The sequence below is a fragment of the Lytechinus variegatus genome, chromosome 12 (assembly GCF_018143015.1).
Source record: "Lytechinus variegatus isolate NC3 chromosome 12, Lvar_3.0, whole genome shotgun sequence".
NCBI classification, from domain to species: Eukaryota; Metazoa; Echinodermata; class Echinoidea; order Temnopleuroida; family Toxopneustidae; genus Lytechinus; species Lytechinus variegatus.
In genome coordinates this window covers 3,311,192-3,383,280 of record NC_054751.1, presented here as the reverse complement: position 1 = coordinate 3,383,280, position 72,089 = coordinate 3,311,192, and the positions used below count along the sequence as shown (strand labels likewise).

At 35.1% G+C, this 72,089-nt stretch overlaps 2 protein-coding genes across 2 annotated transcripts in view; one reads left to right on the top strand and one right to left on the bottom strand.

The window, feature by feature from the left end:
* LOC121424983 (sialic acid synthase-like) overlaps nucleotides 1–5,795 on the top strand; it is a 12,736-nt gene extending 6,941 nt beyond the window's left edge. The window contains exons 4-7 of the mRNA XM_041620896.1: nucleotides 118–219; nucleotides 1,143–1,302; nucleotides 3,307–3,413; nucleotides 5,085–5,795. Coding sequence (XP_041476830.1) covers nucleotides 118–219; nucleotides 1,143–1,302; nucleotides 3,307–3,413; nucleotides 5,085–5,276 — 561 coding nt within the window. The 3' untranslated portion in view covers nucleotides 5,277–5,795. The remainder of the gene's footprint in view (nucleotides 1–117; nucleotides 220–1,142; nucleotides 1,303–3,306; nucleotides 3,414–5,084) is intronic.
* Nucleotides 5,796–42,160: 36,365 nt separating this feature from the next.
* On the bottom strand, nucleotides 42,161–65,534 carry LOC121425194 (homeobox protein Nkx-2.5-like). The gene is made up of 2 exons (XM_041621198.1): nucleotides 64,709–65,534; nucleotides 42,161–42,982 (listed from the first exon to the last, which is right to left on the bottom strand). Exons 1-2 carry the CDS (start codon nucleotides 65,136–65,138, stop codon nucleotides 42,348–42,350), a joined length of 1,065 nt encoding a protein of 354 aa, XP_041477132.1. The 5' UTR covers nucleotides 65,139–65,534; the 3' UTR covers nucleotides 42,161–42,347.
* Nucleotides 65,535–72,089: the final 6,555 nt, after the last annotated feature.

The following is a 72,089-nucleotide window of genomic DNA, read 5'->3' as shown; positions in this document are numbered from 1 at the left end:
CTGATGTACCTTACCTTCATTATTAAGTAAAATCACTGTCTTGTAATATGTTTCACAATGTCAAACATCTCCAGTATCTAATCTTCGCTTTGTTCCATTTGATTTGGATTCCTGCAGGTCTACGAGACATGTAAGAAGTACAATGACAAGTTCTGTATACTCCAGTGTACTAGTGCCTATCCTCTACATCCAGAAGACGTTCACCTTAGGATTATACAGGTAGATAGAATGAGCAATTTAAACCTAATGGGGTGGGGAGGGGGCATTAATTTTTTTGTAAAATTTTCTGACTTTGAATTCTTGATCAAGTTTTGAGACAAGATTTGTGATGTACAGGTATAGATTTGTGATGCCATGTGACTTTACAAGATGATTTCATGTCGAAAATGGTTCCATATTTAGCCTTCTTTTTTTATAGATTGTTTTTTGGGCCTGATGTTGCCATTATGAAATGATAAAGAGTGGCCTATGACTGCCACGTAAAAACCATAATGAAATTAATTATAATTACAAGGTTTTACATCAAGCTTGTTAAATAAGAATTAACACTATTTTTTAATCTGTCTATGTTGGGAGCTAAAGGGAGTGTGTTGGCGGGAAGTGAATTCCACAGCCGAGCTGTCCTTGGAATATATGAAAATTGATGAAGAGAAGTATTTGACTTTGGGAAAGTGACTCTTTAGGGGTTGGCAGCTGCAGTAGAGCGCATCAAATGGACATTGGGACTAAGGGGGGAACAATGCCAGACAACTCTAGGGATGGTTTCATTGAATTAATTAACTTTGTGTACAAAGTTAATTAATTTTAATTGGTCTGCTTTGATTTAAATTTAAGATAAATGGTTCGTAATAATTCTCAATTCAATGAATGAGAAACAAAAGATAGAAAAGAGAAATACACAAGAAATTTTATAAGAAATAAAATACCTAAGGTAAAGTTTGTCTTTCAAAAATATGTACATGAAATATTTTACCTTCTTAATCAAAAGTTTATGTGATTTGAATCAAACGTTTCAACAAATTTCTCCACAATCCTATATGTAAAACCTGTTACACAACAATATTCTGTGTAGAAGTCAAATTGCTTTGCAATACAAGAAATAGTGATCTCTTAATAGATAGCCTATCTTTGTATATTGCCAGGTGTTCCAAGAGGTTTTTCCTGATATACCGATCGGTTACTCCGGTCATGAAGGAGGTCTTTCTATAACCCTGGCAGCCGTAGCCTTGGGGGCAAAGGTCGTTGAGCGACATATCACTATGGACAAGTCATGGAAAGGCAACGATCATGAAGCATCTCTCAGTAAGTATCATCTTTGACTAAAAGTATGGTGTTGCAATCTGGTGCTGGTGTTTTTGTAACACCGACACCATCCTCAACACCATACCTGAAAAGAGACTAGTGTTAGGATTTACTGCTGGTGTTCAGAGCTATGTGTATTTTCTGTGTCGGTATTAATAACAAGTATGGTGTGAAATCTAATGTTAGTATTGTGGCATCAATAACACCACCCTCAACACCAGACTCAGTAGTTATAGTGTTAAGATTTACATGTTATTTCCCCATCATCATTTCTACAATGGGAATTTTTCAAGTGCAGTGTTGAAATCTGGTGTTTATGTTAATAGGGTATAGTTTGATCTTAATAGATCCTATAGGTGCTTCAAATTAACAACAGAAAATATATGACAGGTTAAAACTTTGACAATGAATGAATAAAAATGGTTGTCTGTCAAAGCATTCTTATATTAAAGGAGAATGAAACCTTTGGACCAAGATAGCTTGTGTGAAAACAGAAAAATCAAAGAAACAAATCAACGAAAGTTTGAGAAAAATCGGACAAGTAATGAGAAAGTTATGAGCTTTTGAATATTGCAATCACTAATGCTATGGAGATCCTCACATTGGCAATGTGACAAACATGTGTGATGTCACTCTTGAACAACTCTCCCCAGTACTTTAGTATATATTTCACTTAAATTGTCTCTTTTATTACATCTATCAGTAGAACATGTATTCTTTCTGTAGGAGGGCATGTAATACAGATTTTTAAAGAATACATCATGGATAAAGAGTTTGTATCACCATACAAAAAAGCAAAAAGACACATTTTCAGGTTTTTTGTTTGATTTTTCTGTTTCGACACAAGCCTAATTGTTCCAAAGTTTTCATTCCCCTTTAAACACTTATGGCTTCAGCTTGCCCTTGGAGATGGTAGCTGATGTCTGGGTTTTCGAGTTCTTATGAAGTGAAATCCAGTGTCTGTCCCATATGGGTGAAGGCCTGTTCCACCATATCCTTGAAACTGTAATGTGTATAAGATCAGAGGTTGAGGATCTCGCTGTTTATGAGTGTTGGCAATTATGTATCAAAGATACAACAATACAATATTAATCTAATTACACTCCTGTCAGGTCCCTAGTTCATCCAATTCCGGGGCAAGGCTTTTGCTTACGCTGGCCCTGTTCTCTGGACTAATCTCCTGGTTATTCCCGAATGCATTTCCATTGACACATTTCTGCTTCCTACTCTTAATTGTCAGTTTCTTAAAGGACAAGTCCACCCCAACAAAAAACTTGATTTGAATAAAAAGAGAAAAATTTAATAAGCACAACACTAAAAATTTCATCAAAATCGGATGTAAAATAAGAAAGTTATGGCATTTTAAAGTTTCGCTTATTCTCAACAAAATAGTTATATGAACGAGCCAGTTACATCCAAATGAGAGAGTTGATGACATCACTCACTATTTCTTTTGTATTTTATTATATGAAATATGAAATATTTTGATTTTCTCATCATTGTCATGTAAAATGAAGTTTCATTCCTCCCTAAACATGTGGAATTCCATTATTTTAACATTTTGTGCTTCAGGCAAGGAGGTCTTAATTGTCAAATTCGTAAAAATTGAAATATTGTATAATTCAAACAATAAAAAACAAAAGAAATAGTGAGTGAGTGACGTCATCGACTCTCTCATTTGGATGTAACTGGCTCGTTCATATAACTATTTTGTTGAAAATAAGCGAAACTTTGAAATGTCATAACTTTCTTATTTTACATCCGATTTTGATGAAATTTTCAGCATTGTGCTTGTCTGATTTTTCTCTATTGATTCAAATCAACATTTTTCTGAGGTGGACTTGACCTTTAATTTATCAGTGTGTACTTATCTCTCTTTTTTCATTCTTTTCTGCACCTTGGGCGCTCTGCAGAGTGGATTTGGAACATAGCAAATCCCATCAATTATTATTATTATTATTTTCATTAATGACTTATTGTAATCATTGATTATTTTTTCTGCAGATCCTCAGGAATTAGCAGAGCTTGTGAGAGAGATCCGTATTGTGGAGAGGTCACTGGGGTCAAGGGTCAAAGAGATGAGAGAATGTGAACTACCAACCTTCAACAAGGTGAGATATACATGTATAATAATAATAATAATAATTATAATACCATTGTGCTCATATACTAGTAATGCACTGCCAAATCACTGCCAAATGTGTCCATATGTGCTCAGTTGGATATTACTACCCTGGCTTTAGTCCCACAGCCTTTTACAGCGTGTTTGCATTTCAAGGAATTTTTTTTCATATCAGGTTCACATTCACCTCACCTGGGTTGAGTGCAGTACATGTGGATTAATTTTTCTTTCCGAAGGAAACTATGCCATGGCTGAGATTCGAACCCACGACCCTCTGTTTCAAAGAAGAGTAATCCACTGGGCCACAACGCTCCAAAACTTTAATATATTTTGTACATTACGGGAATGTCAGCACTGACAAGTTGTCATTATTTGACTGTTACCATAGAAACAGTCAGACATCGTGTTTCTCAGCCAATCCAAACTGACGATTAGATGACCAAGAAGGCTCCCAGAGAGCCTTTTCATGAAAGTTTGTCAGCACGGACAAGATGTCATTATCCACCATTTTCCATAAAATATGAGTCAGACACGCTTGTTACTCAGCCAATCAAAAAGTTTTCAGGTCTGGGCCCTATTTCCTAAAGATTAGAAAATTGGAACTCTTACTTTACCATTATTATTCTAATTGCATTTGAAAACTTCGGCTGCTGAGCCCTGTTAGGCCTAATAAATTGCAGTAACAGTGGTGAAAAAAAAGCAGGTCAGTCGGTTGGTGGATTTCTTTTGCCCCCATGCTGTTTGCAGTATTTATTTAATTGAAAAATATGTGGTATTTTTCCGCACCATTTGCGGTGAAAAAATGTAGGCAAAACAATAAAACGTATCATCAGTGGGCATTTTTTTTCAGTTTTGGCAGGTTTGACTTTGACTAGGGTCAGTCAGGTCAAGGCAAATGAATTATTGTGGGGCCTTACTATGGTATTTTTCATGAATAGATGTACATAATTCTTTATGAAACAAGCTCTCAATGACAAATGTTGATGTGGTGCCTCCCTGTAGTTACAAACTGAATAAAATGGAAGAGCTATAGTGCAGTGGTACTGACTCTGGCCTTGTAAACAGAGGGTCGTGTGTTCGAATCCCACTGCGGTCTGGTGTCCTTTGGCAAGGTGTTGATCCACTTTGCCACTCTCGACCCAGGTGCTAAATGGGTACCCGGTAGGATGTGAAAGTCATTGTAGCTTGTCCAGTATTGTGTGCGCCTCACTGCTGACTGACTGGAATACTCCCCAGGGAGTGGAGAATGTGCATACATTGTGTGCGGGGATGACTGTTTGAATCCGATGACCAGGGTAACAATATATATATGTAAAGTGCTTAGACACGTCGTTCCAATGTATTAAATGTTATATAAAAGCAAATTATTATTACGATAAAAATTTCTTTATTCTTGACAAAACAATCCCATGTCTACAAAATTTCTCTGCTTTATAAATGGGGCAAAGTGAAAAGCAGATTTCCCATTTCAAGAAAGCCTGACTTATTTCAATTAACATTTGTTGTTATAAAAGCATTCTGACTTACGATAAATAAGGTTAGGATTGCTTCCAACCATTTCCTATCAAAGTTTGATATACCAGAACTCAAAATTAGCTTTAGTTCTGACCTCACCATACAAGTTGTTTGTAAACTTCAATTTTCTTGTTCTATCCTCCAGCTTGGGAAGAGCGTCGTGGCTGCCAAAGACATTCCCGCAGGTACTGTCATCACGAATGAAATGCTGACCGTCAAAGTAGCCGTACCCAAAGGCATTCTTCCAGAAACCATCTATAACCTGATAGGAAAACGTACTGCCAAAGCTCTCAGCTATGACGACTCTGTAGAACAGGATGCCATAGTGTGGGACTAGGTGTTGCTCTATCATTCAATCATGTTCTTGTACTTATTATAGGTGCCATTTTTCAGGTGTTATTCCCACCTATTCTCAGTGAAAATTTAGGCTCTTAGGCTCTTTTATAGAAGTATTCGGTGCTCAATGGGTTTGTGATTCTTTTCATATTTGTTGGGTAAAAGCAATTGGCATCTATGGTTTTATCACAGCTCATAGCCTTGTTTTGTAAATGATGATATCAAGTAAACAATGTTAGAAGTGGATGACATTTGCTATTAGCCAATCAAATGCCAGTATTCAGTAGCTTGTAACTTATTTTCAGAATATGAAAACAGGGCCTTGATATTATCTCATCGTAATCTACGTTTTCTGTGCCATATATTATTAAATCACGATCACCTTTCAGTTAAATGCTGCATATCCTGTCAGTAAAGACAATCATTTACACATACATGCATACTCTCAGACTGATGTTCCTGTGGAGCGTACTTTGTGCTTAACCCATATATTAATGGAGCCAAATCATCCCTGTACAAAGCATGTAGGAAAAGCAGGAATCGGTGTCAATAGCGTATAGGGTCACCTTGTGGCATATGTTTGTGTTGTGTTTTGAGGGATTGTAGGACTTTGTTCTGCAGTTGATGTTATGGTCTTAGGTACCCTGCAAAAACTCCGGTGTTGATTTAACACCAGCCCGGAATTTATATACTTCCACACCAGAGAAGTATTAACACCAGTTTTGTTTTGGTCTAACACCAGATAGGTGTTTATACAACACCAATTAGTATCAAAACAGCATCATTTTGATTACAAACTGGTCTTGTTTCAATACTTCTCTGATGTGGACATACCTAGATTCCGGGCTGGTGTTAAATCAACAACAGTGTACCTGGTCATAAGTCTGCGACTTATCGTTTAGCAGCAATCCATTCTACGGCACTGTGTGTGTATTCATAGTGGCTTTCCTGAATTCCCTATTGTTTTGTCTCTGATGAAGTGTGAGAATATGTAAAGAAAGGCCGCTGGTGTGGCTCTGCCTTTTGACAAGGTACCTTACTCCTGTGATCAAGCTTTGCTCAGAGGTTGTTGCGAGTGTTTGATGTTTTAATCAAACAGCGCACGATCGACTGCTCAGACAATTCTGTACTTACTGTAATTCGTGGTATACCAAGTTGTATGTCCGGACAGGTTTTTTGTCTTGACAGGATGGCAGTTTCAAGAACTTTGCTGTAAGCCATACTTCACAAATTGTTTGAAAGTAATGTCGGACAATGTTACACAGCACAAACCTTTACTGTTTTTACTTTTGCTGCTGAGAAAACTCTGAGAAAAGATGATGTTTTTATCTGCTTGAATGGCTCCAAATTTTACCCCTTATTGTAACCATCTGATGTTGTAGGATTTTTTTTTAATCCCATGTCAACAGATATTGTTAATGTTGGGTACTATTTGAGCTCAATGTCCAAAAATAAATTGTGTGTTTCCAGTCTACATTTTAAACTCACCAAATGACCCACAGACTTTGTGAAAGAATGATAGTGTCTACACTGTGCTTAGATTTCTAAATTTATTCATATATGTAATTTTCATATTAAAACATATCACAAATAAAACAGAGCTTCCAAGTAGTACTGGTTTTCAGTAATTATTACTGAAAAATGAGAAAGAATGCTAGTGGTTTCATGAAAAGGTACTATTAGGAGTATGGTACTATGCTTTCGTAGTGGAAGGACGCATCGGAGCGGAGCTCTGACCACCCATTGCCTAATACATACTAATTGATTTCAGCATCAACTAGCTATGCTATCACATACTCAACGCCCTAACACCCGGCAGGCCTCGGCCAAGCACACGGCCAGTGGGCCATTGGAAAAAGATACCTCCCCTACGAATGCCATGCCATCGAATGCCGATCTTCAAAGGGATATTTCAAATTTCTCGAATAAGACTTTAGAAAAGCTTGACAGCATTACTAGAGAAATTCAATCTATGAATCGTCGTTTGAACGATGTAGAAGCTACCGTTGAACTGAACTCCGCTAAAATCATCGAGGTCGAAAATGCCATTCCTACCAAAATCGCCCCTCTACTAGAAGAAATTTCGAGTTTGAAGGAAAAGCTGTTGCTGGCCGAGATCTACAACCGAAAATCAAACTTATTGTTTTATGGTGTTGAAGAAGTAAACCAGGAAAACATCTACAACACTCTACTGAAGGTTTTTACTTTTCTTGGCATCGACGAAGAGAAGGCCAAGGAGATACAACTTGTAAACGCCCACAGACTACCCCGCCGTAACCCGATTGGAACCCCAGGCACCCGTCCATCAGGCCGACCAGCCCCCGCCCCGATCATCGCAAAGTTTGTACGGATGCCCGACCGGGACCTGATCCTCTCCACCTTCGAGAACCTGACGAGACCAACTCCACAGCCCGCCCCGCAGCCGCAAGGATCAGCCTCGGCTATGCTGCCACGCCCCCCTCGCATAACGGTAAGGACGGACCTGCCACCCACCTTGAAGGCTCGCCGCGGTTACCTCGCCGAGGTTGCCTTCAAGCTACGTAAGGAGAAAAACCTGTCAACTCGGATTAAACTGCTGGGAGTCAAAATCGTCCTACAGTGGAAAGAGAAAGGAACAGCAACGTGGAAACCCTACGAAGAGTAATACTGGTCGTTCGTTACATCTTGATTATTACATGTAATATTATCAATCTTCAAGAGGAAATAAAATGTCAATCTTAACGAGAATTACATTTTGAAATTACATACAATTACAAGTTGGAATGGAGAAAACCTGTCAACTATTTTTTATCTACAAATCATCAAAGTCACACAGAGGAAGGATACAGGGACATCAACATATGATCTTTTGAAAATGCAGCTACCCTATCATCATTTTGAGGTGATATCTACTTTTATTTTTGAATTATACTTATAATGGAATGATATTGAATGCACTATGCTCTCATAAAAGGATAATTTAACCACATTTTCACTTTTAACTCCTGCTAACATTTATATGAATATTATTAACATTATAAGAAAATGGAAACTCCATACGTGCTTCGACACCAAGTTTGCTTTAGTATACATTATTTTGATTCATGCTGACTTGTCCAACCAATTATCGGACATTTTGCTCACGAGCCTACGATGATGTTGATATCGGGGCAGATCAGGCTTTTTTCTCTCTCTAAACTTTTTGTTGAACCAAAAATGTATGACATGGTTTATATAAATGATAAAAGTGAAGTTATCTGTTTTTGTCAGAATTCTTCTTTTTTTCTCTCTATCAGAATGTACTTAATAATACCACCTCCCAATTGTTCAATGTTGATTACCGATCATAATTATCAATATTAAGATAAAGATTGCTTTACATCAGTTGCAATAGGTGTTTTTCATTATTTCATTATGCTGAAACATGTTTTTCGGAAACATCGCTTTTTACCAAAAAAGTATGAAAGAAAGAAAGAAACGGTCTTTATTTTTCCTGTATGTCTGAAGTTTTCAATAACTACTATCATAAGCAATTCTGTTGTTTAACCTATTGGTCTTTTCTGTAGATCAATCTTTGGATTAAAAACTTTGTGTATAATTATGAAACCTGATGAAGGAATTACTCCAGTCTTGTATTTGACTCTTTTCCCGCCACTTTTCAATTTAATTAATGCACGCCCACCATTTTGTGTGTCACATCTCAATCTCTTTATCCAATTTAGAAGTTCAATCGGATTACGATTTCATTCTTTGACTTCTCAAATATTTTAAACGGTCCGTCAGAAAAGATTACTACTGAATTGACATATTGTTATACCGAAAAGTGTTTAGCTTCTTGTACACACATTGCAGTATTTAATTCGCATGGCCGCATCCATTTAAGACGTGGCTTTTTATGTACCCATGGTCATTTCCCGCCTTTCACGCTGTTCATTGATATTATTGGTCGAGTAACCACGATCGAGAGTATATTCCAAAACCAAACTGTGTTGGACTATGCTAATTCACCCCCCCCCCCCCCCTCTCTCCCATTCAATGACATGTTATTATTATTTCGTAAAACGGCAGCAATCTGTTTGCAAACACCTGCATTACCATGATTACTGTACAACTGACTACAATTGACTTTTCTTAACACGCCTACTCTTCATTGTCATAATGCTTCGATGCAACGTTGTATGTTTTGTATACTAAAAACATCTACATCCCCTTTTATATTATACATACAGACTGGAATTGGTCACGAATATCCTTTCCGTTGATTCAAAAATAAAGGGAAGAGAGAGCGGGGGGGGGGGGGGGGAGAATATGGTTTACCAAAATCATGTCAGTTATGCTTATATGTTCAGAATGCATATTAATGCCTTCGACGTTCCCTCAGGTACATGGAGAAACCATTCTCATTTTTGTTTCGTACACTTGACATGTATTAAATTTTCTTGCATATTATGCAGTTGTTTTTTCCCGCCATCTTTCAGTTTTAATCCTTCACGCTTATACCTTTTATGACAACGGCTTGGTCCAATTGAGTAGAGTCCTAAATTCAGATAAAATTCCATTCTTTGATCTTTCAACATATTTACCACTTTGTTAAAAGATGATTGATTCGGCTTCTTATGTATTCACCTTATACTTCTCAAATATTTTAAACAATTCGCCAAAGAAGATAGCTCCATGGTTACACTGTAAAGGGTTTTGTTTATTGTACACGCATTGTAGTATTTTAATTTGCATGCCACATCAACAGTTCTCACCAAATAAGGCGTGGAATCTATGCACTGGTGGTCATTTCCCGCCCTTCACGTTATTGTCGATAACAAGCATGAGAAAACATTATGCATTGACTTGGATCATGCAAATCCCCTTTTCTCTCTCAGCCTATTTAATGGCATTTCATTTACGTAATCTGCATTTCTGCGATCATCTGCACTACGCAAGTCTACCTTTTCTGGAAGCGCGCGTTGACTATACATGCCTGTATAATGTATCGGTCAGTTATGTACAAAAGAAAGAAAGGAAAAAAAAAATCAGTATAGCATCCTTTTATCTTTTATCAACTGACGTGTATTGACTAATGCAATTGTTGTTATAACAACCATTCTTTGAGCCAATTATAAAGGAAGAGAGAGAGAGGTGGCGGACCACTCCCTCACACTATCATGACTATAGAATGTATATTGATGTCAGTGACGTTCTATTCAGGTACATGTAGTAACCATTAAATGTAAATCTCGTCCTTGACATGTATTTAAATTACTTCTATGTAGATTTTTTCCCGCCAATTTTATTATTGATTCCAAAATGCAATACCCTTTGTTTGACAACGGCTTAATCTCTTTATTTAGTTAGGCAGAGTCCTAACTTAGAATACGATTTCATTCTTTAACTTTTCCAACTATCTTAAAGAACTTGTTAAGAAAGAAAGCGATTATATAGCTTATTGTATTCACTTCATTCCTTTGCCCACATCCACAGGTTCCGCTTAACACAAGGCGTGGATTTTATGCACCACTGGTCATTTCCCGCCTATTACATTGTTCATGAACTTTTATTGGTCGATGTATAGCATGAATGAACCAAACGCACCTTGTCTACACCAATCAGAATTCCACCCCCCCCCCCACTCTTTCTCTCTTTCTACAGCGGCAAATCATGACGTACAATGTGTTTTTTATATAACAGTAACAACCTGTATGCAAATATCCATACTAGTTTGTACATACACATGTACTATAAGAATGCATACTTCAACTTAGATATCTGGCTTTTTGTTCATAAAACACCCTATTATATTTTACTTAGAGGCGGACGTTGATCCATACAACAGCCTTTCAAATCTTTTCTAAAATGAAGAAAAGGGAAGAGAGAGTGGGGAAGGAAGACAATACCTTTAGGTTAATCACTAGAGATTGTGTTGATTATGCTTACACAATGTATAATAGTTTTCGCCTCGTCTTCTCAGCCACATGATGAATCTATTAGATTGTGTTGGTCTTTTATTTTGAATTCACCATAGTTTGTTTTTTTCCCGCCACTTTTCCAACAATCACTAGGCCGTATACACACATTTTTGGTCCCCCAACTACATGCTTATTATCTTCATACAATTTAGAAAAATCCCTAATTGGATCCCATCTCATTCTTTTGGATATTTTAATCGGTCTGTCAGAAAAAGAACCATTATTCTATTTTTGAACTGTGAATGGTTGGATTCTAGTACTTTCTTGAACTCTCTTTACTTCCAAATTGATTCAAAGCTCATTTCCAGTCTCCCTCATTTATTTATTCCTCATGGCTACAGACTTAGACCAGTCTCGGTATTTTCCAGACTGAAAAGTGTGTGTGGTTTTAATGTATTGATCCAATGTATACATTATGTAAAAGGGTCTTTTTTTTGTTTTGTTTTGTTACATGCTCAGAAGTCAATTTTGTTGGGCTTCCTGTTATGATTCATGGTTCTGTTTTGTAAATATTGTCTTCTTCCAATCTCCCGTTGTAAACTCTTAAGTTTTTTTTTTATTTGCTGAAATTTTTTATCAATTGTATCTTTAGGGTGGTCGGGCTGTGCTCTACTGCCCAACCATCATTGACCAAGATGGGTCTTACTCTTTTTGCATTAGTATATTATGTTCTTGTTAATGATACACTAGCACCACTTTCACACATGAATACACCTCAACACACACACTCACGCACATGCACCACTTGCTCACTTGCAGTTGACCTCTCTCCAAACTTCCGGTACTTTACATTTACACGTCCCCCTGTTTGAGTCACATACTTTTACTCCAGATATTTTCATTGAGAACCCACAAGATAGCAAATATTACACTCCCCAAGAATTTAACAACGAATTTAATATTACTCCAGATAATCTCTCTCTTTTACATGCAAACATAAGAAGTCTAAATAGAAACTTTGAATATTTAGTTAACCTATTACACTCATTAAATAATAATCAGTTTTCAGTCATCGGTTTAAGCGAAACATGGCTACATGAAAATTCCCCTGACATGTTTAATATACCTAATTATAAATTAATAAGGGCAGACCGAAAGGAAAGAAGAGGAGGAGGAGTTGCTTTTTACATTTCACAAAATCTCAAATTTAAGATTCGTTCTGAAGTTAAATTATTGCATGCAGAGTCGTTGTTTATAGAGATTGAAAATTCTAATTCAAAAAATATCATCATAGGATTAATTTATAGACCCCCTGATACAAATATCGATCGTTTCCACGATGAACTAGAGTATTTTCTGCATGAAATAGGGAATGAAAACAAACATTTTTTTATGCTTGGTGATTTCAATATTAACTTCTTACCCTCATCTTACAATAATAATTCATCCGATTTCATGAAATTGTTATACTCGTTTGGCTGTATTTCTATTATTAATAAACCCACAAGGATTAACCTGAATTCATCAACTCAGATTGATAACATATTTTCAAATGTTCATAATAACAAAATCATAGGAGGGATTTTATATTCTGAAGTTTCGGACCACCTGCCTATTTTTTTAACTTGTGAATGTAAACTCTCTTACCCTAAATCAAACAAGGAATATACTTATCGTAAAGAATCTAAACAAAATATAGAATTACTGAAGCAAGACCTAGTTTTGGAAGAATGGGATGATGTTTATAATGAAGTAAATCCCAATATTGCATACAATAACTTCAATAATACATTAAAACATTATTATGAAAAGAATATCCCAATAGGTAAAGTAAAAAATCAACGTAACAAACCCCAAAATCCTTGGATAACGAAAGGTTTACTGAAATCCATACAGACACGTAATCGCCTATATAAATATCACTTACGCAATCCAACTGATGATTCTTTAAAAAAATACAAAATATATCGTAATAAACTAACAAAATTAATTCGATTATCCCGTAAATTGCATTTTGCTAATAAAATAAATGATGCCAATGGAAATACAAATACAACTTGGAAAATTATCAAAGAAGTGTTGGGTACGAAAACACAACCCCCACCTAATGATAAAATCACTCTTAATGGATCTGAAATACTTGATCCAACTAATTATGCAAATTCATTTAATTCTTTCTTTACCAATATTGGGCCCGAGCTTGCAAACAAAATTAATAGTCCCAACGCACATTTTAAAGATTACCTCTCAGATCCAAATCAAGAATCTCTCTTTTTAACCCCAACAAACCCCTCCGAAATAATCAATACTGTTCGTTCCCTTCATAATTCTAGATCTTCTGGTTGTGATGGCATTAACATGTCTCTTCTTAAGCAAATAATTCACCCTCTTGCTAGCCCTCTGACTCACATATTTAATAATTCCCTATCTCAAGGTGTTTTTCCAGATTTATTAAAAGTAGCAAAAGTTAATCCTATCTTTAAAAAAGACAACCCTCACGAAATAAGTAATTACCGTCCCATTTCCTTACTTCCAACAATATCTAAAATTCTAGAAAAAATAGTTTACACAAGACTTTATAAATTCATTAACAAATATAATATTCTGAATTGTAATCAATATGGTTTTAGAAAAAATTTCTCAACAGATTTAGCATTACTTCAAATTTACGACAAAATAACAAATGCCATAGCAAACAAAGAACATGTAATTGGCATTTTTTGCGATCTTAGTAAAGCATTTGACACCCTTAACCATGATATTTTACTCTTCAAACTCAACCATTATGGAATACGAGGTCAATGTCTCTCATTTTTTAAAGACTACTTAAATAATCGAAGGCAATATGTCAATTTTAACAGTTTCGACTCTGATTCTCTTTTAGTTCGATGTGGTGTCCCTCAAGGTTCCATTTTAGGCCCACTTTTATTTTTACTCTATATTAACGACATCATTAGAACCTCCTCTATTTTATCCTTCGTTTTATTTGCCGACGACACCAATATATTTTATTCGCATAGAGACCTTAATTCATTAAACAATATCGTAAATTGTGAAATTGATAAAGTATCAAACTGGTTCAAAGCCAATAAACTCTCTCTTAATACAAAAAAGACACATTTTATGTACTTCAGACACCATTCCCATAACATTAACACACCGATTTACATTAATATTGACGGCACCCCTCTAGAACAGAAAAAACAATCTAAATTTTTAGGTATAATTATAGATGAATCTTTGACTTGGAATCAACACATACACCACGTTACGATGTCCGTTTCCAAAAGTATTGGGATAATTTCCAAGTTAAAATTCACTCTTCCTGACAGTACTTTATTCTTGTTATACAATTCGTTAGTCCTCCCTTATATAACATATTGTAATATCGTCTGGGCAAATTGTGGTTCTTTTAAACTCAATTCTATCTTTAAATTACAAAAAAGAGCAATCCGTATATGCACAGGGTCACATTACTTGGCTCATTCTGACCCATTGTTTCATAAACTCAAAACTTTAAAAATATTTGATATCAATACAATTCAAGTAGCCATCTTTATGTTCAAATACTTTAATAATCAACTTCCTCCGTCCTTTAATAATATGTTTAGGTTTAACAGGTCTGTTCATTCCTACCCAACCCGCTCATCAGGAAACCTTCATCTCACCAACCCTAAGTTATTAATAACTCATAAATCAATTCGACATTATGGTCCTGATATTTGGAACAACTTTCCAGACAATATTAAGTCATGCTCAACAATATACTCATTCAAAGCCACTATTAAAAGAAAAACCATTGAATCATATGCATCCCCCTCTCCAAGTTAATTATTCAACTGCCCTTTACTGCACCCGCACCTGCACCTGCATTGCACCCACTTGATCAATGAAGAAAGAAATTTATGTACCATTTTACGAGGCCGCCATCATTTTCAAGCTTAACCGCTCACGATGGCGGTCTCCTGCATTCATTTAAACTGTTATTTTTCGATTGAATATTGCTTCTAGTCTATATTTATTTTTCATTGCTTTATTATGACTATTGCTTTATTACTTTGTGAAACTGAATTGTATCACCTTATTGTTATGTTGCATATATTATCTTGAATGCAGAAATAAATAAAATCAAATCAAAATCAAAAATCAAAAAATTTCTGATTTCTAAAGATTCAGTTTATGTGTTGTCCTATGGTATTTCTGTGAAAATACTGATTTTGTTACCAAAATAGTGATTTTCAGCCTTTAAAATACTGACATGTTTTTGATCAGGTTGGCATCTCTGAAACGTATCAAAATTCAATCATTGTTACACAGTGGATGAGTTATTGAATGCCTGAGGTTTGACAACAATGACTCCTTTTATATAGTATACATGTACCTACAAATCAGACATGATTGTCTATGGTCAGCTATCAATATATATCCGTATAATTAAATAATTATGATCAGTATTGTATACAAGAATGCTACTCTATGGCAGCATTTGGGGCATAGGGATGGAGTAGATCTTTATCAAATGAACCAGTACTTTGGTTGTAAACCTTGACTGCCAATGTGTAATGCATCATTCTTGAAACTCATTCATTGCATTGAAATAGAAGCATGAAATAAAATGAATTGGCATAGCTGGGTTTTTTTTTTTTGGGGGGGGTGAAATTTTCAATCCAATGACCATAAACTATCAAAAAGTGAATAAAGAGTGGTCAATTCTTTAACTCTTTGCATGCTGAATTAATTTTTGGGGGATTATAATGACAATTGTTTCCATGTTGTCATCTATTGATGATGGAATTGAGCTTAACTTCTGTAAACATATTAGTCTAACTTTATATGTATTTATTAGCTGAAGTCCATTACTTTTCTTTTGCAATAGCATGTACCCTTGAATGTCAATTATTGGCATATCCAGATCTATGTTTGTTGAAAAATCAATGTTTTTTTAAGTTTCTCCTGTTTTTAAGATCTTTGCTTTCATAGAGTAGTTATTAGGAGCCTTGTTCAAAATTTTGAATCATTCAAATACATTTACACCGATTAATGAATAAAGGAAGTTGAAAAGAGACCCAGGTTGATTAAAGTACAATTTAACCTCTAACATAACGGAATCAGAATTTAGGTCTTGGCCAGTTTATGTAATAATATAACATGACATTCACCAATTATTGGTTGTATACTTTGGAATATTTGATATTGCCAAATACCTAGTCACCCAAATCATTTTATAAAGAATATTTATTGCACTATGTTATCCTAGGGTATTATTTGATTCAAATATTTTTGAAACAAATACCCATATTATGAAGTCTGATTGATCTTAGGCCATGGTCTAACTCTGTGCCCAAATTATGGGAAGCCAAAGATGTCAACATTTTGTGAATATTGTATGTTTCTTACTTTTACCATGCCCTTTTATTATGCTATGATGGCGGAGAAAAGTTATTCAGTTATTATACCCGGAAAGTTATGAATGATCTATGTAAAAGATGAGCTGATTAATCGAACCTGTATTGTTGAAGATTTATGTCACAATTGGCTATCCATAGTTAAAGGGGAATCCAGCCTTGGTCATAGAATGTTGTGTTGGGAAGGAGAAAAATGAATTAAACAGAATGGTGAAAGTTTGAAAGAAATCGGACAAGCAATAAGAAAAATATAGCTGCTTTAAAATTGAGAGCACTAATAGCATGTAGATTTCAAATTGGCAACTGGGTAAGTAAATTATGACAAGGGGCAAGGACAACTTTCCCATAGGCCATGTACTTTATTATCAGGGATTTGTGGTTTTCTCCTAAGTACCAATTCCCCTGGGGCAGTAATCTAAATATAACCCAGGTAGTATATTGTTTAATGTCCTCATGAAAGAAAAATATAATTTGAAATAAAACTTTTGGGGAAAAATGACATTTTAGCCATAATATGTATTGGAGTACATGGAAGAGTAGTCCTTGCCTTACATCACTATGACATCACATAAGCGGCCAATTTGAAGTCTCCATGGGTATAGTGATTACCAATATTTACAACTTTAAAAGATTCATAACTTTCTTGTTATTTGTCCAATGTTGTTCAAACTTTCACCTATCAACTTGTCTGATTTTTCTTTTCTTATCAAAACAAGGTTTCATTTGGGTTGGATTCCCCTTTAAACAACAACTTTAGACCAGACCAGAGTCTGAATGAAACCAGATTTCAGAATATGAGTCAATGTGTGTAATAATGCCTGATAATCATTGGACATATATTGGACATTCCTGACATCTATTGATAGAGATATATGATATCTCATTTTGATTTTTCCAAAAAATTGATTTGATTTTTAAAACTATGTAATCAGTCTGTTTAACATGATTATTCGTCGAAGATGATTTAATAAATTTATAATTTAAATCTAATGATTGAGTCCAATGTGATTGGTATCTGTTTGTGCTGTGTTTCGAAACCATCTAAAATTCTTTGCCACAGATTATAATACAGATTGATCTTTAATTGGTTTGAATGATTTATGACTTTCAATCTTTCATTTGTTTCGTCTCACTATTTATGTGTCATGCTATGATATGATGGTTGTGGTGTTAACAATTAGTGAAGTGATTGAAACATTTACCGGTATGATTGTTATCAGTTCCTCTTGAATGACTAACTGGTAAGAGGATTTGCTGTGTAAACATTCGGGCGATTCCATAAAATATATACTGTACGTCCAACCCCTATATGTGGGACTTTAATGAAATTTTCTGTCTCTTATTTCTTGTTCTCTTGACAGTCTGTAATTTTCTAAAATGATCACAACTTGGTCAGTTCCTGAAGTAAAGTAAATGGGGGTCGGATGTACAAAAAGGTTGACTGTTTTATGGAATTGCCCATTTGCATGTTGTAAATTTTGTACTAAGTAGATTAATGTTTATGTGTTTGAATGGGATTATAGATCTTTACAGATGTTATTCCAGGCTGAAAAATTAATTGAACAGATAAAAGTAAAACAAGACAAGCAAATCACTGAAAATGTTGTCAGAATCGAACAAGGAATAACAAAGTTATGACATTTTCAAAGTGTTGCATTATTCAGTGAAACAGTTCTATAAGTGTCTCCATGAATATGCCATGATCAAGCTGATAATGTCACTTTTCCACTTATTTTTTTTTATTAAATTATTTGAAATCATATTCAAATTTTGTCCAAGAATGAAAACAGTTTGATTGACTAACGATTTAATGAGTAAGATAATCACTGCTGCAACTTAATTTTGTTGCAGGCGATATAATTATGTCACACATTCATGTAATAAAATCTGAAATAATTTTGATTTCATGAAATAAAATAACACAAAAAAAGGAAAGTGGGGATATGACATCAGACCACCTTATTAATATTCGTGACAGTGTGCTTATACACTGTTTTCACCAAATATGGCTTAGATTTTGAAATTCAATAACTTTGTTAATTGTTATAAGATTTTGATGAAATTTTCAGTGCTTTGCTTAATGAATTTATATACACGTAGGTGTAATTTTTGTCAGCAGTAGTACTTCTTTAATGTTATTTGCTTGAATGGGAGATAGGATCTTTAAGAGGATTGCTTGTTTTATTGTTTGCTCTTCTTTCAGTTTGGGGCAAGGCAATATTCACATTGGAGAAATTGTACGTACTTCCAATTTACACTGATTTATAAATTGTGAATTTATTTCACATCCGCATAAATTATTTCAACTTGGCATAGATATGTAGCTGCAAGAATGGTCCAGATTACCTTGATGTATAGAAGCTCTCTTTTCCAAATCTAGCATAGAGGGCATATGACTCCCAATTTCTAACCAAGCGCCAATGATTGATTCCGGGGGAGGCAGAGGGGGCACTTGCCCCCCCCCCCCTTCCACATAGGAAAAATGCACTTTTGCGCAATGGAAATGAAATACCCTTTTTGAAGTAAAACATGATATATTATAGGTTAGAAAAAAAATGGCTCGCGCTTTGCGCTGGCGTCAGTTATTGTTTAGTAAGGTACGTTCCGCTGCCCCTGGATTGGGGCTTGGTAAGACATTAAATCTGGGGAGCGTTTCATGAAAGGACTTGTCAGACGTTTTATCCGACAAGTCCCATTTTATCCGACAGTTGCCATAGCAACAGTGCTTATCAGCCAATCAACATCAAGGAAAGTTGTCAGGTCTGACAACTAGTCGGACAAAAATGTTGATGAAACACTCCCCTGGACTACTGTATGCACTGCACAATGTGGAGTACCTCAACACTGCCAAGTGCGAAACGTATAGCGCCATCTATTAACGATATATATGTATGAAAACAGAAACACTTGGGTTGAGCTGCAGAACCCCAAAACTGAATATTAGTTTTAATTTATAAGATGAGATGAGGATAGGACATATCGTATTTTTGGTCTTGCTTAAATTTTGACTTATTCCCTGAAAAGGAAGATACTGGGTCCCGGGGACTGAGTATTAATATAAAGATTTGTCAACAAAATTTTCAGCGGTACCGAGTTGTCTAAGTACCGAGACAGCTGCAAGGCACCATTTGGACGAACATTTCTTTATTTGTAAAGTCACGTGATTAAATTTCACCCCTTGTATACAACGCTTGAAATTGAACCTATATTATTACTAAGAAGAACATTATAAACAACTTTTTTGTGCCATTATTCTAATTGCTCAGATATAATGCCACAAAATGTTATTACTTTTTTTTATTCAACGTAAAAACTATGCGCAACTTTTGATATTAGACCAGAATATATAATTTCGATCGACGCAATATGACTTCTCTGCTACTATTTCTCTTCTTTTCTCTGTTATGCTGCGTGCTATTTGCGATAAGCGGCCGAGATTACAAGAGATACCATCATTCCCCCCCCCCCCCCCACCTTCTTAGTTGTGGCAATAGGAAACTGTGGATTCTTCCCTTTCGATAAGGGCCATTTGGAACTTTTTTTGCTGGGGTACTGTTAGAAATTTTAAAAGCCAAAAAAAACCTTTTTCACTACAAAATGGAGAATTTGGTCCCGAAAATTCAAAAAGGGGAGGGGGTTCACTTCAAATTGAAGGTCATTTTGGTTTACATTTTTCAATTTTTAGACATCTTCCACAATACGTGGGGTGCTGCCTTTGGCGAATAATACACGCAGCACCCCGAGGATATATATCTTTTCTGGGGGGGGGGGGCGCTTCAGCACCCCAGCTTCCAAGGGCCATGTCTCCGATTATTTTTCAGTAAAAGTGTACGAAAAACAATAAAATTATCATCTAGAATGTATTTTCAGCAGCTCTCCACTTGAAAAAACTACGCGTTAAATCGAATCTGGGCCTTCTCCAGTCCTTAAATACAAATTAATTGCAATGTTTTCTACAATGATTTCAATTGATATGTTTATTTTAGTGTCAACCTTATAGGCCAAGTCCGCCCAAGAAAAATGTTGGTTTTAATTAATAGAGAAGAAATAAACAAGAATAATGTTGAAACTTTCATCAAAATCGGATATAAAATAGTTAAGTTATGAAGTTATTTTAAAGTTTCCCCTTTTTTTCACAAAACGGTTATGCACAACCCAATGACATACAAATGAGAGAATCGATGATGCCCTTCGCTCACTTATACTTTTTTATTGTTTGAATCATACAATATATCAATTTTTACAGATTTGAAAACAGGTAACAACTTGACTGAACCATAAAATGATAAAACATTGGTATTTCCACATGTTCAGGGAGGAAGAAAAAAATTGTTTCACAGAGAATGAGGAGAAAATAAGAATATTTCACATATTATATAATAAAATACAAAAGAAAGTGTGAGTGAATGACATCATCAGTCCCCTCATTTGCATACCGACCAGGATGTGCATATACCTGTTCTTGTGGAAATAACCGAAACTTTAAAATGTCAAAACTTTCTTATTTTACGTCTGATTTTAATGGAATTTTCAGTGTTATGCTGTTGGAATTTCTCTTTTTATTCAAATCAACTTTTTGTTGGGGTGGACTTGTACTTTAACATCGGCTTTGGGTCAAGTCTTACGATGGACAACTCGGCACCTAATTTTTCGGCGGGGCCGAGTTGTCCCCTAACTGCCGAGTTGACCTGGACCCGTTCAAATAAAAGTGACCTACCTTAAATCTCAAATATTTTCATTTGGTTCTAAACAAATCATGAACAAGAGAAAAAAAACAGCAAAGGAAGAGGAAATAGTGTAATATCATGTTACTTTCTGAATAATATCTATAAAAATGTATTTTTACGTGAAAAGGTTTAGTTTTTTTTTTGCTCGCTTGTATCTTATTAGACATTTAGCTTCATTCGCCCCCTCATATTTTGGGGGCTCTTAACGCCAGTGATTAAAAGTTTGTGGTGAAAGTAACATTCAACTAATTCCTCTTTCCCAGAATGGGCGAAAATTATACCTTTTGCAAAATATTGTCTTGCCAGGGAATTCCCTTCCTTATATTTACAGTAGATGGTTATCGATGCGAGACTGGTACAATGCGAGGTCTAGGATCTGTCTTTGAACCTCGATTCGAAAAGTTCGACAGTTTGTTTGAGACGTACAGTGTATGATCGCAGAGAAGACCGAGGGTAGACCTCATGAATCTTAACCCGCACTCGGAAGTCATCACTTGACACATACTTGAACATCATCCTGTGTAGTGGTTTCAACTTTACACAGGTTCACACGTGTTAACAGTCAAGGTACTCCGTGTGGTAATAAAGTCGGGCATAATACCGGTGCTTTAACACCTACAACACCGGGGTAGAGAAGGTGTAGTGTTCGGTGCTTTGAACAGGGTCTCCATGAAAGTGAACATTCGTGCTTTCCAATGAGAAAAAGCAAATGTTTGGACAAACGCTTGTGTCGTTTTAGTTAGATGTAATTGATGAGCATTGAGAAGCTTAGACAAAAGCAAACTGTTGGTTGCAGCCAGTGGCTTGAGTAAAGTTTCAGAGTTGATACCAAGTATTGGATAGAAGAGGGAAGAGTGTTGGTTGGCTTGGGAAGAGAAGTATTCCGCCCAAAGCTGCCACATGGAGGAAAATTATGATATTTTTCACACCTTTTTTTCGGAGGGGGGGGGCAGGAATGTTGTAAAAATAATACGGGGAAACGCACAAATATGCTGATCTTAGACAACTTTTTTACGTTTCTGTTCTAACACACCACGATGTCATGTTGTTGAAAAAATCATGTAAGAACGTACTATATATTAGATATTGTAGGGGGGGTTGAATTGAGGGCGGCACCAGGGTATTTTGACGTAGAGGGAGGGCGTTACGACCAAGATCAAGCCCTTTTTCTTTTATGCTCTTTTTAGGCCGACTTGAAAAACCTCATGAAGAGAGGGGAGGGGGGGGGTATCGCCCTCTGGCACCGTCCCTGAAATAAACGCAATTACTCAGCATTCTGCAGACACGGACCCTGATGGAAACGGGTCTTGCAGGGATCAAGACTAGCATAAATCCAACTGGTCGTTGAACTGCCACACAATACCCTTCGGCTTCTTGTAGGCTCGAAATTCAGACCACATTATAATTTGACAAACTGAGGGCTCGTGCCTGGAGAGCTCATCGCTAAGTGCATTAATCACTGCTCTCGTTACTGATCTGATATGGTCTAGCTTCAATACAAACTCAATATCCGCCTGTATAAAGCAGTGGCACAATGAGCCCCCAAAGAATTAGATGATATGAAAAAAATAAGGGGCAGAATGTGACGTATAGGGCAAAATTTATTTTTAATAAAGTCGCAAGCGAGCAAAAATAAATAGACATTTTTAAACGGTTCCATGACATTTGCTCCGGCGACAGATGCTCCTCTGCAAATTCCACACATTAGGGTCCTAATTTTACATATTTATGGAATGACATGCAACTTCCACCCTGGGTCCAACACTATACCCTATCCTAAATCTAACATAAAACCTAACATAATAATAATAATAATAATGATAATAATAATGATAATGATAATAACAATAATAATAATAATGAAAATAATAATAATAATAATAATGACACTTGTAAAGTGCCAAATCCACTCTGTAGAGTGCTCAAGGCGCATAAAGAGGTAAGAGTTAAATAGCAAAGTTTTTAGAAGATTTTTGAAAGTTTCGACAGAGGTAATTTTTTTATCTCTTCAGGAAGGCTATTCCACAAATTGGGGCATGCAAAAGCAAATGATCCCCCCAAGTTTTTGAAACTTTCTGAATGACAAGGAAGCCAGAGGTGGATGAGCGCAAAGATCTGCCTGGTCTGTAGTGATTGGTAAATGAAAGACTCTATTGTGCTGATCCACGAATACTATAATAAAACCCCATTGAAATAGTCCAGGATAGGCCCCATAGGAAATTGACCAAACCTTGTTTTTTTATATATACAATATTTTTGGATGGTTTCTTGTCAATTCGAGGGTGCTGATTACGAATCTGAATGATGCCACTTGTGTAACCTTGAGCATTTTCCGCAAATTGGCAAAATCCAATATGGCCGCCAAAATATGCAAATTACTCATGAAATTCATAAAATTGTCCGCACATTGGCTGTGAAATGCATGAAATTGTGTGGCAGGAGTGAAATACAATCTTAAAAAATAATTTTTGACAAAATATTTATCTTCCTGATATTCAAAATGGCCGCCATAGGCCATTCTATACACTATCATGTACAATATGAATAGGGAAAACTAATTTTCACAAAAATGAGCACTAAATTGCAAAAATCGCGATGTATGAACGAAGTAATATATGCAAATCATCATTACTAATGAGATATATTACTTATTATGTCAAATATGGGAACATTGCTGTATTTCGATATCTAAAATAGCCGCCACTGGCCCAAAGAGTATTATGTACAATGGCAATTTAATGGCCGGGACCAAAAAAATGAGAAGATTGAGCATTAAAATGCATATTATTAAGATAAACGAGTGGAATACTGACTAAAAACATAGTTGTAAATATGCCATTTATGTGGTAAATGCTGTATTTTGAAATTCAAAATGGCCGCCATAGCCCCTATCTTCATCATGTACAATACGAATAGAGAAACTAATTTTCACACGAGTAAGAAACATAAAATGCATGTAATTGTGATCTATGAGTAAAATATTGTCTGACAACATGTTTTATAGCAAGACATATCATTTCTTTTTGTCATGCATGAGATAAATACTGTATTATGAAATTCAAAATGGCCCCTATAGGCCCTAACAGTATTATCTACAATGTGAATTGGGACATATAATTTTGTACGAATTTGGATTTGCTTGACTATGACATCCATATAATCCTGTTGTATGAGTAAAACGTTGTTTGAAAACATTTTTTTTAATCATCGCATTTCTTATTTCATATAATTGATAAATACTGTATTTTGACATTCAAAATAACCTCTACAAGCCCTAACTAAATTATGTAACATTCGAACAGGGAAACTAATTTCCACAAGAGTGAGAATCATAAAATGCATATAACTGTGATGTATGGGTAAAGATATTGTCTTAAACATTATTTCTAACTAAATACATCACATATGGGTCGTGGACATGGTGGAGGTAATAAATGGTGTACTTTGAAATCCAAAATGGCTGCCATAGGTCCTAAAAGTATTGTGTACATTGTAACATGGGACATATAATTTTGACAGAATTTGGCTTTGCTTGACTCTACATATTGCATATAATTGTGAATTGTGATGTAAAGGTGAATAATTGTCTAAAACCATGGTTTCTAACTAGATATATCATAATGTTGTGTAATTAAGGTGATAAATGCTGCATTTTTAAATTGAAAATGGCCACCATAGGAACTTATCGTATAATATACATTTTGGGTGGAGACAAATCACGTTCACAAAAAGGGCATATGGCAGCCATTTTGAATGTTGAAATACAGTATTTATCACCTAAATTACATAAGATATGATATATTTTGTTATAAATAATGTTTTCAGACAACGTTCCACTCATACATCACCATTTGACCAAGCAAAGCCAAATTCTGTTCAAATGATTTGTTCCCATTCATATTGTGTATAATACCGTAAGGGACTGTAGCGGCCATTTTAACTTAAAAATAACCGTATTTATCACCTAACTGGCAGAATAAATGATATATCTTAATAGAAATTATGCTTTCAGACAATATTTTACTCATAGATCACTATTACGTGCATTTATGGTGCTCACTCCTGTGAATATTGGTTTCCCACTTTGCATTGTACATAATACGGTTAATGTCGATGGCGGCCATTTTGAAAGTCGAAATACAATATTTAACACAAACTTAAAACCTGAATGATATATTTCGTAAGAAAATAAGTTTTTAGACAGTATCCAATTAATTTATCACATATATATGCATTTTAGCGCTCACTCTTGTGATTTCTTTTCTCCCATTTCTCATTTCTGTATAATACTTTTAGGGCCTTTGGCAGCCATTTTGAATATCAGAATACAACATTCACCACATACATGGCATATTAGTAATATATTCCGTTAATAATTATGTTTATAGTCAGTATTCCAACTGTTTAATCTTCATAATAAGCATTTTAGTGATCACTCTTGAGAATTTTTTGGCCCCCATTGCCATTGTACGCAATACTGTTTGGGCCAGTGGCGGCTATTTTAGATATCAAAATACTGCAATTTTCCTATATATGACATTACAAATGCTATATCTCGTTAGTAATGGTGATTTGCATATATTACTTCGTTCATACATCGCGATTTTTTGCAGTTTAGTGCTCATTTTTGTGAAAATTAGTTTTCCCTATTCATATTGTACATGATAGTGTATAGAATGGCCTATGGCGGCCATTTTGAATATCAGGAAGATAAATATTTCGTCAAAAATTATTTTTTAAGATTGTATTTCACTCCTGCCACACAATTTCACGCATTTCACAGCCAATGTGCGGACAATTTTATGATTTTCATGGGTAATTTGCATATTTTGGCGGCCATATTGGATTTTGCCAATTTGCGGAAAATGCTCAAGGTTACACGAGTGGCATCATTCAGATTCGTAATCAGCACCCTCGAATTGACAAGAAACCATAAAAAAATATTGTATATATAAAAAAACAAGGTTATGCCTCTTCTATCCTGGACTAAAACCCTTACACTACATCTTAGATGAAATTAAGACCAGGGGGGTGTTTCATGAAAGGACTTGTCGGACGTTTTATCCGACAAGTCCCATTTTATCCGACAGTTACCATAGGAACAGTGCCTCTCAGCCAATCAAAATCATGGAAAATTTTCAGATCTGACAACTTGTCGGATGAAAATATTGATGAAACGCTCCCCTGAGCAATTATCGAAGGAGCAAATGTCATGTCACCTTTTAGACAAGTTCAAACGAAAAGCTAACTTCGTGACAAATTCAGACATAATATTCCGAAAATGACCGTATTTCACCCACCCCTTTTCTTTTATTTCGTTTTTTTCCCTTCCTTAGTCGTGTATTCTTTTTAGAGGGGATGGGTAAAAGTGCATACCCTCCATATATTTACATACAATTCATATGATGTATTTCAACCGGATATTAAAATCAGATTTGTCCATGTAATTTCCATTTTGGTTTAAAAACTATTTTAAAGAAGTTTGTTCATCTTGACTACTATGTTGATTCCTCAACATATTTTTTTATCATACCCATTTATGTATAACCGTTCACTGTAACTGAGATCTACATTCTAAACCAAAATTTACTCAATTAATGTGTAAAGAAGATCCCATATTCCTTTTCTTTCTTTTTTTTGGAGGGGGGGGGGTGGTGGCCATAAAATTTAGCCAAATACTGCGCAGATTATATACTCATATTTGTTTGAAACCTTTACTAATGAAAATATACGTTTTACCTGATTATTTACCAAACAGACATACATCAGTGTTTCCTATGAACATTGACATTATTTTACTCAACCTTTAAAGTGTGCACTGATAATGACCACCAATATCTTTATGTCATGTATTATTTTATCTGTAAAAATCATTTCCCTCGGTCAATTCATATTCGTTTTTTTTCTATAAATTATATAATCATGATAATGAAGCTATACAGTATAGTCTTCAGAGCCCATGCAATGCATTACCATGAAAAGAAAAGCCTCCAGTTCCTCAAATGCGACAGATTCCGCACACATTTCATTTATTTCGTAGAGTGATAATTGGATGTGAGATATCTTTGCTTTTTGCTCAGATCTAAATATTGAATAGCCAAAGTAAAATTATCTGTATAAAGTGATATGTTTCGACAGCTATGAAAACAAATCTTCAAAAGTATACACTGGATAAGTTTTTGTCATGCCTTCGCGATCAAAAGAACGAATGGCACTTAAAGAGATCTTGCTTTCAGTTGTGCTGCTACACTTGAAGATGATACTGAAGAGAAAAAATTATGTAGTATTTCATTAAGTATAAAACTTAGTAGTTTGTAGCAATAAATAAAAGAATACGTCGAATTCTTTAGTATAGTCGTAAACTAATTACATAAAAGACAATTAATGTATATCATTTCATTAAAAATAATTTTGTTTGCTGTCACTATTTTGATTTTCGTCTTTAAACTTGTATTATACAAATGAAATTATTGGCAAGACAGATTGATGATCAACATTGATTGCTTTTAACTTATTAACTGATTGTTAAATTAAATGATTGCAAAATAAACGGACATGATCTTGTTAATGTACTATCAGACTATAGGGAAAACCTAATTAATAGACAAAACATAATTCTTAAGACAAAAAGCAAAAGCTGAAACATTGAGAAATTGAGACATTGAAAAAATGATGAGATGAATGATACGAAAATTAATGATTCTCCCCTCCAATTTGGTCAGCTCTAGTTTAGAACGCCTTTGCTGTATTCATTTTCATAGTAATGTTTACATATTAATTTTACACTTATATTTATCGTTTATAATTATGTTTGCTTACCCCCACATACCAAGTTGATTCCTCTTTGTTCTTAATGTTAGATTTGTTCTATTTTTTAAAGAAAAGAAACGTAATCAATGGTCTTTTCAACGTTGCTCATGGATAATATTCAGTTGAGCTTTGGTGATTGTGTTATATGTTATATACCACAACCGACCAATGAAGCCAGTTTTAATGGCCTAATAATCGTTTATTGTTCATTGTAGTTTCATTTTCAACATCTTTTATTCAAAATAGACTTTCGCTGCACATATAACGCTAAAAGGGACGATGCTGCGTTGAATCTGCATGGGGCATTTTCACTCCCGGAAATATTAAGCTCTGAGAAAAAAAGTACATTCAAGTATAGACCCTTTGTACGTGTTATAGCTTTGGCGATTAAATGGACAATATATTATCATAGGTGTTTTTTTTAATCTTCAATGCTGCATAAAGGTTTCGTGTAGGAAAAGGTATTGGGGCATTAGGGGGTGGTGGTGAAGAGGGGGGGGGGGGGTGCTATACACCAGTGTGCCTTATCATCAAATCGAAAATATGAATGTGAATTCAGAATTTGAGCTATAAAAAAGAAAGGGTGAATTCGATGCGTTCATTTGGCTCTGAATGCCCATGCAGATTCCTTTCCTCCTTTTGATATATTATATCTCCTCTCCATTCTTGCTCCCTTCTCTCAAAGTTTACCACAAACCTTCTCAATAATTACCTTGATTGCAATGAAATATAATTATGATGCCCATGCATTGTGAAGTGATTGTTATCTTTATTTTAAATTTACAATCTTGACTTCATAATCCCCTTGTCTTGCTATTCGTAAGGTGATCAACGAGTACCATCAATCGGGTTAAAACCAGGCGAGGATGGGACGGGGCGGGTCGAAAGGTGTGGGCACACTACGTAAAATTGCAATAACAACAACAAAGAGAAGGGGGGGGGGGAGAAGGAACCAAAAATGCCATCATTTGAAAATGAAGACCAAACGCCATTTCTTTCTGACCGATGACTTTTTTTTTTTTTTTGGGGGGGGGGGGGCTTGTCGAATATGGGACAAAAAGGACCCCCTTTAATCCTGGATCCACGCCTGAAAGCGGTGGGTAAAACAAAAAAAGAGAGTCCTAACTTTTAATGAATCACTGCGGTCCATCCACATTCCCGTCTCCACCAATAATTTTTAAGTCTTTTCAATGAACGGTATTTACCATCATTGCCAAATGAAACATGTCATACTGTCATTCCGAGCACGACGATTTAGTGTTATTTGTACCAGGTATAATCTTATCAGAAAAAAGAAATACTTTGAACTCTCTCCCCGCAATTAGCGTCCAATCGCTGATCATATCAGACGAGACCGTTTCGTTAATGACCCGGCTTGGTCCTGTTGGTGTATTGTTATCGTTAGGTATGTTAGAATGAGTATGTGACATTTCACATGCTAGGAATTAGGAAAGCGTGCTACCCTATAGGTCTCCATTGATCTGAAATATCCCTGCTGGGCATATTATCGTGTCACACAAACGTTTTTTTTTTCAAAGTGTGTTCACTTCAATTTGAAATTCGCTATATCAAATGTGAGAATTTTAAGAGTTTAAAGATGGGTCCCATTGTCTTCCGCACTCGTTTACACACTGAAACACTGTACTTTTAAGTGGGATAAAATACTTCCGTGCATGTATTGCAATGCCTCGTCAGATTCCATACATGAAACCGACGAAGCAATAAAAGCTTATATGAAGACACCCCCTTCATTATTTCACTTCATTATGTTCATAATTTACCACGTGTGTGAGGAACGACTGAATAAAACGGGAGCTAAGATGCACACTTGCTGAACACCTACTCTAGAAAATATTGTGTAAAGATGCTTCATGAGGGGAATTATAATGTGTCCAACCAACATTGGACATTTATTTCGGGCATTTTTATTTATCCAGTGTGATGAAAATGTTGCCCATTCTAAAGCAATTGCTGCTTATTTTATATAAACTTTCTGGACAAATGTGCTTCCCGCATTGGGTAAAATACTGCCCAAAAGTGGCTGGACACATAATTACCCTTGTGCTGGTTAAAATTTTACCCTATATTTTTTTTTACAGTGTGTAGGTCCGTATATTCTCACTGAAGTCGGGTTTAATTTTGTGGTTTAACTATGGATAGCAAATTATTATTACTCCAAGTTCGATTTTCTTTTGAGCTCAGTCTGTCACTCAGATTATTCATAACTGACTTGAAAATACTGGCCTTAAGGTGTCTGTAGATAGGGGATATATTCACTTTAATTTACATTTTGTTTCCATGCATCTTTTGGTCATGAATTAAGAAACTACTTCTTCTTGTTTGGTTTGGCTTGCATGTACCAGTCAAGAAATGTCTATTTTTGCCACTGCTTTTTTTTTTTAAAGATGAATAGTTTCTTTCTTCTTAATTTTTTTTCTTTTCCTCTTCTGTCCCAATTCAGAAAGCCTTTCCGATCGATAAAGTCTTATTTCAAAGCCACAATCTTACATTTGTTTTTGCTTTCCAGATGTTTGGAGCTCCAAATTAACACGATACTTCTAAAAGTGCCGATTTGCATTAGAACAAGTTTCATAATGACAGTTATACAAAATGGCATTACACTATAGTTTAAGGACAAGTCCACCCCAACAAAAAGTCGATTTGAATAAAAGGAGAAAAATCCAACACGCAAAACACTGAAAATTTCATCAAAATCGGATGTAAAATGAGAAAAAAAAATTATGACATTTTTAAGTTTCGCTTCTTTTTTCACGAAACAGTTATATGCACATCCTGGGCATCCTGGTCATTATTGTCATATATGTAAAAATTGAAATATTCTATGATTTAAACAATAAAAAACAAAAGAAATAGTGAGTGAGGGACATTATCGATTTCCTCATTTGCATATTACTGAGTTGTGCATGTTTTGTGAAAAATAAGCGAAACTTTAAATTGTCATAACTTTTTTTTTATTTTGCATCCGATTTTGATCAAATTTTCAGTGTTATACTTGCTTGATTTTTCTCTATTGATTCAAGTCAACATTTTTCTGAGGTGGACTTGACCTTTAATGACGATTGTGATAACTTTAAAGACATTCGTTTAATTTCTGAAAGGAACATGCCAGGCAAGCGATCGAAAGTGTGTCCGTATACTCTCAGATTTGTTCCAACCAATTTTGGTATTGTGCAAAAATCGCTCAAATCCAAATTCATTTTGCTTTGTTTTTGCTTTTGTTGATTTCATAGTACTAATAGCGGTTGGTTAGAAAGTGCCAAAGGTTAAAACAGCGTAAAGGACACAGCAAATAAATAAATAATTGGACGCTTTTTATTAAACCATCTTTAACAACTCTTTTAAGAGAGAAACATGTTTAAATATTAACAACCTGGTTTATCTGATATAAAGTTGTTAAGATAATCATGATAATGTAGGATTCTAGATAATTCAGATCTAAATGATTGTGTAGGCCTATTCATCATGGTTACAGTAAACACTGTAACGGGCACTTATAAAATGTATCAATAAAGCGAATGAAAAAGGTTCATCCTAATGTATTCATAAAGTCTTGTGTGCACGATATTTATCCCCCCGTAAAATGTAATAAAACAAATAAAGAAAATGAGAGGTACTTTCCTTCACACGATATATTTTTCTATCACGTTTGATTTGATAAGTGGGTCAGGTCAAATTGTATGTTCAGAGGAAATTCATAATATTCCTACGATATTTCTTCCCAGGCCTCTTAGCGAAGTTTTTTTTTGTATTGTTTTTTTATAAAGTATATGAAATCATTATCATTTTTTGGTTAATAAGAGGAGAATGAGGATGGCACTCGGAAATCACTGAAGTACACTTGAACTTTTATTTGTGAAAAATTAAGGAACAATTAATTAATTCCGTGTTAATATTTCACATCAATGATGAAGAGTGATGAAGCTTGGAACAAGTCATTAAAAAAAGTATGTGTAATCATGGAGATTAGAATACATGCATGAAGTGGGATAAACAACGCTCTGCTACGTGAAAAAAGTGGAAAATATGGCGCCCGATTGATTTTAATGTAAGCTTTCTGCCCCTTCGAACTATTAACGCACGAAACTTATTTAATTATTCGTTTACTATCATTTTTCTTTTTTTGATTTAGTTAGCCCCCATTTGCGCTCCTGAAAGCATGGGAAGTGGTACTGGTGTATGGGCCCGGTTTCCTCCAAGGCCCGTCCATGGCTAGCTTGGCTATAGTTACGTCATTTTACCCAGATACCCAATAGCAGGCAAATGGCAATATTGTTTATTTTGATATTATAATTTAATATTGCTATGGTATCATGACTCTAAATAGTCACATGAATTCTTGCAAACGAAATATGATCGCTATTTTGACAGGGTCAATCAATATGCCTATTCGCACATAATATTAAGGATTATTTTTTATTCATTACATCTAAGCTAATCTCAATAAATGTCTATATCATTAATTTTCTTCATATATCTCTTATCAAAGCATGGTTATTAATATCGGGTGCTACTAATTATCATCATTTCTAAAGCGCATGCATTCATTACAGAATGAAATGTTCGATGAACCAAAGAGTTATAACAGCAACAATCAAAACACAGCGTAAGCAACTGATAAAAAACTTTTATTTGATATGAAAATCATGATTAAGGATATTACGAAATAGGTTTCTTGTGGAAAATTAGTCATTGAACATTACAATTTCCTCCTATCAGCTTTCAATTATGCTCAGGTTTTCGCTATGTTTGTTTTAGCAAATCAAGTTAAGCGACCATGCAAACTAGTTATTGTAGAATTTATCACTTATCCTTGATGACGTCGAGCAAGAGGAAATTAAAACACTATAAAGAGAAATAGAAGACGAATTTAGTTATTTATGGAGGAAATCAAAATAGAAAATACGTCATCATTACATGATATTTGTTAATTGTTTTTCAATTTTTCATTTTCCCCAGCCAACACATTCCATAGACTTGAACGGTATCTTCTGCCATATAGCAAAGCGCTCGGCATATTGGAAAAGAAAAGGGTAATAAGAACTTATCTTTTTATGCAGGGCCCGCTGCGTGGAAGGGGGTGGGGGAGGGGGCGACAGGTGAGGGGATAGACGGAGTAAGATGAAAGTTTTACATATTCGTCAACATTATTCTCGATATATCTTCTCAAGCATTTTGAAATATTTATAGTATCTATCCATCTCTGAGGCACCAATCCTTCTCCCCTTGTCTTCTTAGTTCTGTGTCTTATGATAACTCTTTGATTTGCATTTTATGATTGATTGTGATTGAATTGTATGTTTTCCAAACTTTTCTCATAAATGTAAAATAATAAAAACCAATGCAGTAAATATTTGTCAAATGCTAACTGAAAAATTATACCGGAAATTGCAACGGAGAGTGACGTTCTCGTAATTTTGAATTTTTGACTCTGCGAAAAGTTTGTGAACACTGTAAAGAACATGAAATGCTTTTCAGTAACAATGTCTACATTCTGAAAAATGTTGGGCAACATACTGTCAACACAACTATTGGTTAAAGCTTTATCCAATCCTGGGTAGTTTTAAACCAATAATGTGTGCTTTGTGTGAAAACTACACAGTATTGGTTGAAAACTACTCATAGTTGGATGACTTTTTAATCAATTGATGTGTGACAGTATATTTGCCTTTGGGTAAAGATCTAAATATAAGCATGCAAACTGAAGTATCTTTAAAACAAATTCTTTAAACAAAAGCGCTCAGAGACATGTTTTGTGATAAGCGCTATACAAATAATGTTTATTATTATTATTATTATTATGAATATTATTATCATTACTAAAACGGGTATAAGCGAACCCACAACATGTACACATGAAAATGACAACGACATAAGGTTATTTTTAGCCATTATACATGAAAATGATGAAAATGATAATGATAATAGAGTCAAACTGATGTAGTTTATTCATTAATAGTTAATTCAATGACATGACTTTATTGACGTATACATGTATATGTCAATAGTTATTGTGATATGAATGCTTGTAGCTTAGGCCTACTGTTTTGAGGGCTCGCCTTCTATGTAATTCTATGCCTACTTCGCTCCGTGAAATCGACAGAATTGAACTCTTCAAATCATCCCTCCAATCTCATTCATTTCAGCAGATATGTAGTAATTAACTGAACTGGATATCATCATCATCATCATCATCATCATCATCATCATCATCATCACCATCAACATCACCATCATTATCATCATCATCATCATCACCATCATCATCACCACCACCATCATCATCATCATCATCATCATCATCACCACCATCATCATCATCATCATCATCATCATCATCATCATCACCATCATCATCACCATCATCATCACCATCATCATCATCATCATCACCATCATCATCATCAGCATCATCACATGGTATATGAACCCAAGTCGATGGCAGTTCATTTTGAGTTAAAAAAGAAAAAAAAATGTTTGTTTGTCCAATAAGGATTTAATTGAGTTTTTCATTTATTTGGACAATTCCGGATGGAATTCCTAAACAAAGATGGGTTCATGTATAACCATTAATATCCCATATTTAAAGGACAAGTTACCCCAACAGAAAATAGATTTCAATAAAGCGAAAATCCAACAAGCACAGCACTGAAAATTCCATCAAAATCGGATGTAAAATGAGAAATGTATAACATTTTAAAGTTTCTTTTAATTTCACAAAACCGTTATATGCACATAATGGTCAGTATGCAAATGAGGGGACTGATGACGTCACCCACTCACTAGTTCTTTTGTATTTTGTTATGCGAAAATGAAATATTTTACTTTTCTCCTCATTTTCCTGTGAATCAAAGTTTATCCCCCCCCCGAACATGTTAAATTACCATCGTTTTAACATTTTATGGTTCAGTCAAGTTTGACCTTATTGTCAAATCTGTCAAAAATGAAATATTGTTTAATTCAAACAATAAAAAACAAAAGAAATAGTGACCGAGGGACACAACAGACTCTCTCATTTGCATTGTCTAATTAGTCATAACTTTCTTATTTTGTATCCGATTTGATGAAATTTTCAGCTTTAGGCTTTTTTTTTATTGTTCTCTGTTGATTCAAATCAACGTTTATCTGGGGTAGACTTGATCTTTAACTTATTTTTAGCCAAGGGATGGACCTAGGTCGTTCTTCTTCTTCACATTCTAAACTGTGCACAAACCAACGTCAACAATCGAAACACATGGAAGAAATATCACATAAATAAAATCATTTACTAGATCCGATTCAAAACAGCTTTATTTATTTCAAGTAACACGTGTGTTCAGTCGAAACCTTTCTAGGGATGTAATAAAAAGGAAAACTCACGGAAAAGGAAATATTATGGCGCTTTGTGGGATCCTGAATTAATGGAACCGGTTTCATTCACAGAGTTCAACCAAACAAAAGAAAAATATTTTGGAAAAAAAAGTTTATACAAACAATAGTAACCACCAACGCCGATAAACTCAATGCAAATCATGCTGGAGTGACCATTGTCTCCTTAAAGGTCAAGTCCACCTCAGAAAAATGTTGATTTTAATAAATAAATCAGACAAGCATAATGTTGAGAATTTCATCAAAATCAGATGTGAAATAAAAAAGTTATGACATTTTAAAATTTCCCTTATTTTTCATAATATATGCATAATTTAGTCATCTGCAAATGAGAGCATCAATGATGTCCCTCAATCACTCCTTTTCTTTTTTATTATTTGTATTATACAATATTTCAATTTTTAATGATTTGACACTAAAGACCAATTTGACTGAACCATAAAATGTTAAACAATAGTAATTTCACATGTTCAGTGAGAAATAAAACTTGTTTCACAGGACAATGAGGAGAAAATTAGAATATTTCATATTTCATATAATAAAGTACAAAAGAAATAGTGAGTGAGTGATGTCATCTGTTCCCTCATTTGCATATACTATCACAAATTTCTTATTTTACATCCGATTTTGATGAAATTTTCAGAGTTGTGCTTGTTGGATTTCTCTGTTTTTATTCAAATCAACTTTTTGTTGAGTGGACTTGTAATTTAGAAAAAAAATCTGTATTCCTACCCAATTATTTCTTTCCGCCCCCTTCTGAAATCGTTGCAAATGAATGACTTTTTATGTGTACCCCATTGGCATGATTGGTCCATAACCATGATAATGTGGAGTGTGTGTGTCCATACACCCCCTTTCTATTTGCTGTTTGAGCCACCTCCCCGGTACAACTTATTGATCATCATGATTTCATCTCATTTCATTGTTTATTATTCTCTCGATGTTCACCCTTGAAACACTCTCCACTGTCTGAATTAATTTTACCTATTTGCAGTCACTGGCTCCGTTTACTTACAAACGCTTATAGTTGTTCGTTATGGCGCACAAATCGGACTTGGAAACATACAGTTTTGTATAAAATGCGAAGTTTGTGAACCTCCCCCATTACTCATACCATGGACTGCTCATACACAACAAGTGGAATGCCTCTGGCCGTCTCACCTGCATCACGCGATTCAACATAGCAGCAGTGCTGACTTTGAAAACTACTATAACACGCACAAGATGTTCAGTGATACTTGGTTACTCTTATTTCCACGTTTTATGAACTAGACCAGTACACTTACAGAGATAGGATGGTAATTCAACAAAAATACCCCCAATGTGGCCAAAAGTCATTGACCTCACATGACCTTTGACATTGATCACGTGACCTGAAACTTGCACAGGATATTCAGTGATACTTGATTACTCTTATGTCCAAGTTTCAAAAGTCAGATCAATAAACTTGCAAAGTTGTGATGGTAATTCAACATATACCCCCATTATGGCCAAAGTTCATTTACCTTTGACCTTGGTCATGTGACCTAAAATGCGCACAGGATGTTCAGTGATACTTGATTACTCTCATGTCTAAGTTTTATGAACTAGACCACCATACTGTCAAAGTTATGATGGTTATTAAACAAGTTCATTGACCCTAAATGATCTTTGACCTTGACCATGTGACCTGAAACTTGCACATGATGTTTAGTGATACTTGATTACTATTATGTCCAAGTTTCATAAATCAGATCCAAAAACTTTTAAAGTTTTAATTGTAATTCAACAGATACCCCCAAATCGGCCAAAGTTCATTGACCCTAAATGACCTTTGACCTTGCTCATGTGACGTGAAACTCATGCAGGATGTTTGATGATACTTGATTAACCTTATGTTTAAGTTTAATGAACTAGGTCCATATATTTTCGAAGTTATGATGACATTTCAAAAACTTAACCTCAGGTTAAGATTTTGATGTTGATTCCCCCAACATGGTCTAAGTTCATTGACCCTAAATGACCTTTGACCTTGGTCATGTGACCTGAAACTTGCACAGGATGTTCAGTAATACTTGATTAACCTTATGGCCAAGTTTCATGAACTAGGTCCATATACTTTCTAAGTTATGATGTCATTTCAAAAACTTAACCTTAGGTTAAGATTTGATGTTGACGCCACCGCCGCCGTCGGAAAAGCGGCGCCTATAGTCTCATTCTGCTATGCAGGTAAGACAAAAACCACCACATATTGGCAGATCAAAAAGAAAAAAAAATGTTTAAAAGAGTTCAGGAATCGTCATGAAATCCAAGAATAAAAAAGCCTTATTTCAAGGAAACATTTTTTTCAAGAAAACATTTTTTCAAGTAATTATGAGCTTGTCACATTTCATCTTAAATAAAAGCGCTGCAATGAACCCTTTTTGATTTTTTTTAATTTTTGATATTCATTCATTTTTTAATCTATTTATTGATTTATCTTTCATTCATTACTATTGTTGCATTTCTATTTTTTTCTCCCCCCTTTTTTTTTTGGGGGGGGGGGCTCAGGAAATTTCCAAGGAAGTGGTGCCCCCACCACCTATTAAATCCTGGCTACGCCCTATAGTGACCCTAGGGCTTTGAACCCGTATTCGATGTTGTCCTACATAGATTATTACAGAATGCGACATGTAAATACAAAAGGGCCTATATACACACACGCACGACATGTGAAGAAAAACAAACTCACTTCGTATCTCCCAAAACACATAAAAAGTGGCGATAACGCCATATAAATTTCTGAGCACGTCTGATGAAAATGTTAAATTTACAACAAATATCCAGGGGTTAAACAAGCAGTGTAGATAAGATGAGCTCTTAAATTTCCCTGGTGGAGCAAACACTGTCACTCGTTGTCTCCCGCTCTTCGGGGCACGGGCAATAGGGCAATAAACAATTGATGTATTCGATTCGGTAGAAAGTCGTTGGAGGAGTGGAAGGAATTGGCGTTATGCGCCTTCCTCGTCACATCGCTCAGTCACACTAATGATACCGACTCCAAACCGACCAATGCTATGTCATTGCAAATAACATAATAGCTTTGAACGCGGTCTGGAGTGGGTATCGTCGATGTGACTGAAGCACTTTGGCAACAGTTTAGTATGTAGCTTTGATGGTAAATTACCAATTCGTCTATTGCAAACTCGTCCACTCACCGCATGCCATTCCGTCCATCAACATTTCGTCTAACAACCATTTGGTCCAATAGCCATTTGGTCAAATCATCACTTTGTCTAATCACAATTTCGTCTCTGACCGTTTCGTCTCATAACCAGTTGGTCTAATGTCTATTTCATTTTCATTCATTTTGCACAATCAACACTTAGTCCAATTAGACCAAAGGTATGCGGACTAAATGGCTATTGGACCAACTGGTTATTAGACGAAATGGTGGGTGGACGCAATAGCAATTAATTTTTATCATGTGGATAGTGGGCGAACTGATAGTAGACAAAATGATAGTAGACGAGTTGGTAATTGGATGAATTGGCAATAGATGAATTGGAAATAAACCGCTCTAATGACATCCGAATTCGGCGGGGAGGGGGGGGGGGGGGTTGCAACGATATCGTATGACAGTAATGGCTAGGGACAGTAAGGCCTATATTACCAGTAATGTTTGTTAGTATTTTTTATTTGTATTTCTCATGGTTACATTAAATTGGTACTTTAGTTCGTTTCATTATTGCAAGCACAACCAAAATATGAAATAACTTGACTTCCACACGAGTCTAAAATAAATTTGTTTAGAGATCACTTTAAGATCGTTTATTCATTATTTTACAAATTTCATTACACACAAAATGATGTATATACACATGTACACATAACCATCTAAAATGTTATACAAGAATTGGATTCATTGGAAGGCGTCGAAAATGACAAACTGCCAAACTGTACTAATATCAAAACATGGCTGAAATCCACACAAGAAAGTAAGTGTATTAAACCATCACATTGCAGATGTGTTGATCTTACACCTTTACCCATTGCTAATTTCATCATGATTTAAAATGTCTTCTTTACAAAAGTGCAAAGTACTTATGTTTGTGCGAATATGGTCGAGTTGTGGAAGATCTAGAATTTTAATAACGAAATGAAATTAGTTAGACAAGGTTGGAAAACAATAGGAACTATATGGAGGCCTACATAAAATAATTGAAGAATGGCTGTGGAATTTCAAATAACACATGAATGATAAAGTGTTCTTTTTACATAAATTATCAAAATCTTCGATCTAACTATTCATTAAGCTTGTGATATTATTTCTTCTCAAAAAGAAAAAAGTAAGTAGAACATAGTGCCCACAGTATGTTCACGATGTGGAACAGTGTGAAATGACGATCACACTGTTAAATTTGAGCATTTCAACAGTGGGGATCACATATTTGAAGTCAACCGTGTGAACACGCTGTGAAAAGTCACACTGTCGAGGTGTCCACAGTGTGAATATATCTTCACACTGTTGAAATTGAGCCTTTTAACAGTCTGAATAATATCTCCACATAGTCAACTTTGTGAACACACTGTGATCACACTGTGTAACGCTCTGTTGTTTCCTGCAGGGAGATACCCCTTCGTCTAACACTCTCTTGTCCCATAAATAAAATATGTCAATACACAAACATTTTGTTAACAGAAATTCTAGCTGAACGAATATCATTCATTTTGAAACGACATTTTCTAAAGTAGATGATGAGTGACCCTACAATTGAACCCCGTAACACATATCCTAGCAATCGGTAGTACAGTGCCACCATGTTACAAAGAATTGCGATTGATCAATCGCAACTAGGAAAGCCAGCAAAGTCAACATGCATGTTTGTTCCCAAAAATATTCTAGATATGAACGTATATCCATAAATTCATTGATTTCTTGACAATTTGTTTACAAGGGACATTTTGCAAATTTCCTGTAGAAAAATTATGACACTGATGTATTTCCATTGAGTTACGATTGATTGGATCAATCGTAACTCTTTGTAAGACGAGGCCCCAAATTAATTTTTTACAATTTATCACATTGATCACTAATTATGTGCAATAAATCGTGAAAATCAAGCGTACGATTACTTTCTGAGTTTTTTGTAACATCTTGGCCCCCGTTTCACAAAGAGTTACGACAGATTAAATTCAAACTCAAAATTGCGATAGATTTCAATTTTAGATCAATCACAGTTTGAGTTTAATTTGAATCTATCGCATCTCTTTGTAAGATGGGACCCTAATAAAGGGCCTATACGTCATGTTATTGGTTGAACATGGCTAAGATCGAATTCAAAATTATGTTCTTTTTATTGCCTTCATGTGATATACGATTGTTTTGAAAAAAAAGAAAGTAGCTTACGTAATACAACTTGAATTATATTCATTAGAATTGGAAGATGCTTTCACTGTGTATTTTGAATGGCATTGCACACGACTTTGTGAGAAAATATACAGTGCACGGCTTACGTATCTACCGCCAAGAAACTATTGAAGGAGTAAATATGGCATAATTATCATCGCATTTCTTACTTTTTTACAGTGCTCTTAGTGTATTTTACAGTAAAGTGAATAGTTGAGAAAAACAGAAATTCCCGTTCATGATTAATTTGTCTAACTGCACACTGCATTGTTTTTGTGTGTGTCTGTTTTGTTTTTTATGGAATATCTCATATCATCATACGTAAAACAAAAACAAAAAACCCGAAACAAAAAAGACAATGTAACCTTAAATGTTCGCAAGTGTTGCTTTTAACGTCTTGTAATAATTGTGTATTGATTAACAAGAGATAAACTGCAAGAACAATTAGTTAAAAAGTTTAAAGGTGAAATCTCGTGAGTAAGAAAAATCGATATGACTGAATGTCAAGATGATTATCTTGATCTGATCTCCACTCCTCATGCTCCTTGTCAGATATTCTTTTTCCCTTACGAGAAAATAAATATATTTCACCGAAATTGAGTTTCAATGATCTCAAATCTGCACGTGAAACATATATATTTTACGGGCCTTTGGCCTCCATCATATTTCAATACTATTGTCAAATATTCGTGAAATAAAATATTAGTGGTAAAATAACAGAATATCATTAGTCAATTTCAAAAGGACAATGTCCAGATTGTCCAGAATGTTTTGATGTTGGTATAAGAGTTTGGCAAGAACATGTCAATAGAGAGTTTTCGCTCTACGACGCAGACGGATTCAAGTACAAAAAATATAGTCAAATGTACTTCATGACAATGAACAACCAGGAAGTCTTTGTCGAAAACTGCATGGTGAATCAAAACGGCAGTTTAGTCCTGGACTATGGACAAACAACATATTAACATTTTTTCGTCAGCTCCGAATCCCTAGGACGAAACTGCTCTTCACTAACTTTAGTCAAACCTCCTGACGAGCATTTTCAATACATTTACTGTATTTTTGGATCCGTCGTGCGACGCAGAGCCAGCATTACTTATTATTGATATTGAAAACAGAAAGGGTTAGGTTACCCCACACTGACTTCTAACAGCTGGAGATACATTCAGATAGTAGCAAGTCAGTATATGTGACTACATCAGCATGCTTGCCGATGGCATCACGACTTCATTAATTTGTCGCTGGAGTACTTATTCTAGATTAGGCACCAACATGGAATATCAAAGGCTCATGATTTTTTTCGCCTATAATGACGTCAGCTTTAACGAAGACACTATCACATCTCTGGAGTAAATACTGTATTATTTTTTCATATAAACTTTCCTGCCACAAATGTTTCAGGCATTGTTCGAAAGTCAATCAGTATCGACAAAAGCATCTAACAAAAGAGTCTGGAAGACTATTACTGGACATACGTACTGATAGAATGGCCCCTCATCACCAAGTCCTATTATTGTTGATTGACGTGTCAAGATACTGATCGCTCTGTGGTGTGGTGTATTCATAGTTACAGGAATTTGTGAAAGCTGTCGTTTGGGTATTCGGTGTGACGCTGTTGACGGTGGAGTAGCTAAAATTGGTGCAGGAGTATGTATACGGTGGAGGATTGGACGCCCCGGTACAGGGTTTACCGTCCCGCACGAGAACCGGAACGGCCACACGACGCGGTGGGTACTGATCGTTGTTCTGCTGATGTCTCGCCGCTGCGGCTGCGGCCGCGACCGCAGTGGCCGTCCCTAAATCAATGGTCTTCGTCTCACGTTGTTTCTTGTTCTTGTATCGCCTGTTCTGGAACCAGATCTTGACCTGTGTCGGTGTCAGCTTCAGGACGTTCGCCATCTGCTCCCGTTCTGGTGCTGATAAATAGCGTTGCTGTTTGAAACGACGTTCTAGCTCGTAGACCTGGGCCTGGGAAAAGAGAACTCTAGGCTTACGACGCTGCCGGGAAGGTTTGGGTGGTTTTAACGTCGTACTCGACGGCTGTTGTTGTTGCTGGTGTTGTTGTTTTGCACAGGCCGACCTCTTAATGTTGTTTGATGAGTGTTTGCTTTCAGTAGACTGAAGGGTGTTCCCTGTATTATACAAACAACAAACAAATAACAATTACACAAAAAATTGTGACAAATATTTATGCAAGGTAATACCGTATAATAAGACTTGAGCGCCCATTAAAATAAAATATTATCAAATATCAATGTTTTTTCAGTCACATTATACTATTATGGAAATGTAGTTTTACTGCTCCACTAGCATGCAAAAAAATACATTATGCCATTTACCATGATTTTCAAAAGTAAATTTTCCTGCTCGGTACAAGGCTTTTGTATTAATGATGATTATCTCCACTACAAAGCTAACCTGTCTAAAAAGACTTACATTTATGTGAATAAATAACTACCATTTCCAGTCTGATCAAAGAAACGATCCGGTAATCTTGTGCTATCTCTTGTGCTTGCAAGTATTGGCTAACTTCAATATATTAAGCACTTAGAAAATTGAGTGTTAATTACCAAGCGCTCAATATATATTCAGTTACTATCATTATAGTTGTGTCATTATAACCATCATTGTCGCTGTCGACATCATCACCATCACCGCCGTCATTATGATAGGCAATAAAGAGTATTATGTTTCACAAAATATTTAATTATCAACTGCGCGTCCCAGACATCAGAGTACAAAGCATGCTTTGGTAGAAAGTTCTCAACATCTAAACTAATCGGTTGTCAACATCTTCCGAAATACTTAAAAATAATAGACATGAACTTTGCCTCAAATCCCGATCCCTATTGCTGTCATTGCGTAAACTAAAACCCAGAAAATTTTAATTAAACAAAGCAGACTAATTGATATTTCAGAAGCTCAACAATCTCTTTACAAACGGATATTAAGGTGGGTTGAGTCGAGAGTATGCGAATATAAAATTCATTAAAGGTCAAGCCCACCCCTACGAAACGTTGATTTTTGGAAAGTCCAACAAACATATTACGCTGAAAATTTCATTTTATCGGGTGTAGAAGAAGAAAACTATTGAATTTCAAAACCTTGCTTATTTAAAACAAAAACACTTTCCATGGTTGCAGTGTAACAAGGTTATGGGTCAATCACACAGTTGATCTTTGTTGGCACTCACTATTTCTTTTGTAATGTAGTATATCTATGAATCATTAATATTACATTTTGGGTAGATTTGATAAGAATGAATAGGAATAAATTTCTTAATCTAATCTCTACAACAATGGAAATTTTTACACGTCCAGCGAGGGATCAAACTTTGTTTCACATGAAATTGAAAAACAATCTCTGTTTCACAAAATTTAAATAAAAAAAGAGCAGATTGCATCACCGTTCCTCTCAAATGACATACTGACCAGGATGGGCATATATATAGCTATGTGTGAAATTAGGTAAAAATTTGAAAGTTTCGTCGTTCTTACCTCAGTTCACATCCGATTTGTTTCTCAACATATTCCCTTTTCATTCAAATCAAATGTTTTTCAGATGCACTTCCCTTTTTAAAGCCATGCAGTCTAAAGCTTCTCTGTGAATTATGTTCGAGTATCACCTTACATTTCAACATTACAAAAGCATAGTGGTAATTTGATGTTTGTTCAGCCCTTAGAATTCAAATTTGGCATTTTCAGCCGTTTATAATTCATATTAGACATCTATAGCCTTCTCTGCGATGTCTTTATTTTTACTTTAATAGCCTTTTGATAACTTACTTTAGAAATTTAGTATTTGGATATTAAAAAGCTACAGAGATCATATCTCTAATTTTTCATCCCGTTCTATGCAAGGGAAGGTGTTTTATATAAACTCTTAAAGTAACCTCTCTTCACTTCATCCTGCTACTACTCAAACCATCGCCACTCAATATTCAGCTCATCTCACCTGGTTTACAGTCCTTTTCAGGACTTCACCCACTTTCGAGAAAAGAATACCTCTAATTTCCTCTTTTCATCCTTTCTCGTCTAACCTTCTCAACGTCACTCAAAAGCACACATTTTATCTCAACACTTTCTGTATCTTGTCGTTGAAAAATAACATTTTTACCAAAGCGACGTAGAATGTAACCTTGTTCGTTTACTATCATTTCGGGCGACTTCCTTTAAAGGCATACAATTGCACGCTAATAAAAGTTAACATTCATATTACATCCTGGAATGAATATAGCAGGTATAATGTTACAATATTTGATTAGCGACACGTGACATAAAAACTTGGCAATGATATAATTTCCAGTTATGATAATTTTCTCTAATTACCTCTTTTCAAAAGGTTACACCCATGGTCCTGGGAAGCGGGGGTGCTTTAGCACCCCAAGATTTTTTCAGGGGGTGCAGTGTGTATTATTTTCCATAGGCAGCACCCCCTGGAATTCTGGTAGGTGTGTCAAATGACCAACATTTTGCGTTGGAACCCTGTTTTATCCTTCTCAGTTTTTTTAGACCAAAACTACCTTCATTTTGTTACGAAACTTTTATTTTTGCTTGTCAAATTAACTTTAGCACCCCCAGCCCCCCTAAAAAAACGTTCCCAGTGCCCTGGTTACACCCCGCGTGGATCCAACTCTTTATGGGAGAGTCACCAATTAAACAGAATTGATTGTGAAGGAAACTGTAACATGTATCGCATTTTGTTGAGCAGCTTCTGCTTCCAGACATTTCTTTTTGGCAGAGGTAATGAAGAGAATCCATGTGTAATAAATCCATACAATTATGCTCTCTCTTCCCCTCTATGTTGCTATCTCTCTGACCATGGAACTATGCTCTGACAACCCTATTTTCTATGTCGTATAAATTTAAAATTGATCAGAATACTGTGCACCCAGGACGATTATGTCAATGAATGAAAATCAAAACAAATCATGGATGTGTTTTACTTCAAGAAGCTATGATTGATAGGTTGCTTCGTGAAGAAAAATAAATAAATGAATGAATAAATAGATAAATAAATAAATAAACAAAATGTTGCTGTAGTCACCCCATATTAAGTTTTCCTCCTCATACGACTTACAATAGGACATTTAGTGAGATGCAAAAAAAAATAATCAATAAATATTCGATCCATATGGGGACTTCAAAAGTCCAACAGATATGAGCTGATGATATCGTCAACGGTTAGACCCGGAAGGGTGTATAAAATAATTACGTTCGTTGAAAATTTCCCCCATCTATTCTTTAGAATACATTTTTCTCAAATATTATACAGAGGCAATGGTTTATCATCCACATCAAAGTACAAAAATTACAGGCTCTTTTGACATTTCAAATCTTTTGAATTCGTGACCGACTTTTTACCTCGAAATTGAGGTGAACGAGTAGCAGGGCTAAGCTAAGAAAAATAATATGAAAAGGAGATTATGCAAATATTTGTAATCGTCAAAAATCGGTAGACTTTCATTTTTTCTCACACGTTTGTGATGGGAATCGAACATAAGCATGACATTAATAAGGGAAGAGAGTTTGACTAGGAGAGGATCTTCCTGTTCAAAGTCTATGCATGGTAGGTGACTTCACCGAGTCATTACCTTAAAGTTTATTACCCGATTTTGATTAGGGGTTGTTTGGCAGTCTCGCCTTTTCCTCGGTAATATACCGATTATTTCCGATTGGAGCGGTGCTATAAGGAGCAGGGCGGGGCGGCAGGGGTGGTTTCCCCTTTGGATTTTTGAAGCAATGAAAGGGGGAAGCCAAACTAAATGTTATTAAGTTATGTATTTTTCGCACTGCGACGCGGAATCAATCCTAGCACGCAGCAAATACATTGCAAATGCTCGTAAAATCACATTGAAAACCTGGGAGGTCTTTGTCGAAAATTGGAGATTCGGAACAGCACTTTAGTCCGACGGATTCGGAGCTGACGCAAACATGTCGTTCGTCCAGCTTCACGGATGATATTGCATGATGTTTCGATTCACCGATCATCGACAAAGACTGAATTGTAATAAAAGGCATTTTACAATAGATTCTCTACGTTCGAGAAAGCGTCGGCATAGCTGCAGCGAGAATTCCCCCATTATTGCCTGCAAAACCCGTTTTATTCAAGGGGTATATCTAGAAAATCACTTACAAGATATTTGCAGAAACGAAAATGTACGATTGCATAATAGTATATATTATTATGTTCAGATATAAAACATTCTAGCTCATATAATAAGAACTGTATGTATTTTCTAATACTTTTTTAAAGCTATGCAGGAATTACTGAAAACTTTCCAAATTAAAGCATTGAAAACACTGAATTAGAATAAAAGCACTGAATATGTGTGGAAATCAACAGAATTTAAAAAAAAATCATTTACAAGTTGATAGCAATCGGGACACCCTGTATGGTATTGGAATGGAATGTATTATTTCCAAAACGTGTACCATTTTCAAAGTTTTGGCATCGTCAAAATCCTATATCATCATGCCCTGTCTAGTCATTTTAACTTTTACGTTGGAACAAATTGCATTCAGAATGAACTCCACTGCAGTGCATTTCCTTGAGGTCCACAGAAGACCATCCTAAAAGTCCCCCAAAATAAAGATATGGGGAAACCGTTCTAATTTGCATAAATCCATGATGGCCGTCATGATATATTCTTTATCTATTCGAGAGTTATCAATAGTTAGTTTGACTCATTTAAAGATTCGAGGTATAATATATATCTATGGGATACGATTTGATAAAGTTTACAGTTTGATCGTATGAGTGGTTAATTTGCATATCAATAAGCATATTTTCAAAAATGGCCTCCAAACACCGATTTTGACCTTTTTGTTTTTGGTATTCATGCACATATTTTTTTTATACATTTTACTTTCAAATAAAATTTTGCTTTGTGCAAGAAGTTTTTCACTGCGACGGATGCATTTCTTTGGGAGTCTAGCATCAACTCTAAAACTACGAGATCTTTGATTTGTAAGCTATAGCTGCCTTCTAATCTTTACCATTCTTATGTATAGTTTAAGGTATAGGTAATTTTGAAGATGTTACAAAGAAAAAATCATAAACCTAATCGATTAGATCACGAACATAATCAAAATCACTAGGAATGTGGATTTGATAATGGAATCGTCGCTTGGCTAGTAATAATATAAATATTATGTATTTTTCATAAAGCACCTTTTTCCAGGGGATACAAGGCGTTGTTTCAGGCGTGAAACGAGTAAGATAGCGTGTTACTACGAAGCATATGAATTATGAAAGTTCCACAAACTGGAAATCCAAATAAAGAGAAATGAAATTTACAGAGAGACAGATGGAATGATGGGGGATGATCGAAAGAAGGAAGGATTATTATTTTGAGAAGGAAGCTTCAATCGGGGCAATAACTTCCTGATAAAGACTGATTAAATAACATGTGAAATCGAAAGTGTCCTTATATTCACCCTATTGTGGCACAAAACCGTGATTTGTTGAGATCCCGCGCGTGCGATAACACGAAACATGATAATGCAGGATATTATAACGCTCAACTCAATATTAGAAAGATGAGTAAACTGTAATATTATATACATAAGAAACATATATTGTGTTAAAGCAAGTGACATAAGCGATTTCTTCACTACACCTTAGGCATATAATTATGGCAAGTATGCCGAAGGATCGGTGGTTCGATGAAGCATTAAATTGATGGTATTATTCCAAAGATATCTTGCTATTTTGTTAAAATTTTTAGAAATAAACATAGCTCCTATCTGTAAGCTTTTATAGCCGATCGTAAAAAATGTTTTAATTAGTAATTTCAATTACCTCTGTACAACTGCGCTTTTTTGGTATAAAAATGTCAAAAATCCTAAAGGAGTGAGGGGAGTAAACTAATTGTCTGAAGGAATGAAGGGTGGTGGAGAAGAGGGTGTGGTGCGTATTAGGGAGAGGGGTTGACGGGGGGGGGGGAATGTGATTTACGTTCATGTGTAGGCTTTCCTAAACTTCCTACTTTACTTTCCTACACATGTCAGCAATCTTTGCTAATTAGAAATAAGTTTGGCGATGATAGCTCACGTACAGTATGACTAAACAAAAACAACCATTGTCAATGTCGAATTCCCCCGACAATTACACGAACAATTGATTACAAAGTCAAGCCTCGCATATCATATCGATATTATTTTTTAATTCGTTCTTGCAAAAGAAAAGGAACACGAATACATGCCAAGATTACTCGCAGCACAGCCCTAGAAATAACAAAGATCGCCATCACTTTATCATAAGGATATAAGAAAACCATCTCCAGCCGAGACAACTAACAAAAATAAAATTGAATAACGATAGTAATAACAATAATAATGAAAGCGGAAATAGCAATGTTTGTAATGTACATATGCATATTTTCTCATCTGAATAAATATGTTTATGTTTTTCTGGGCCACGAAATCTTCAAATACAAAAATGGAACGGTGCCATAAGAATTTGATACATGTATTTCTTTGATAATTTATTTGTGGACATTATATTCATTAATTTCAATATAAAGACGATATGCCACAATTTTGTTCATGGATTTAAAAAAACTACATCATTTCTTTCATGCAGTATTATACCTACCGAAAAGAAGTAATATTTACTACATATTATGATACCAAATGGTAGTCATAAAATACACTCAAATAGAAAATATTTAGATTAGATAAATATCTATAGGAGGGGCACTTAGTGGGATTTCTATTAAAAAAAGAAATCAATTTAAAAAATACATTATCTTATGACTTACATGATTGGGATTTATTCATGTTGACAAGAATATTCAATTAATCATTTAGATTAGAATTTGATTAAGTGCGCATATAAGGTAATTAAATGGTAATGATTTTTTTCAGAATGAAGATTGGAAACTTTCCTGTTTGACAACAAACATGACGGACACAGTAATAAGGCCAAGGCATATATCTAAATTCGCAATAAAATATAATTGCTATATCTAAAGTTATATACTAATAAATTTTAAGACTTGTCCACCTTTAAGATATCTAAGACCTGTAATCATGGCGGCAGCACGGGGGCAGGGGCGATAGCCTCCATGTTTTCAAGTAGTAAAAAGGGGAAAGAGGAGAAAATATGGAAAATGTCGAACCAACAAAGAAAAAAAGGCAGTCTAATTCTAAAATCCAATTTCGATCAAAGATATGACGTCACATATTTAGATTGCCCCCATCCCGATCAAAATATCATGACGCCGCCCCTTTGTTCTTATATGTACAGTAAAACAAAATCAATAACGTTAATTTCAATGAATGTAATCGCCATCAAGACTGTAACATGCATGTGTATTACACATATTGCGAGGTAATTGATATTATTTCGCGGTTTATCTCATTTTACTTTTGATTCACAGCCATATTCGTTTCTGATGAGGAAGAGACTATCCTATCACACCGCCCCCATATACAGGGGCGATACCCGGATATATTGATGGGGGAGAGGTGGGGGGGGGGGGGGCGATGATGTCACATTTTTTAAAAATTTGATGATAGGGCGTTATAGAGTTATAGATGTCCTCTTTTATACTTATCTTCATTTTTATTCCCTTTCTCTTTTTTTTATCTATCCCTTTTCTGTTCTTTCCTTAATCTCTTATCTATTACATTTTTTTTCAATAAAAAATACTCGATTTTTGCTTGCTCGCTTGGCCCACTTTGAACCCCCGAAATAATAACGAAATATTAAACCCTTAAATATTTCGTCATTGAAAATTTGCGCAGACAACTGCAAAGGGGAAAGGTATATAATTCAACAATGAATCTACAGTCTGTGCTGATGTTTACGAAGAATTCACGTGCATGGTCTAGCTAGCTTTCATAGCTAAGTGCCCAATTAAGTTAGTGTAAATAATGGACATAATCAAGACCACTGTATTTAAGAGTTTTTACCAGGAGTAGAAGGAGAATGTCTTCCTCGTTTTTACAAGTAGCTATGCCACTACACGTTATGTGCTTGAGCTAATCCGTGGGCATTGTTAAGATACTTATAAATTTTATCATTATTAGTGAAAACATATTGATACACCTACTTCATGTACTTTGAATTGAGAGTAATATAACAATAAATATCACATATAACGATTAAAAATTACTTCAAATTTTGCAAGTGAATAAGAAATTCCGAGAGCTTTGAACACCAAAACGTTTATCTCTTGCACCCGTGCATAATTAAAATAATTAGATTGTACTTAATAATGCATTTTAACGCATTAATAAATCTCTATACATGAACCCAAATCATTTCAACTAAAATTACTTATAGCTATGAAAAGTGCGACAAAGAAACAAATGCTTCTCGCCTGTATTTGTGTACATGGTTAATTACTAATTATGAATTCATCGCTAGGAGACGCACCTATTAAACTTATTGCATATGGCCTCATATATTTTTGTGTAATCCAGGTCTTGGGAACTCTCTCGGTAAGTATGGACCTTTTTATTTTCATTGTTCCCGAGGAGGATGAACTTCCTAATAAGACAGTATGTTTATCAAGCCGTAAGGCGGGATGTGTAGATCCTTCCTAAAGGCCTAGATCCCATGCAATATTTGTACAGATTACACCAGGTAACATATACCATTTGGTAGGTCCATCAAGCAAACTGGCTTGTTTGGTTTTCACACTTTTGGCGATGCTTTTGACCCTGAATTGAAACTTAAGTGAACTTCAATATTTCCACTAGATGACTGACCTGATTGGCCGAAAGCATAAAATGCTAATTACGGTACTTGCAAGATTTTGCCGGGAGTAAGCAAATTGAAATGTGCGCGCAAGGGGAAGTTCACCCTGACAAGAAGTGTATTGTAAAATAGCAGAAAAAACACTAAAAAATATTGGTGATGATTTAAGGAAAATCCATCAAATATTTAAAAAGTTAATAGATTTATTTTATTTGTGACGTCATATGTGAGCAGCTACCCATGTATCGTGAATTAAAAAAAAATCATTTTCTGAAAAAAAAAATGAAAAGGGCTTTTATAGTTCCTTCAGTATATCAAAAGAGACAAATTATTTTTTCACATCCTCTCCTAAAGGAAAGATATTTTAGTCATCATGAACCATTAAAAATGAAATTTATGCATTTTATATTACATGAATTATGGGACAGCTGGTCGTACATCACGTGACGAATAAAGAATTCAAAATTCTAATAACGTTCTCAATCTTTAATGGATTTTCCTGAAACCTTCAATATTTTAAAATTATTTTTTCTTGCATATTTACTAAAAAAAACCCTGATTTTTACTAAAAAACCCTGATTTTTTTTCAGCCATACGAGCTTGAACGTTGGGAAGAGAAAATCGATAAGGCTGCGCATTGGCACTACAACTCTGAAATAAAACCAGGGGCAATTTCAATACGTTTTCATAGATTTCGTATATGTTTGAAGTCAAAGTCAAGAAGTTATTCAAGGGAACCTAATAACACTTATGCTGAAAATACCTTATAAATAATTAATCTCAAGCCCCAAACCCCTTCCACATATTAGTACGCTATCCCCTATAGCACACTCGTCTCTATTGATAATAATGGATGATCTAAACCCATCCAAGCACCATAAATCTATTGTTTTATCTCGGTCGTTATGGTAATTAAGCGAGACTAAATGATTTAGTTAGGTTTGGGTACAGTTTTTATGAGGCCGAGGGGTTCCTTTCTTTCATAACTGATACGATATTTATAACATGCATGCCATGCATTCTTTTAATAGGAATGTTCAATGAAAAATTAATTGAGAGTTGGTAACTCTCATTTGAAAGAACAGTCATGGTCATCTAATGACGTTTATAAAGTCATGCATGTACATTGAAAACAAAAAAACTCCCAAACAAATTAAAAATCGAAAAACACGAGTTAAGGTGGCGTGATGAGTCAATACTTCGATTTTTTTATTACAAAAAATGTGATTTTGTGATAGATTTTGACATGAATTTAGAAAATAATATTACATGTCATGCATCCTTGTTACTTTTCTTCTTTTTTTTCACTTTTCGTTTTTGTTCTCGTTGGTGAGACTTTTGGGGTCCATGACCCTACGCCCCTCCCTATAGCTCTAGCCCAGTAAAGTGGGTACATAATACGGCACGAATCGTTTATGTGTGCAATATTGCCCCCAAACAGTGGAATAAATCTGGGCCCCGTCTTACAAAGAGTTGCGATTGATCCAGTGGCGTACCCAGGATTTTCCATAGGGGAGGGGGCAAATCCGTCCGCCAAAAAAAAATGACAAGCAAGAAAAAAGGTCTTCAACGACAAATAAAGGATATATCGCACCAGAAAAAAAAATGACAAGCAAAAAAACACAACAAAAAAGGTCTTCAAGAAGGGGCCACTTATGGCTAGTCAAGGGGGGGGTACGTTACTTGCATGAGTTTTTATGTTTATGTTATGTTTATGTTGTATTATTTTTTTCTAATGTTTCTTTGTTTTTGATGATGATCCTTATATGTCAGGATTTTATATCAATAAACTTTTGAATTTGAATTTGAGTTGTGACTCGTCAGGGGGTCAGTCTCCACCCCCTTAGGTACGCTAGTGGATTGATCCAATTCCAATCAATCGTAACTCTGTGGAAATCCATCAGTGTCATATTTTTTTCAACAGGAAATTCGCGCAATCTCCTTAAAACAAAGGGAATCACATTGAATCTTCGGTTACACTTCGTAATTCCGAAACACGTGAATTGCCTATACCTCGATGTTTGTTAATCCGAAAACGGAAAAGGGTTCGTTAATCCGAGCACTTGTGGCGTTATTCTGAAGTTTCGATAATCCGAAAACGAAATAAGGTTCGTTGTTCCAAAGGTTCGTTAATCCGAAAACGAAATAAGGTTCGTTGTTCCGAAGGTTCGTTAGTCCGAAGACAAAATAAGGTTCGTTAATCATTTCGTTTTCGGACTTACGAACATTCGGAAATACGAACCTTCGGAATAACGAACCTTCGGAATAACGAAGCTTCGGAAATACGAATGTATGCGGAATCTTCAAGAGAATGGTGAAGGTATATGAATTTTCATCATATCTCGATAATATTTTGAACGAATATGCATTTTAGATGTTGACGATACTGGCTGTCCATAGTTGTGGTTGATAGGATCAATCGTAACTCTTTGTAAGACTGGACCCTGATATATCCCTTGCCAAAAATATTTCAAAAAGTATATTCCTTGACGAAAAACCTTCCAAAAATAATGCAATGCTAATATTCTCATTACATCTTTGAAGATCATTGTATTGCACGGTCATAGACCGTGCAAATATTGCTTAGTAAGTTTGGACATTTATTGGAAATTTATAGGCTTTAGGCGCATCGTTTAATACGCTTTGATATTACATAGCCACATCATGCAGATTAAAATACGTGCTTGATATCGAAAAAGGCACAGTATTTATATCGTACGACTACGTATCATGTTCATGTATTCATGCTTTCGAAAATATAGAGCGAAAGATTCATTCAAACTAGACAGTTAACAATTGAAGCTGTAACGAATTTATGTGTAACATTAAAGTTTTTAGCTTATATCACTGATATGCTTGGACATGTTGGACGCCATATCAAATCTATTTGTGATATTGATATTCAAAACGCAGCCCAACTTAACCATGTTAACTTTCAAACCAAATCAAATAAAATAAAAATGAAAAAGAAAAAACATTGTTAACTCTCTGGAAAATACCTGTTTGCATTATTGAAAAGTCAGACTAAAAATCAAATCTTGATTGCTTTGAAATGACGAAGTGAACACAAGTCGCATTTGTTAAGAACATTTACCGGAAATTAGTAAAACATACATGCAGTCATACATGAACACTGAGTAAACATGGCTGAAGAATATAAAAATATATATCTATTTTTTATGAACTTATACAACCTATAAAACTATTAACATTGTCATGCTTCTCACAAAAAGATCTTACCATCTTTACAACTGGCTATAATTATATTTTTTTCTTTGTATTTTATGGAGGATATGGAGGTCCTTCATGTGTGATGGAATAGCGCATGCGGTGTGATCATTATTGAAGATATCTAAAACTATTTATATCTATTTGTTACATTAGTTGAATTGATAAAGAAGGTAACGTGTGCCGCTATACAAAACCCTACATTGTTGTTTTTATTATTATCATTATTATTATCATTATTATTATCATTATCATTATTATTATTATTATTATTAATATTATTATCATCATTATTATTGTTATTATAATTATCATTATCATAAGTCGCCTCTGTTCCCATGACATCGCCCAGGGATGAGTTTGGGGTGTCCGGACACTTTATATTCTTGAAGCCTTCTTTTTTGTCTTTGGATTAGATCTACACTAAAAATATGAATTCAATAGTTGTTATCATCTTCCATTTTGTTCTTTATAATATTTCCTAACGTTTTGTACTGAAATTGATGAAACTTCGCTTGTAAATTTTTCCAAATGACTTTCTAATATTGATCGTCCGGACACACAACAACTGGGTATATAATCCCTTTAGTGTTTACAATTTTCTTAAAAATCTTATGTTTTTAGTGAAAGATCAAAAGACGAGGCATGTTCGATATCACGGGCGACCGACTGCCAGCCATCATCATGAACATTGCCAGGGAGATTGGACTAGATGAAAGAATGTATGAAAGGGTCTGGATAATGACAAATGTCACTGTAACGAAGTTTGGATAGAAGTGAGTGTTAAAGGCTTTCCATCTCTTATGCACTTTTTTTTAGCATGACGTGGGTGAGGGGGCGGGGGAGACAAGTTTCCCGATGAGACTATAACTATATATAAGCACACATCGGGACATATATGTAATACATTCGGCAAAAGATGTGTGTGTGTGTTTGTGAGGATGTGTGTGTGTATTTTAGATTTTCAGACGTGTATGATATGATTATTTACGTCTAGGACCTACCTTTAACGTCACCATCCAAAAGACGTGACCAGGGCTCGAACCTCTGCATCAATTTGTAACTTCCCTACGTAACTTGGATTACATGCGCACGCCATAATACCCAGTTCATGATAGATAACATGAAAGATACAAAAATACTAAGGATTTCTTTTTTATATATACATAAATCACCAAAATGATTTTTTTTTACCACTGGCTTCCATGTAAATGCCGATGACGTCAATTTACCGGGTACACGTCAAAATAGGAAAGATCGGTGAATTCGAATATACTAATCGTGTAATGAATAGAAATACGGAAGACAGTATCATTGACGAAACAAAAAAAAAGATTCATCGATAAATCATCTTATTTGTGAGCATCAATCGTTACATCATGACATCTGTTCCAATAATTGTCACTTATTAACCATTATTTAAATGAAAAATTATGTCCATTTCTTGCTGAAGGAAATTACGCCATGGCTGGGATTCAAACCCACGACCCTCTGTTTCAAAGTCCGGAGACTAATCCACTGGGCCACAACGCTCCACTATTTCCGTTGACCTTATTAACGGATTCATTGCAAGACGTTCAATAGATTTTTTTTAATGGATTATTGATAAATTTTCTCTCGCTAAATAAAGCAATTATATCGTTAACCACTGTTTTATAAGAGCAATAAATCATAAAGCAATATGTAGGGATTATAATGCAACTTTAAAAATGACATTAATGTAATTCTTATTGTAATCGTACTGAATAGAAACAATTTTATAGGCTGATTTTCCCCCATCTTTTTGATGGTCTTAATACCCTACGAGGTTATGCGAGTATGTGTGTAGACATATTACTCTTTAAAGACTTAAAAATATACACTACTTATAACTGTGACTAAGGGTAAACTAGGAGAAACTCATGACAAATGACAATCGTATTGATACTTGCTAAAAAGTTCTGCCAAAACAGATGTTGAATTTTAAAGTAATCATCTATTATCCATTAATATGGACATTATTCAATCAGCAGATAAGTAAATCTATACCACGCGATAAATCATTTACGAAAAAACACGTAATGGGTTTTTCATTTCTATACACCCCTACTCTCTACATGTGGGAGTGTATGTGTATGTGTGGGTGGGGGGGTAGGGGTGAGTGTGTTAGGGTGGGTGAGGGTGTGTGTGTGTGTGGGGGGGGGGAGGTAGGTGGGTATACGACAGGATATTGTTATGGCTCAGTGAATAAGTCTCCGGACTTTGAACCACAAGGTCCAGGGTTCAAATCCCACTGCAGCTATCGCGTCCTTCGGCAAGGCGTTTATCTACATTTGCCTCTCTCCACCCAGATGTAGTAAATGGGTACCCGTATAGGAAGGAATTTTCTTGAATACTTGAGCGTCCGATCAGGGAAGCCATGCTAAAGTCGGGGTAATAGTACGCAGCGCTTAGAAATATTTGCATTAATCGCATATAATGTGTGCGCGAGGGAGTGAGCGAGTGTTACGGTGGGTGGGCGAGCGCATCCCACCATTTAGTGTCTACGACACCGTGTTGTCGTAGACAAAATAGCATGTTAATCCTCGTGATCGCGTGTAATTATTGTTCTTTCGTAAACGATGTCTTGCTGTTTTGCTAAACTATCGATTAGCGCTCCTGGGCCCGATAACGTTTGTGATAAATTGCAGATAAGAAACAAAAAACCCACTCTGATTGGTTCTTGGTCAGTCTTTGAACAAAGATGGTATGTAACGGTGATCTTGATTGGTCATTGGCATTCACATAATGGTACGGAGCACTGATTTTATCCACCATCATTTTGTATACAAAAAGACCAATAATCTAAACCCTCCAAAGCATCAAAATAGATGGGAAATTAATGAAAAAAAATTGAAAAATATGAATTTGAACTACACATCAATAGAGTTGAGGCACTGGGTCTTTAAAGTTATTCTATGAGCGCTGACGACCACCCATGTTTGGAATGACTTATCATCGTAGAGTTTAAAACGTCGAGAGCGAAATAACCCAGGCTACCCACACAAACTCTTCTTTCCCATTTCAGACCTCCAATAATATATGACTATTTGAATTAATAGATAAGGGTAGGCTATTAATGACGTATCAGCTATCCGTTGAAGATATGAATTGAATTTTATAGTGGTTCGTAATTGAACAGTTTCGTAAATCTGGGCCCCGTCTTACAAAGAGTTCTGATTGATCCGATCAATCTCAAGTATATGGAAATCTATCAATGTCATATTTCATTTTTGGACATTTGGTCAATGTCCTTTGAAAACAAATGGAAGCATAATGAAGCGTCAAGAAAAGAGTGAATGTATGCATATACGTCATTTCTGAAAAATATTTTGAACAAGCGTGTATTTTAGATGTTGACGTTGCTGGCTTTCCATTGTTGCGATTGACCAGATCAATTGCAACTCTTTGTAAGACTGGGCCCAGATTCTCTTTTCTTATATCAGTCATTGATCACAGTGGTCATGGTGGTATACCGAGTCAAAAAATCTGAGGGCACGATCATGACGTGTAATGGGCACATCTTTGTAAAAAGACGCGAAAGGGCTAACATTATGTGATGGATTTCGACACGATACTCAAAAAGTAAAATCATATTTAAACATGTTTCTTTTCCATTTTCCCCCTTTTCACCTTCCCCCTAGGTCGTGGCGCCTTTTTTTTTGGGGGGGGGGAGGGGATGGCAGTACCCCTCCGGGTCCCTCATCTATACTAGTTATTGGTCACATATTTCAGTTGCTAGTTTTATGATTAAACATATATATATTTTTAAACCTGTTAAAAAAATCAAAGCACTTTTAAAAGCCTAATATCACTGAGGCAACAAGCACGGTAGTTGCTTTGAAGCCTTTTCATCTAATTAGATTTTTCTTTGATTTCGCTTAATTTCTGGCATTTTCTACATTTCATAAAATCAATATAATTCTAATATTTGAAAATAATTTTTTGACTGATAGTTGAGATAATATTAAAAAAATAAATAAATAAAATAAGAAAACAGAGTACATAATCAGAACTGTAGATATTTACTTGTTCATTTTTTTATAATCATTAATGAGAATAGATAGAAAAACGCTTGTTGGGGAACACAATTTTAAGTTAAAAAATCTTAAAACTGCTTAGGAAAGAACGGATACTTCTAACTTTATTGCGGGTAAAAGAACAATATAACTATACCAAACTTGCACAGAAAGAATATTTATCAGGATCTTTTAGTGATTCAGTGACAACACAATATCATGACTGACTAATATTTATGAATAAATTAATATAACTTAATATAAACTCAATATAAAATATCTCAAAATAGCATGTACAATCGTGCATGATACCAGAATGGCATTTTCAATTGCTACACGATCACAGATATTTCCCAACTTGAATAGAAATTTACACGTTAAACTCTTGAAATGAAGTGCTATTCTTCTGATAATGTCTGCATAACGAGTTTATAAGCCCCATTCTATGTCAAGCCTTTAATAACAGGTGATATTATCACGTAAGTGCCCTTTTCGGGTTAAAATTGTTAGAAATTAGTTGCCTCCTTTGGTTTCGGAAATTGTCCACTCGACATGGGGCTCATTCATAACTTTGAAGTATTTGTTTATAAAGCACTAAACGGCCAACGATAAAAAGTAGTGCGCGTCAAGGGCTCTCTCTGGCGCGCGAGACCGGGCGGGCTAATGATTGTAGAATCTGGCCTGTCACGGGAACATCTCCACTTGTAATGTTGAACATTTTCTATTTTTTTAATACAGGTGTAATTCTTAAAATTGCTGAAATAAAGTAAAATATCTAGTCTCGTACCATCTCAATCGCATCGTACTTTATACAGGTCAAATGCATAAAATGTCATCACTAAAATCACAATCATTTTATCCTGTTGTTAACTTGTTATACAAGAAACCTCCAAGCAAGTGGAAACGTTGTTCACTCTAAATTATCCAGTAAAGTGATAATTCGTTCAACTGTTTTATCATTTCTGTCCAATGCAAAATACTAAATCTTATCGAGTCATTTAAGATTATTTCACAAGGTTATTCAACACTAACTAAACAACATTTTAAACAATGAGAAAACAAAAACAATCGATATGGATGATCGAATTAATGAATGCTACGGTAGATTTTTCCAATATTATATACTTTATGGGAATATGATATTAAAACTTATTGATGGATACATTTTGATGGAATTAAAAACAAATTGCAAGACCCCCCCTCCCCTCGAAAAGGGCCCATTTCTTCCAGGAAAAAAACGATAAGCAAAAAAAAGGGGTTTTATTACAAAATAGAGATCCTTTTCTTCCAGGCAAAATTTGACAAGCCCAAAAGAAACACCCCGAAATAAACAGGAAATGTCCCTATTTTCGTATGCACGACACTACCCCTAGCAGGATTTTTTTTATGGTTCTCAGGGGGGGGGGGCACGGACCGGATGTGCCCCTGGATCCACCGCTGACTGAGAGGTAAATAACCATACAAAAATATGTAAGGTTTTTTTTCAAGAAATTTTACGTGAAACGTCTTCAAGTATTATAATTAATTCATTTCTTTGACTTATTTATCATTTCCCTGTGACTTTTGTTTAGCATTCATCAATATATTGCTTGTGAACTGTATTGGTTGGATGCGGGCATGTACTTCTGCATTTTATTATAATTTTGTCTATGACGATATTTTGTTTTTAACCGCACAGTTCATGAACATGACCATGACAATCAATTAGCAATGTATTATAAAAAGAAATTAAATAAAAAAGGAATGGGTAAAGTTATGTTTTCTTACACAGTTACTGATAATATTGGCATTTTCTATTCATATTCCTATTATATCAATTACATTATTCCCGCAATTATATGAATATGCCAGGAATACCAATTAAATTGCCAGACTGGAGTGGAACCACTTCTGCAATGACAATAAAAGATAAATGATAATAAATATATTGATCTAATAATCAATATTAATTGACAAAATGATTATGTCAAAGTATTGTCTTCAAAGCGTTATAAAAAATGTGGAAGTAGTATTTTAATCCTCTGTGAAAATGATATAAAGGGCTAACATGTAAAGTGAAGATGATAAACCATACAGGGTTCTTTCATGGGAAAATGATTTCCTTATTTCTGTTCATTAAAATAGACAATTAAGTCACTACATTGGCTAGTCATTTTAATTAGGAAATTGAACATTAAATAAAAAAAACAGAATTGTGATATCTACATTATTCACTGGATGAAATTTCAAAGATATAACGAAATAACAGTTATCGAACTTTTAATTCAATCTCTGCACATTATACGAAGCAACAATTGTTTAAAAATGTATTACAGTAAGAATGTAATCATTGGTGTATTTTTACATCCCAATTCTTCAAGGCATTTGGTGATTTTATGTTTGTATCTTATAATTATTATGAACTTCATATTAGCCGTATTACATCTCTCTCCTCTCTGTAATTATTAACTACTGTCATGACTGATGGACATTCTTTGTGCAGCACCTTGCTGTTGATCTCCGATATAAGCGGAGGAAGAAGAACAAGAAGATGAGTATTACATGATCTTTTCCGTGTCAAATTTATTTTATGAATTAGTTTTAACATTTTTTAAATAACGGCTCCGTAATTTTTAACATTAAGAAATTATTAATCATAAGAAAAGTCACCGCTGTCACGATGTGACATTATATGCCTAAATAACCAAAAGACATGCTGGTATACTAAATTTGCATTTTATTTGTTTTTTGGTGAAAATAATGAAATTATAGAAGTAAAGCTATGAAGACGAACTTGTGCAGTTTTCATGATATCCCACAGCAATTAATCAAATTAATCAAAATCAAATTCGACAAACCTGCAATCATACGAATTACACATACAGTGTTTCGTGTGGCAAAATTTCTTGCTAGAAAAATGATCTGAGTTTAACTTTCAGTCAGAACACATTGAGAAAATAATATCACAGTTATCAGTAACACCATTTTCCCTTTTTATTCAAATGTTTCTGTTCACATTATGCTGTGTTCACAATAATTGTGTGTAAACAGTATTCAAAATGTTAAATTTATACGATATCAGTAGAATTGAACAAAGTTCTAAAAAAGACATGTGAGACGGGATGAATGAGGGATAGAAGAAAAAAGGTAGAGTGATGGGAGAGAGAAAAGAAAATGAATTGAATTTAGGGAGAGAGAGAAAGAGACAGAAATATGAAGATGAAAATGTGAGATTTCAGGCGAAGGCCAACGCTTGGGTGTTCTGCGACCGGGTGCCTAGCCAACTGTCTCGGCCGTCCATCAAGCGAGCAAGACCAGTTATCGCTCACATCATTCTTACACGCCTATTGGTTAGTATCCAAACAGATTTAGCGAAGGATTTCCAAGAGATTAAATACCCCTGTCAAATGTCACATTTCCCCCTGTTTAAACAAAGATTGATTCAACATGTTGCAGTTTTTTCTCTTCCTTTCCTTTCTCCCGTCCAACCATAATGCTACTACTTTAATTTGTAGTTAGGCCACTAAGATGATGATTATGCATGGTAAGGCTATAGGCCAAAGTTCTATCATAATAATTATACACGATTTTCTTTTCAATCTATTTTCTTATTAATCTATTTCCCTTTTCAGGTAAATTTTTTAATTCTTAGATTCATCTTAGAATAAGTCGACTATATTTTCTTCATTTCCAAGGGGGATCCACACATAACAAGCTTTGCCTTTTAGTGGACCCCCTCATTTCCATTTATGCTCTATATTATACTGTTTTTTTTGTTTTACGAAGTAAAATGCCCTTCTGTTAATAAACAAATTATAAATATATATATTATACTGTTTTTTTTGTTTTACGAAGTAAAATTCCCTTCTGTAAAATTGTACTTTATTTGTATTACTTTATATTACTTTGTATTAGGTTTGAAATGGAAATGAATTTTAAAAAAATTGAATTAAAAAAAGTCTTTTTATTTGTTTTATTTTCAATAAAATCCATTTCACACTTGGTAAAATGCGACCATCAATCTTATACCTGCGAATTCGATTTTTCTTGGTTAAATCAGTATCTTTTTCAGAAAAAAATATAGCTTAAAATATTAAGAGAGTCATTTTCAGTTCAGTATACTAGAATTGAAAATTTAGTCAATGTTTCATTTCTCAGTACTGAGTTAATTTGTTTCGTTATTCATAAATATATATCGATAATAGTGCTTTCATAATGATCGAATCCACCACCTAACATCATGTAAGCCTATATATAGTCATCCTAACAATATAAGAAACAGAGAAAAGCGAAATGTTAATCTTGACAAAAATACCAATTTGGGAAAAGAATCAATTTAATTTTCTGGTCCTACTTTATGGAATCATCTGCCAAATAATATCAGAAACACCCCCAGTCGCAAGATATTTAGCAAATTAAAACTAATATTTAAATTAGCAAATTAAAACTAATGCTAATGGAAGATTATAATTAATTTGGTATGGTAAATACTGTCTGAAAACCAATAATTCTATATAAAGATTATGTGAATAATTAAGATATTTTTTTCTTGTAAATAGTATAAATATGTTCACTAAAAATGATCACAATTTTCTGCAACAGTAATAAGTAGAATTAGTACTAAATTTTATGTACAATATTGAGATTTTGTTAAAATCATTGTTTAAACTATGATAATGACATTATTTGGGGCTAACCTCGATTAGCATTTTACTATTATATGTTAGCTCCAGTTACCAAATGTTTTGCTTATATGTGATGTACTATTCCTTGTAATTGTATATCTGATAGTGATATTTGGTAATAAATTCAATTCAATATATAGTACATGAAATCCTAGTCTCCGAGGCCTGCCTTTTATCCGTTTTTATAATACAGACCTGCTTTAAATTGGCTTATGCTTTTCAAAGCGAGCCCCGATATTCAACCCCAATAAATATTAAAAACAGTCAAAATCACGTGTTTTGTTGTAAATAAGTTCTCATTTCCGAAGACAACATCTGATAGATTCCAAAATCGTGTGTTGTATTTATTCTTTGCTTATCTACAACATATCGAATTGAATTAGAAAACTTAATTTAAAAAAAAAATTTAAGAAATCGAAAATTTAAGCTTCAAATCCTTGAACACTGTTGAAATCATAACTAATGAAGCATTTTTTAACGGATTATCAACGATTGGCAAAAACATCAACGACAAAAAATGAGCTAATCTATTGCATTTCGTGTAAGCAAATCATTAGTTAGTGCTGAAAACACTCATTAAAAGAGAAACATTATGTAGTTATTACCTTATGTGGAAACAAAAGTGATTCTGATTTAGTGTTTACATTTTAACCCATCTCCGACCACTAACACGAGGTTATTGTATAGTTGCACCAGGATCGTTGGATGTATAGAATATGCATGGACTTTCAACTCCAGTTTGTTGTATAAGCTACCACATGATGAGTACCGTTCAAGCCATGCACCATGAACATGCTTTCCCTTTTCATGTTTATTCGATGAATGAAATTATTGTTCATGCCCTTTTATAAATTAGTACAATTGGGTGTGGACAATTAGACGTCAAACGACTTTTATCATTACAATAAATTGTACATATGCCTAAAGTAAGCTATACTTGGTAGGTGCTTGGGTCGGAGAACTGATTTCGTTTTCGGCAACGCTTTCTTTATATTGGCGAGACAGTAGAGAGTATTTTTGTTGTCGGTAATAAACATAAAATTATAAATTTCGACTTGTTAATTGCTGGTTATTTTTATCAAGGGAATTTCATATGCCATAGACTGAGAGTAATGTTAATAGGAGATATATTGAGAGAAAATTTACCAAATGAAAGAAAAATGACGTGATTGGAATATCTTCTGAAAGGGAATTTATAAGAAAAATCGTATATTTCTACCTGGATTGGCGTTGGGTGCCGCATCATCTCCGCCGATGTCTCTGAGATTTATTTCGCCTGTTGTGTCGGGGTGGAAAGAGCATGGAGTTCCGTCTGAGGTAGCTGCAGCTGTTACCGCTATAGGTACGGAGCCAGGGTCTACGGTGTGGGGATCCCGCTGCTGCGGCTGGGCCGGGTAGACGGTGTTAGGGGCTCCAGTGAAGTCGCAGGTGGGTGGCATGGATCCTGGATCAGGGAGCATGCAGTCCTCCTGGAGCCCGCAGTAGAAGTTGGGATCCGTCGGCATGCCTTGCTGATATCCCGCCGTCTGACCGCGATACGGCGGCTGCTGCTCCGCTAAATTTAAGATGCTTCTCATCGAAAACGACGGCGAGTTGCCCGGGAACATACCTGTTGTAAAAGGCGGTACGAAGGGCTGCACGTATGACATGTTCAAATTCAAACTCTCTAATTAATCAAAACTATTAATGAGTGGGATAATTAACAAGAGTCCCCAACGTGGGCTGCACGCAATGTCATCGAGAGCTGGTGACGTTGATACGCGTGTGTGGTTTCGGGAGAAGAGCTAGTACCGAGTTCTTTGATCGAAAACGTTTCACTCTCTTGACGTGTCAATCTTTCCCCAGACACAGGCGCATCACACGAATAAACATTTACGTTCACTTATCAAGGGTCTTAGTATTGTGATAAAACAGGCCATTAGTGTTTAAAAAAAGTGGGACAGTTTTTCTTCGGAGACAGCATGACGGTCGGGTGAGTCGAACTATTAAACAAGACAGGGACAGACAATCTTTATCGAGGTCAGCTGTGGTGGGTGAGCGGTGTGCTGTCTTTATACCAGAGATACGATGCGCGCCATAAAAGTTACGTTGGGGTCTATAGGGGCGTCAGGGGCTGGAGAACCCCCGCTATACGTATTTCCGCCTTTCTTAGAAAGAACACAGGACCCTTGATATCATTCTCTTCCGTCAATTCCACATTTTTAGCCACACTCCTTTTTTTCACTTTCACTTCGTCCGCCCCCTTTGTATAATGATCCCTGATTGGACAAACACTTCACGTAGCGTAGCATTCTATACCCTAGTTACATATCTACGATTATGAGCGTGTTGAGTGAGGACAATCGTTCCTATATTCTTTTGAATCCCAGCCCGAACAATATTACAAACGACGCAAAACGGTATTGCCATGACCAAAGATGTGATTTCAAGTTTAAACTGAATAACGACTAAGAAGAATGCCAATTTGTCTATTGCCAACTCGTCGACTCATCACACGGTCTACCTTCATTTAGTCTAATGCCATCCCGTTCAATCGTTCATCATCATTTTATCTAACAACCATTTGGTCCAATAGCCATTTGGTCCAATCATCGATCACTTCGTCTAATCACCAGTTCGTCTATGATCATTTCGTCCCATAAACCAGTTGGTCTAATATCCATTTTCTTTTCATTCATATCTCCACCGAAGGTGTATGGACTAAATGGCTATTGGACCAACTGGTTATGAGACGAAATGGTGAGTGGACGAAATTGCAATTAAACCATGTGGATAGTGGATGAACTGATGGTAGACCAAAAGATAGTAGACGAGTTGGTAATTTGACGAACTGCATTATTGGACCAATTGAAAATAAACCAGTAAAATATATATCGGGAGTACTATAGAGCAGGGGCAGCCAAGCGGGGATGGTTTCACCCCCCACCCTCCAACTTTTTCCAAAACCGTGTAAAAAAACATAAAAAAAATGACCACCTGATTTCATTGCATGGTCAGCCCCCTCACTTTAAACACCATTCCGCGTCCCCTGAAGAGAGGAGTTAGTTATAAATGGAAATAAATTCACAATAAACACGATTTTATATTTTTAAGGAAACTATGAAATAAATCGATAAATATTTGGTGAAGGCTGTCAGATAAACCGTCTTCAGTATCAGTATAAAAAAAAGTACGAGGAAAATTAAAATGTACAAAAATATTGAAAAGATGTTTCATTTGCTACTCTCCTATATTGCGGATGATTGAAATATTTTAAGAATGCTGTGGGTACTGTAGCTAAGCTCATTATTAGATAAACTGCATGAAGAAGAATCATCACGAATAGCTATGAAAAATCTAACATTATTTACCAGCCAAACTTGCAATGAAATGACAAAATTGGAAAAAGAAATATTTAAATGTGTAAAACTGTAAAATATGTAATTTCTTTATTTTTTTGGTTGTAATATGGGGATATCCGACTGATATTTCAATATCACCATTCGCAATAATGAATCTTTTATACCTCGGTCACATTTGTTCTACGGCGGCCGTACGGCGAGTCGAAAACAGCCGTTTTAACATTTGTGTACCAGCTAAATATAGGTGGTTTGAATAAAAATGAATAAAATTGCTGTTTTCGACTGGCCGTGCGGCCGCCGTAGAGCAAATAAGACCGAGGTATAAGGCTTCAATATAGACCACAATGTTTTAAGGTAGGCTACATCGGTTAACCTGGCTGAGGCGCCTGGATGACTGAATGCTAATTGTGAATCTTTTCCAGGTTGCGAAAAATTGATACAGAGCTACATGTATGTTCCTTTCTATTCTTTTCTTCTTTAATTCTTGCGCTAAACTAATATTTACAGCGGACCAAGGACATTTCGGAGAATGAAGATGTCTCGGCAGTCTATTCAGTAATTAACATAATTCAAATGCAGACAATTAAAAGGAAAACTGCTCGATTAAAACCCCAAGTATTGTTTTCATTATAATTATCATAATTATCATTCATTAACAATCATTAGCATACAAAGAAATAGAGCTGTGATATAATTTTACCATAAGAATTCTCCATACGTACATGTATATGATTTAAAAAAGAAGTACATCAGTCGTAAACTGATTGAAAGGATGTCAGATTCACACGTAATTCTCCATAAATGTTACTCCTTTTTCTGCGATGAAATTAAATATGATAAAACATAGAGGATCATGGCCGTTCGCGTCGGGGGGGGGGGGGGGTGGCATATAGGGCAGCCCCCCTCAAACTTTGAAACTATTTTCTTTCTCTCTTTCTTTTCTACAAATTCGCCAAAAGTATACAGGAATACCTTCAATGTCACTTTAAAAAAACTTTTAAAAATGCAAAGCTCAATCGTTTCACTCCATTGTACGCGTCTTGCCCCCCCCCAAAAAAAAATGCACGTGACTATGTAAAAGATAAATCTCTACCAATGAATTAATTTCATAACCTTATACTTTTGTTTATAACTTGTTTCGTTACAACCAATCTCTGCAATTTGAAGGGGATACTCTGGGGTGAAGATATTTATATCTTAATAAATAGTAAAAATTAGTAACATTCACAAAGCTAAATGCTGAAAATTTAACCAAAATCGGTTCAAGATTTGCATTAATTATTCCGGTGAAACAGTTCCAGGCATATCTTCATGAATTAATTCATTGGGAGGTCTGATGATCTCACATCCAAACTTTCCTTTTTCTTATGTTAGTACATGAAGTCACAATTGTTTCATTTTTCATAAATATGTAAATGATGTGTCTCTGAAATAAGTTGCGACAATGAATAACTAATGCACTTGATCAGTTGTCAATCCAATTCTTTTAGTTCTTGGTAGAAATTGTTTGAATCATAAAATAATAATATCATAATCATATTATAAAATACAACAGAACAACTAGGGATATGACATCATCAGCCCACCTAATGAATATTCATGAGACATGCCTAGAACCGAGAATCGGAATAAGGCAAATCTTTAAAATTCAATAACTTCGTTATTTGTTATACGATTTTGATCAAATTTTCTACATTTTCTCAGTGAACTTTTAAATTATTCTATACACAACAAAAAAAGTAAGTCCCCCCCTAAACAAACATCAATAATTTCCGAACCAATGTGAGTTTTTGATATATTTTTACATGAGCGTGTAGGTAATTTTATAAGCTACCATATGAGTAAATGTTGTGGATGTATCTTACGTCATGCTTCAGTGAGCACCGTCAGAAGGCAAAAATGTCACTTTTCAAAAGTCACAAGCAAAATATCACGACTTTGATTCCATTGTATTGGAACTAATTCCACATTCTCATCATGAAAACTAGTCAGAAGGCTTGAAAAGGGTACTTTCTAAAAGACGATACAACTTTTTAAGCTAAATTTCACGGTTGAATAAACTCAAGTCCAAATTTGCTATAATTGGATTTTTACACATTTTTTTCAATAAAAAATGCTAGAATATGATGACAGTTATTTTGGGGAAGACTATCTCCAACAATATTCACCGTTTCTCGGTTCAATGAACATTTATTGGAAACAAAAAATGCGATTTTCAAATATCGTAGGCAAGTATTGCTTCATTTTTCTAACTGAAAATGATCTTTTCTCAACTTTTTTGTTATGTTCATGACCAATTAACATGCTTCAATGATTCAAAGGTGTCAACTTAAACATTTACGCTTGAATGGACATGTGGAATGTGATTAGCTCTTTTTTACGTTATTGGAAAAACTGCAATTTGTAACTATGGATATCTGTCACACAACTCCTTGCACAGTTCATTTGATTTGATTTTCATGAAAATCCCGATGTTTAATGCATCAGTGAGCACACAATATTCGAAAATTATGCAAATGAGAAGAAAGTTCAAGGCCTTGGCCCCACTCTCTACCGAATCGAATGATTATTTTGGTGTGTGCACATTTTGGATAGTGTTACTCTGAAGCCATGTGCGAAGTTTCATTAAATAACTGTTGGCAGAAGTAACAAAAACCGTCCATGAAACAAACCCTCATTTCATATTTGTTAAAATTTTGACTTCCTCTCTCATAGACTTGTGTACATTATGGGTGCATATGATTAAGCATACGTAAACCCCTTATTCAATATGGTGGAACTTTTTTTCAATACTGTCTTTAGCAATGTCGTTTGGCAGTAATGTTTATCAACCTATGGGCAGAATTCTGTGCAAAAATGAAATCGATTTGCTTGTTTATGGATGAGTGAGCACGCATCAAAGTGGGAAAATTGGTATTTTCAATGACACAGACTCATTTTAAAGGGTAATAAAGTGAATATTGGGGGCAAATTTGGTTTGAAAGGTGTCTTTAATTGCTGTTGTTTTTATCATCCATCATTTCTATCACCAAACACTTTCAGAACTTTAGCCATTTCATGGTTGAGCGAGCACATTCGAAATTTTAGGAATGAATACTCTTTATACTGCATAAATGTATTCTTTTCCTAACAATTTCTCAGGATCAGTTGAATGTATGGACAGATCAGTGGTGGATCCAGAATTTTAAATGGGGGAGGGGCCTATAATCGGGGGAGCCATCAACATTTTCAAATTTTAACATGATCTAACAAGCTGTAAAAGATAATACCCCAAAACCCTATGATGACACGTCACAATACAGGGGCCGCAGAGCAGTTTTTAAAGTGGGGGGGCTGACCATGTCAAAAATCACAATCGTATTACATTTTTGTACTTGCTTATGGAAAAAAGTGGGGGGGGGGGGGCTGAAGCCCCCCAGCCCCCCCCCCCCTCCCCGCTTCCGTGGCCCCTGCAATACATCGTGCTCACTCAACCATGAACATACAATATCAAAATTTGGTCTGAAATGGTTAAATGATGGATAGTAAAACAGCATAACACTATAAAGTTCACCTAAAAACAATTTTTGCCCAACTTTGTATTTGCACAATCTGAAAAACGACTCTTGTGACTTTCAAAAATGGTCATTTTTAATTCAATCTTTAATTACTCATGCATGACTCAACCGATCAATCTCATTTTTTCCGTGGAGTTGCTTAATGAGTGTATAAAACCACCCATGAAATATCATATCTCAAAATTATTTGGTTCAAAAGTTACAGCAGTTTGATTTAGGGGGGACTTACTTTTTTTGTTGTGTATATATTGTGACATAAATACCATCAGCCTGGAGCATCCCTTTAATCGACATCTCAAATGACTCCATTCTCTCCTAAATGTAGAAAAGATACATTTAGAGACAACAGATGAGAATCCCTTTTATCACACACTGCAAAAAAAAGATGACGATTTTTTTTTATTTTTACCATAAACATACCAAACATTTGGAAAAAAATTTGACCAACAATGTTCTCCTTCATGTAATGAATGCACGCGAAAATACACAATTATTGAAATTTCCAATAAAGGTTGGAGAGGTAAACCCATTTTAATAATATGATTGATAGTTAAAACATGCTAGATTCCAAACTAAAACTATTACATATGTATACCAAAGGCTATTGTTGATCTATTATTTTCTGAACTTGGTGACACCTCGGGATGTTTGAATATTCATTTCACTAAGGATGTTATACGAAATGCGAATGAGGCATGATTAAGTATAACAAGCAGATGTCTGCTTCACATATTACTTTGAAATAATCTGATAATTGGCAAGCAGTACGGCCAGGTTCTCGGTACCCAAAGGATCAAGGCACGGCGGGTTCCTCGGCGTCGAAGAGGTGGCCGATTGCTATTCCCTGATTTCATCTACTCTCCTCTAACCAAAAGGTTCCAAAACAATCTTTATACTCTGATTATTATTATCATTTTTTCATCTCACCAATTTAAACAAAGAGTAACGTTCGATTAAAACCAGGATCTATCCGTCTGTTAATATAAAATGTGGTAATTTTTTTTTCGTGCAAATTAACTTTACATAATTTCTATGTCGTTATTGGAGATGGGAGTTGCTGCTGCTACCCTTTTTGGCATTCAACGATTAAAGGGATAGAGCTACGTAGATCTGGTGCTGTACAGTGACTGCCAGATCCACGATCAATTGGGCAAAAATAATTTCGGAGTAATTCCTTTTCATATTTCATATGGATTTTCAGCTTCATGTTATCTTATTTTCTAAATTCAAAATTCAAATGCACAAATTTTATTCAAATCGTCAAAGTTGATTTTCAAACGGACATAATTCACAAGGATACCAATAATTATTTCAATAATAGATTTGCATTTTTTGTGTGTATGTGCATATTGTTTATTACTTGTTCTTTACTTCTATTGTTACTACTATTAGTTGTTGTTTTTTGTTTACATGGCAGCACAGACGACCACCAAGTTGGTGATATGTGCCACCCTTTATAAATATCAGAAATAATGGATTTTAAAGACGGCTTGACGATTTAAAATGATTTATTAGCGGGCTAGCAAAATACACATTTTAGTTTGTTTTGATTTTGAAAGGGGGCGTGGTTGCCCGAGAAAGGGCTCGTGACCCGACCCGTAAAGGGCGGGGCAGCGCTTTTTGGCGCCCGCGCCAAAGAATTTGGGCACAATGCCAGACATTTGCCGCGGTTGAGCTATGCGCGGATAAAAGTGCGGGGAAT

Coding starts and splice junctions, on each gene's coding strand:
- LOC121425194 (XM_041621198.1), bottom strand. CDS start 65,138: ATGTCATACGTGCAGCCCTTCGTACCGCCTTTTACAACAGGTATGTTC. Junction 42,983..64,708: donor GGCACCCAACGCCAATCCAG/GTAGAAATATAC, acceptor TGTATAATACAG/GGAACACCCTTCAGTCTACT.